This window comes from Ischnura elegans, chromosome 2 (assembly GCF_921293095.1).
Source record: "Ischnura elegans chromosome 2, ioIscEleg1.1, whole genome shotgun sequence".
Taxonomy (NCBI): Eukaryota; Metazoa; Arthropoda; class Insecta; order Odonata; family Coenagrionidae; genus Ischnura; species Ischnura elegans.
This window is the reverse complement of record NC_060247.1, coordinates 22335517-22407605: the sequence shown is the minus strand read 5'-3', so window position 1 is coordinate 22407605 and position 72089 is coordinate 22335517.

Genomic DNA, 72089 nt, shown 5'->3' with positions numbered 1-72089 from the left:
TCAAGTTCAAACAATGTTTAAGATAATATAATTTTTTGAATTTTTTTCGGTGATCGATTAGGATTATGTCTACATTCCATTTTTAGACATTTTTCGTTTTATGTTATTATTTTATTCATTGATTATCAATAAAATCAATGATTTTAGCACCAGTTTGATGCAATTGGTGTCCGGATAAATATGTGCTTGCAATTTATATTAATGGCTCTACTATTTTTAAGACTATCGATTAAGCGATTCAGCACGCTTACGCATGGAAACGACGCTAAATTTAGTGTGGGGGAAACGAGACGAGACGAGAGTCTCGTCCGAGACTCGAGACCGAGACGAGACTAGGGTTCACGAGACGAGACTCGAGACGATACCAGAGGTCAGGAAACGAGACTAAGACGAGACTGGCGAAAGTCTCGTCTCGTCTCGTCTCGCGGCAACACTAATGAAAAGTACAATTACTGCTTATTATAGCCTATTTGGTTTCTGTCGTATACTTATCTTATTTTTGGGAGGAATAATATTTCAGATTTTCCAGCAACCTACAATTGATCACACATCCGCAAATCCCTCGGATTATATCCATTGTACTGTTTTCTTGGAAGTTTATTCGGAAATTATTTGCAAAATCTCTTTCGTTCTTATATCTTTCAGATGGTATTTTACTTCCTTAAATCTCAAATTATTCCTTTGGTGAGTAGACAAAGCATCGTTATATAATAGTCTTTAACGGTAATAATACTACTTCCGGAAATTATTCACCCTGTTCAACGCTTAAATATGCGCATTCTATACCCGCAAAACGTCCCTAGGATAGAACCTTGTTTTTTAGGTTTGCTGTGTACTGCCTTATTATTATCACTCGATCGAGACTCAGGACCCTACAAACACAAAAAGGATCAAATCTGTATTTTTGGGAGATTTCATAATACATCAAATCTAGATTTCCAAATCCTTTTTAAATACGGATTAAATCTGTTTCCGAAGTTTCTGCGCCACTAGCGGCGCTAGCGTCGGTGACGTGATTTTGCAAAATGGCCGAAACATTAGTGATGAACTGTGAAAGTGTGTTTTGTTATTGTTACTAAACGACTGGTTTTGACCGACACGAGCTGCATATGGTTTATTTCCTCCATTATCTGTTATATTTTTCCTTAATATCCATCGATTGCATAAGTATCGTATTTGCACCTCACAGTAACCTGGATCTTCCGTATGTAGTGAACTTTATCATTCAATATACATGCATAGTTTTTTTAAAAACCATATTCCATTACGTTGGTGTACATTTATCTATTACGTTGGTTCATTATGAGCTTCATTTTATGACTGTATCGTAATGTTTCAATTTGTAAAGTGCCTCTGAAAATAGTAACGAGGGATGGTCTTGGCAACAAAAACGACGACGAGGAGAAATTTTTCGTTTCTCAATGTTATTTGGTGGGCTTATTGAACCCTGAAGTCTGAACTCCGTTTCCATAATTCCCTTCAGATTCCTTCTTTTGAACCTGGTTTCTCCATTAACTTTTTTCTTACTAAGCCCATGGTTGAACTGTGCTTTTAGTGTCCTCAGGTATGTTAACTTTAATGGCTTTGTTATTATGAACCTGTTTTCTAACTGAACCTTGCAATATAAAAATTTTATCATTTCTCTCCCTAAAAATTCACTAGAGTGACGGTTATTGGGCCCATGGTTAAACTGTGACTTCAATGGGCTCACTTATATTGACTTAAATGGCTTTGTTTTTATGAATCTGCTTTCTATCTTAACCTTGTATTATAAGCATTTAACTCTGCCGTGAGTGTCGTCATGTTTGTTGATTTCAATGCCTTTGTTTTTATTGATCTGCTTTCTCCCTGAACTAGTACTTTAAAAATTTATTTTATATTGACTGCAAAGCCTTTCACTTTATCCACCTGCCACTTTTCTATGTAGTATATTGTGTTTATCTTTCCTCCCTTTCTGGCTGTGGCAGGCCAGTGCAAGGGGCAGGAGGAGGCAAATGATGCTCAACATCAATTAGATTCATGATAATTTGGAATTCATATATAATGATAGTAAAAAATACTTGTGATTTTTTAATAAAGCATCAATTACTCTATCTCATGTTTTTAATCCATATTATTAACCTTTTTCCTCAAGTCAGTGTATTATTGCGAAGTGGTTACTTAATGTATTTTTCCACCTAAAAATCTATGACATTGATTAGGGCACATTAAAAGCTAGTTGAATTAATAAATTATTAATTTCACTGTAATTTGAAATGCTTGGAATTTGTATGTGATATAAATAGATATTTGTACCTTTTTAATAAAATATCAACTATTATGAGTCATGTTTTCTCAATCCAAATAAACAATATTTTTCCTTCAAGTCAGTTTATTATTGCATAGTGGTTAGTTAATTTTTAAAGATTTTGCTTATTGGGTGCTTGATCATATAATTATTGTTGGAGCTAAGGGGTGAATAGGTAGAGATCTTATTGTGGTGGTCAGAGGGTTTTCCCTTCAGGGAAGCTTCCTCAATATATTTCATTAATTGTAACGCAAAGGTTCCTTGATAAAAGTTCAAATGAAAAGCAGTACTATAATGTATCCCTGGAAAATCTAGATACTGAAATCTGGATTTAATCCCTGAAAAATCTGTATTGTGGGGCAAGATATTTCATGTATTAAATCTAGATATAATATGAGAAAAAGAGGACATAGCAACACCTTTGCAACAGATTAAATCTAGGTATTATTGAGATTTCGTGGATTTCAAAATACGTGTTTAATACAGATTTAATCCTTTCTGTTTTTGTAGGGGAGAGTAAAAACATTAACATATATGTCACTTCATAAGAAGTATTTCACTTCGGCCTTGGTAAAAAGCCGTTTGCGTTTCTGATATTATATTTGTGAATAGTGTTTGAAAGCAAGGAATAACATCTATATTCTTATAAGGCCGCGGAAACATGCCAATGGGCTCATTGTCAGAGGCAATGGTGCGTACGTTGCTTCTATGACAACTTATGTTGACGTTTACCACAAGATAGTTATAAATAATTATTTCCTTAAAAATACCTTTCCTCACTAAATAAGGTTTTAACTGCTGGCAATCTTTCGTTATGGCTGCAACTGATTTTAATACAAAGGTATGGAAGCAGACGAAGCTGAAATCCAACGCCTTCCATTTGATTTATACTCACGTATGAGAACGTTGTCAAGGCATGTTTCGCTATAAGATGTTAAGTGCATATGAAATTGTTAACTAATAACCACTGTCGATGAGTTTATCTTCATTTTTGCCATAAATTAGTTCATAATTACTGAAGTATCGTATACAGATACGTAGGGAACTTGCCCTTCGGGATAGGTGGCGCCCCTACCGGCCTAAACGGGAAACGGCTTCATTAAATGACCATGCGTTACCTGTAAGATTAAATATTTATATCGTAAGAAATTAATTATCCGTTAGCATTTAAGTACAAAAAAAGCACTAGGTGTATGTTTAAAATCAACTGACCTACAAATTCTAGCAGGATATTCTTCTGCTCCTCATTTAGTTTAGCCATTCTTCACGTTGTGCTTGTATGGCTACTACTTCTTAAAATGAACAAACTCACCAAACTGCATTTATACTCCAAGGGATTACAGCTACGTTGTTAGTGAGGGTGGAAGGAGGATTCAAAACAAAGTTTCGCGGAAATGAATGAATCACGGATTTTGGAGGCTGTGATTGGCTGAAGTCTTCCGCACGCCTTCTTGGCCCGACGTTGCCAACTCTTGCCGTACGTATAGCAGCTCCCCTCGCATGGGCCTATCCGTAGGGTACTGGAGCATACCGATTTCCCCTCCGCTCGCTGACCCTACGGATGGGACCGTACGAAACGAAGACTGTAAGGGAGGAGCTCGTGCGCTTTCGAGCATAGGGCCCCTGGACGGAGAGTTTCCAGAACTCATATTCTAAGACCGTGCTGTTGATATATTTTCACTTAGCAACGCATCTTGGCTAGAATGTTAATAATTTGAAGAATGATGTTAATGAATAAGAATTAATTTGAAAATTATGTTTTTTAGCTATTTATATCCTCTTGGTTTCAGGGCTGAATTTTCTGTAAACATTAAGCATTAACATTTATTGATAAATACCACTTTTCAAGGAAGTATTTAATAAAGCTAAATCAGGGAAAAATATTTGGCGTGTAGTGTTGTAACCACGGCCATGATACCTGCCGTTATTTTTCTGTAAGTCTGTGACGTTTAAGGAAGGATACCATTATGTATTAATCGCATATTTTTGGCCTTTTCACTTCGGTTTAACAAATATATACATACATTAATTCGCCATACGTTAATCGTCGGTTTGTAATTAGTGGGCACAAATTATAAGTGGACGTGGTGTGAGCTGTTTTTATGGTTCAGGTGATTGGAATAATTGAATACATCAATGTTAATCCTTTGAAAAATAATAATATGTACCTATTCTTTAACTATTCCCTTACCACAGAAAACAGCTCATATTGGCCTTTAACGTCTAGGTTTTCAATAAGGTAACAATTACACGTGCTCTGGATTAGGGGAACCTACCTAGGCGGGACTCGAACCCGTGACCTCTTGTTTGATAGGCGAGGAATTTACCTTTACCGCCGCCGCCGAGGCCCTCATTTCGAAAGGCACTACTATGGTGAACTGCTTGGCATGTAATTTGGCACTTAATTTTTTGAGGATCTTCTTGAGGAGCGTCCGGTTTTATCATACGTTCAGGCACTCAGTGATACTACGGGAAATTTTGCTTGATGACCTTACGGGAGATTTTGTGACTAGGAATCTTCGTTCAGGAACAAGTGCATCACTCAACTACTATTCACGCTCCGTATTATATACAGAGGCAAGTAAACCCACTGATGATGAAATTCTTATCGGTTTTGTCAGTCATTTTCCGAGGCAGGGACATGCAGCAGGCAATGCAGCTGTTATTGCTGGGAAATTAACTCATTCCCCTCTATTAAATTGCAACTGATCGTAAGATAACGATCATGTAAAGTCTAAAAGCTGGTATTTTGCCTTAAATTATCGATGTGTGAGAAAAATAGGCGTATAGAATAATGACTAAGTATTTGCAGTTCATTGAAAATTCGAATATTAAAATGTGCTGGGGCTTTAGAGTGTAAAATTCGAAAATACCATCCATTTTATTGGACTTTATTTCCCTATACCTAATGCAAGTCATGATGAATACAATGATTTTTGTGAACTTTATTCCATTGGCATTCTCATACTTTCATGGATATTTTATAAACTGATATTATTTTTTGGAGCTAACCGACTATAGACGGCGTGGGCCCCTGTTAGTAGTGTAATCCACTATCAGAAGTTCCATTGGGAAGAGTTTGTAGAATATTGTCTGCCAGTCAATATCAACGAGTTGACGATGATTGTAGCCTTAATAGGCCGTCTGCCGCAGAATGCATGAATGTATTGAATTAAATGCATGCAATTAGTTAAAAGTCCCCCGGGGTCCTCTCCAACTATATTTTGGTTCACTTTCCAGCCTTGATGGGAGAGTATTAAATCACTTGACATTCTTTTCCATTGATCTCACACCCTCGAAGTCTATCTTTCATTCTAATCACTCCGTAGCTTAGGCTATTTATGTTTGTCATTTATTTTGAGCTTTCATCTAAGTAGCCAATTGAAATATGTCTCCAAAGTGATTAGTAGGTTGGGTAGCGATAACATAATGGATTTAACAATAATATTTGTGGGAAATAAAATGTCATGTCGGTTCCATATTTATGTTAAGACTGCTTAATGAAGACAGCTTAATAATACGTTAATTTGATGAACAATTATATTTCTTTTAATATTTTTGAAAAGCACGGTTTGTTAAACTCCAATGAAAACATTTTTATGCATTGTAATTCTATTTATAAGATCATTTCACGTAAAATATGTCCATCGCTGTCCGAAAATGTTGATTTTCACCATTGTTTTTTGTCGCTATTTTACTCAGAGGCCTGACTCGTCCCTCAGTCTGAGGGAAAAGATGGAGCTTCTTGGCGGGTGGTGTAATCCTCCGCCACAGTGCCGGGCAAGACATCGGTCAAAAGGGGCCTATGATACCAGGGGGCAAATGGGGCCCAAGATATATGTATTAAGCGGTGTAGTCCTGCGAGCATTGGGCATTTTTGTTTTGGTGAGGCACTCGTCGAGTGTTCGACTCTAAAAGAGCTGCTCCCGAGAGACGGACCCACGGCACCTTCTTGAAGACCACCGCTACCTCTGCAGACAAGGTAATAACGTGCCCAAACTCCCTATCTTCCCTTATCTCTCAAGTCTGTTTGCTTTCCTTGAGCCGGTCACAATTCGGGGTTGAGGGATTTTTAACGACAGGTTTTTTTGTTAATCATATGTATTTGTTTTTTCAATCGGTTTTTCTTTCTACCTTTTAAACGTCACCGCACTCCTCGGGTCTGCAATCGCGTTTCATAGGGACAGTGAGAGGTTAGCAGAATCAAATTTGTTTACCGCTTGAGCAGTCCATCCGGTATGATGGATGTCATCAAAGTTCTCCATTATCGTGGCTAGCGCGAAGTAACATTCTGTGATTACCCTGCCTTCAGCTGGTACTTGCAGGCCTAGGATGTTCAAATGTATATGCTGTAGTTAATGCAGACAATGGGTGCCCCTGGCTTTCAACTGAAATTTCCTGTTGAATCACGTTTATCAAATAGCAGATTACTAATAGTTTCTTCTCTTGCCTTAAAATACTATACTACGTTATATGAGTATTGAGTACCTAATTCGCTCCTGAATGTCGTATAGTTTTTCAAAACTCTCGGCATCCTTAAAATTTTAGGAGCGAGGGGTTACGGATTTTAAGGCAAATCACCTGGTCCAAAAATTAAATATGATTGAAAAGATGTGGAATTAGCCATTCGCTGGTATGTTCAAAAATGTGACATGAGCGATGGTGTGTAAGTTAATAAGCTATTTTTGTTTTTCGATCAGTTTTTTATTATGCCTTTTAAACAACACCGCAACACCACGTACTATAAGTTTCAGGCCGAATTAAGAAAGTTAGTTGTTCATTATTAGTGACTTTGTATTCGAAACTCTTATGGTGTCGTATATCAAGGCATCGTTTTACCTACAAAACCTTGAGAATAAAATGTTTATTTTTCAAATTAATGACTGTAATGCTGTTCTTTGCTTTGCAGAACATTTGGAACTTTTCAATATTTTGTACTTTATTAATGAGAACCTCAGATGGATTACCTGCACCTTAATTTGATTTAGCTCAAGCGTATCGTATATAGTTGAGAATGCGACTAAAATCCAATCAAGCTTTGGTGCCGTATAAAATATGTCTGTCACCTCTGGCTGCCCACTCTTCTGGAAAGACAGGGATAGCAATAACACTTTTTGTGTTCGCAAAATAAGGAATACCGGAATAAGCGCGAATTTACTTAATTTGTTCTTGAGTTATTAGTTTTTCTCTACACTTAATCCATTTTTATCTTCTATAAATATAAATATTTCCTGCTTTACGCGTAATCCAAGAGTTGATTGCAGAAATCGCTCGACAAGTTACGAATTCCAGTTTGGCGTTTGATTGGCCGCCAAGCAAAATTTTTGTTTCAACGCGTTGCTATCACCGAAACCGTTAGTCGGATTGGCAAACAGAAGCTGGTTCTTATGCCGATATAATTCTATTTGTCGTTCATGAGTGGAATATGTAGGCAAGTACGCATTAGAGCGATTAAAAAACTTACTTGAAAACATGCTAATTAGCTACTTGTTGAAGATGTCGTTACCTCTTGCTTTAGCTCTCTGAAGCGGCATTCAATTGGCTTTGAATCATTGCCTAATGTTTGAGTACTTATGAAAATATTCGGCACCAATCCTTCGAATACAAATGGCTAAGGTCGTTGAAACTGAAAATACCTATCCGCTGTGCTAATCAAGGCCATATTTTTCGTTAAAATACCCTGGAATTGACTAGAATGAGGTTCATTTCGGTCAAAGCCTTTTCGTAATAGAATTGGAATGAAAGAAACTGCCTTGCACTGAGATATTTTATCGTACTAGCATTATAATACCGAAAAAAATTAATTGACTTCGATCTAGTTTTTGGTATAAATTAATTTGTGGGCTAATTTAACAGTTGTTATGCATGCTTCAAATAAAAATGCTTCGCGGCATACTTCACGCTATTTGTGGCTTCTGGGAAATTTTACGTCGAAGAGGATGTATTAAGCTTCGAGACCGATGCGTGCATTAAGGTGTGTAAAATATTACGTATCTATCACCGTTTAATGAATATTTCATTAATCCCTGAAGTAACTTTGCGTTTTATCAGTATGATAAAATTACACTTGACGAAGGTAATTTTCAGAAGCGAAGTTTTGACGAAGGTTTTGAAAGTTTAATAATACAGTAAAATGGAAAGTTTCTAATGTAATACTTCTGAATAATTAATTAGCGTGTCTCACGGGAATACTTAGGAAAAATTTTAGCATTAAAACTTACAGGGTTACTTTGATTTCTCTATCATGGCTCGGGGCTCTGTCCTACGACAGTAATAACCTCTCCATGCTCATTTTTCATTTTGAAAAATAGTTCGGAGCTGTAAAGGTAGCGAAGTTCATCACAAATTAATGGAATAAAATACCATCATAAACGATATTGAAGGCTGCATTTAAATCTCTGGGGCCATCCACAAGGCAAATAAATTTGGCGTAAGTAGTGCTTAAAATTTTCTTCAAAATTGTTTATCATGATTTTGAACTTTTTCTTGCATAATTGTGGTTGATTATTTTCCTTCTCAGGATCAAATTAGACAGATTCAGTTTAAATTTTCGATGCCTATTCAAACTAAATTGATCAGAATATACACAACCTTAAGTAATTTTTAAGATAATATGATGCAAATTAATAGTTATAAAAAAGGGGCAGTCGTGGGACTGGCCGACAGAAGTGAAAACTGAAAAAATTATAATCCATTTATTTTTTATATAGATTTAATGTTATTAAAGAACTAATTTTTCCAGTAATACTCATTTTCAACTAAAATTGAAATTATTTTTTTCAGCAAACTGTTTATTATTTAATACATATTTTAAAAATACGATGTGTATGAATAGAAAGTAACATCATTTATGCATTAAAATAAAATATGCTTTAATTTCTTTTATTTAATATGCTTTAAACCTATAATTGTTCACTATGCACATAAAAGAAACTGCCTTAAATTGTACTGACCTGTAATTTAATAGCGTGTGCACTCTTCTGCACGTTCATACACGAGCTCTTTATATTTAATGAACTTATACAATATACACTATAGATTTTTATTTTCAATTTTAATATTTTTAAAACAAAAAGACTTCAACAGTCTATATATTAAAAATATATTAACAAACTTTATATATTAATCTCTATTAACAGTCTACAAAATAATACGCACTGTATAGAAAAAGTACGTATGTACCTACAGTATAGTACTAGAAGCAGACAGATGCCAGTATTCTGTATGTAAAAGTATAGCGGTGACACAACCTGTACCATTGTTTACACTATACACACTATACATATGTATATCTCGCTGTAGCGATCGCGGTGTCGGGTCGGTGACGCTCACGCGAATTCTATGCTTTTTCCCCATCCCGCAAAAGTGCTTAACGCCGCTAAAAAAGTTTTCACTTCAAAAATTGTCGCTGCGTTCTCAACGTCAGGATGATTGTGATACGATCGAAATAGCCATGTTCTACCCTAAATATCCGAAGCAGAGGCGCAGCAAAGAATTAAGGCTAGAGGGGGTGGGGTTTAGGCGCAACTAAAATTGGGGGTCTGGAATACCCGCCAGGGTAAGCGGAAGGTGCGGGGGCCCTCCCCCATAAGATTTTTTTTTACGATAAATGGTTCAAAATGGTGAGTTTTACGGCTTTCTGATGGATATTTTATTAATCCTTACACTGATATGTTAGTAGTATTAATCCAGTGATGTAAAATAGATTAAACTTCCCCCCTCGCTGCACCATTGATCCGAAGCCATGACGCTGTTGCGATACGCATATTCCTACCCAGGCGGTGAAAAGTTAAAACCTCTATTTTAGACAGTCGTAAATTAAGGGAAATTTGACATTTCAGGAATAGGGAAGTGCACTAATTTTTTTATATTGCTGAATTTGAAAGTTTAGCCTAAAAAAGAAACATTAGTATAGTCACTTTTATTTCCTGCATCTGGGGTATGCACTTTAAAACGTTTTGAAAGTCGGAAAATTTCATGTTGCGCTGAAACACAGTGCCTCCATCTTGATTGAGATGCGACGTCACAAGGCAGTAGTCACCAGTGGAGTATCGCTGTATTCCGTCGCCTTCTTTAGCGCGGCGAGTTTCCGGGAATCGGTGGAGTTTGCTTCCTAAAAATGTCGTCTAGTACCGAAAACAAGAATTCTAAATAGAATTATAAATGATATTTTGTTCCAAATTTCATCTCGACGTCGAAACAAAAGCCTGGAGAAGATATTCACTCCCGTGCCTTAAGCACAAGCTATACGGAATAAATGGTTCAAGACTACTCCTGACTCTTACCTATCGATGATATTCTGTTTTGAAGTTCATTTGAAGGTATTGTAAGATCAAATTGATATTTATATTAGTATAATTTACTTAATAGGTACCTCAGTCACATCAGAAAGTGTGTTGAGCCAAAATATAGCATCTTCCGCGTAGACCTACGTAATTTATAAACTAAAAGTAGTTTGGTTAAATAATTATGGCGCGACTGTTATTTTACACGGCCGGGCAAAATGCGTACTTTGCCCATGATATGTGCATATATGATAACAAACGATTTTTGTTAAAGTTAATCTTTATTTGTTGAAATTAGTTCATTTATAGGTGATACAGATATAAATGTACACGGCAGGTCGCGCGGCGTAATTTGTACTCCACTGGTGACGGGTTCATCTTGCTGATCTAAAAAATTAGCTACAATACCTCGAACTTTGTAAACTCGCAGTATAGGCAGTCAACGTACATTGTAGGAATACACGAGACCATTCTAGCCCAGAATGTACGTACAATGTTGAAATCCATGGTTTTCAAAGATTGACGTATTTTATACGCCAGCGCGCCCGGTCCAGGGTTATCAACTTTTATTTCATCCTATTTGTTAATTGAAATTATATTTCGGAATGGTTATTTTAGCACTGCTACTGAGGTAAACTGGTAGGTACTGAGTACAAGGTACTGAGGTAGGTACTGAATAAGTAAACTCCCTTTGGAGTAATGTGAATTACAAGTGTTCGAGATATATGGCATTTTATATTCGCTTTGTGTTCTTATTAATTATGTCTGTACGCATAGTATTGCTTGCCGCGAGCCTTTAATGGTATGTGCTATTGTAAGAGTGGTTTTAATTTTTAATGTGGAAGTTGGTCAGTATAAGCAAAGAAAAAATTAACATTTTAGCGCACACCAACCCTTGTAGTCATCGTATCTCTGCGTTTGTAATGACACTGCTAAAATACCGAAACACCATTATGATGATAAAAAAATTGTCTCATGTCAATGATTGCTGCAATTATAATTAATGATAAACTTGACGCCGTATGATCACAATGAAGACAACAAAAAATAATGCCAAGACGTAATTTAAACCCTGGTCCTTAGGGTGGGAATGTTTCCTTGTAATCTTATACGCTACCACTACCCCAACCGACCCATTAAGTAGAAGAGGATATTTTAAATTTATATACATATGACTTGTGAAAAATAACGCATGAAAATTAATTAATTACAGCCTAACTAAGGCCCTAATTGAAAAAGATGGAGCAAGGTACGTGGTCTCCCCTTGTTAGCCTTAACGTCTCGCATTTCTATGGAGCGTTGAACCTGTCCTCCTTTTTAAAAAATTCAGTGACCATAAAAACATCAAAGTTTGGTATACAATTTATAAATCGTTGGAATTTTCCTTCTCCCAACCAAGATTATCTTTTCTTGAACCCATCCTGAACAGCGAACCATTGCAACAACCAGCCAGCACGGAAATAAGGCTAGCATCCCATGATTCTAGTTGCGAAGGGCGAACGTTCCGGCCGGCGTGAATACATACGCAACGAATGTCTTGCAGCAAACGTCTGAAATAGGTTTATTAGTTTGACTCGGTTCTTACAAAATAAATTTTTGGCATGATAAACGGCATTGTGCCAAAAACTACCCGGCGAAAAATAAATACCATCATCTATTTATTAAAGATTCAATGTGCTATTCGTACTACACTTTCCAAACTTGAAGTTGACACGTAAATGAATATTAATATATTACGCAATGATGAAGTCTTTTACTCAAAAGAGAAGCAGCCACATATATATTCTGAAGATATTTTATGACAGCAAAAAAACGGATACCCTCAAATTCTGTAATTTTTCTATGCAATAATAGTAGTAGAACTAAACGGCGTAGAAGCTGCCTTCTGCTACTGCCTTGTGACGTCACGGCCAATATTCAACATGGACACCCGTTTTAGCGGCCTTTGAATTTTTCCATATTTCGGACGGTCATCTCGAATCAAGTATTCACTATTAGGATTTAAACTGTGGTTTCACGACATTATGTTATTCTGAACTCTAATTTAAAAAATGTGTTTGGTGCATTTGAAACACTAGTGTACTTCCCTATTACCAACAATTGATGAAAATGAGATTGACTTGCGCAAACCTAATTTTTTTAACGGAAACGCTGTCGGACTTACACTGACCTGCGCGCGGGGAAATCGGAAGACCCTGTATAGGAATTCGCCGTTAAATGAGGTTGATCGCAAACCACGACGGCTCTTTTTAGTTGCGGAGTCAGAGTGGAATTGGGTTTAGGGGAGGAGATAGATTGGCGGGAGTGCGTCGTGTGCTCAGCCCAGCGTTAACCGCGGCGACTCACGCACCAAGAGCGGGTGCGGCCGTGACGCGCGCTCTCGTAAAATGGAAGCGAAGCGTTGCGGCGCGTGGTATCTGGCTCTGGTCGACTGGCCCGGAGGGTTGACGGGTGGGTTGAAGGGGCGTTGAAGCGGGGGAAAGGTCGGGAGACGCATTGGGGCGAGTGGAAGGTGAGGAATTTGCTTTGACGAACAATAGGGGGAAGGAAATGGGTGCATATAAGGTTAAGAAAATGGAGGGGGTCGGGAAGAAAGTATAAAAAGCATTGGACGAAGAAGGGAAAATGGCCCAGAAGAAGGCTTAGTAGAGAGACATTATAATGCCTGCTGTGAAATGTGGATTAGGGCGGACAATAGGGAATTATGAAGCGAGTAATGCAGCAGTGCCTAACTTTGATATGTAATTTATAATATAAAATCACTGCGCTTATGATGAGGAGTATGCGAAATACAAATTTCTTTTGACAATGAAAAAAAGGTTATTGTTAAGGATGTGCGAATACTCGAAAACTTGAGTCGAGTCGAGTAGTTGGTACTCGAGTCGAATGATTCGAGTATAACATGACGAACGTCGAGTCGAGTCTAGTAGGACCGGTTACAGAGCTGTCGATGCTAAAAAGTTCAGAAATCTGCCGACAGAAGGTAATATCATGAAACTCATGTAATTATATCGCTTTTAAGTCGTTACGATGCCTTGATCTGAGTGTCATAGTAAAATGATTGCAGTTGATATGATTTTAATAAAGAATCCTAAGAGTCCCAAATATTGTAGTTTGTCAAGAAAGTACTTGTTAGCCGCACAAGTATGCGGCAAAGATATTTTTCAGCAGGCAGTAGTAATACTATAACATGGATACGTCGAAACCTGCGGCCTGAGCATTTAGATCAATTGATTTTCTGCATGAAAATCTGAAATATTCAAATTTTACTTCATTCATTTACGTATTAATGTATATTACAATTATGCAAATGCCTTTACTCAGAGCCCTTTCTAGCAGTTTGGATACATGTATTCATTAAATGGGCGACATATTACTAGAGGTTAATTCATTTCACTAGTGCTTACGGAACTTTTTAAGAGTCTTCATTTTAATTCATCTCCAAATTAACGCGCAATAGCCATCAATGTCCATAATAATCTTTTCCGTAGACATAAAGATAAGCATTCAGAATAGAAAATCAGCACGGGGATAGGAAAAATGAGAATATGCTGGAGCATACATTTTTGTATTGTATGGTCCAGAAATTACCATACTCGACTCGACTCGATAATCGCGAGTAGTTTTCAACTCGACTCGAGATGAAAAAGTACCATTCGCACATCCCTAGTTATTGTTTTATCCTTTTGAAATTTATTGAACACCAATGTTTTGTTTGTGAAAGTTAGGAAGAAGGGACGCGGTAGAAGTATCAAAACATTTTGTCTTGAGGGTTGATTTAATCCACTGGGCATAGAGGTAAGACACCGGCAGCGGTGGCGGCGAGGTCATCACCTATTAAACCGAAGGTTGCGGGTTCGAGTCCCGCAGGAATTGCCCCTATCAGTGGCGCCGATTCCATGGGGCTTGAGGGGGCCCAAGCCCCCTCAAAAATTAGTTATGGTTGTCAGGAAAAATGTGTAAGGCTTGTTGATTTTCCCCGGAGTGTCCAGATATCGAGATTTGAGTTATAAGGTTCTAATTTTGATCATACGACTCTTCTAAAATGCTTAAAAAACTTAAAACTCATTACTTAAATATTTCCCGGGGCAAGATCCCCGGTTTGGGCCCCCCCAATATTTTTTGTAAGTCGGCGTCCCTGGCCCCTATCCAAGGCATGAGTGTTCGTGATCGTCCTAAGTTGTTCGTAATATTCCTCCGCTACCTAGGCCTTAAATGCGCTGTTTCGGAGTGGTGAAGTTAAAAGAAACATTAAAAGAGCTGATGTGTGAGAGGAAAAGTTTAGTGCGGTATTCGTAGTCATACTTACAGCGGAAGAATTCGGAGGTAGCATAACTGAAGGGAAAAAAGAAAACTTCGGGGTAGAATCAATGGAAGAGAAGGGATTTATGACTATTTATTCGATAAAATTGGAGTTAAATAAGTCAAAAAGGTAGACCTAAGCTCTTTTTTATTGTACATTTTTTAGCTTTTAGCTTCCATATTTATTGGAAGGGTATTATTTCTCTAGAGTTGTCTACCACAATATAATTTTATTACAATAATTATAGTATTTCTATATTTCTATTTCTATCTTCCTAGTAATAATTATAGTATAATAATAATGATTAAAGTACATCCTCTGTTACTCGGTGGCACCGTACTTGATTTCGAGCTGGTGCTTGTGAGGAAAATTCAGCATCATTATGACGTCCTCACGTTTATATATGAGACGGGAATGACACTCTCATTTTACGGGAACACGCCGTAAACACTGTAACACATGGAGTTAGTCACAGGAAAATGATTTTCCTCAAACGTTAACATCAATCTTCCGAAATATGGCATTAAAAATTCACCTTATTTTGGATAATTAGGAAGCCATTATCAAAGGCTGAAATTTTTACGCATGTATAGACATGTCACTTTCAGGAAAGGCACTGCGCAAAGCTTTCGCTGTCCCCTAAGGGCGCTAGTTTCAAAGGATGACAAATCGCTCGTGAGGGATTCCGCGGCATTCTAGTAGAGCGTGATAATCGATGCAGACCTGTTGACGTTACCACTTCGCGTCGGTGGCGCTGCCTGCATCCCAGATTTTCACAGAGGCTGGATAAAATAGGCTCAAAAAGAAGGGGAATGAATTGGATAAGATTTTGTTTCGAATCTGTTTAGTAAACAAACCGCGGAAAATGTTCACCCTCATCCACCTGTTGTGCTCACTCATTATTTGACGTTTCTTCGGCGCGTGAGAGATTGGTAAAAGAGTTCGCGGCTGCGGTGTAGCCAGGAATTTCGTTCGGGGGGTGGGGATTGAGGGGTTTCAAAACCAGGCGGGGGGGATCCGATGGAAAATCTTTGAAAAATAGGGTACTAAGCAGAGCGTTTTAAAATAATTTTCATTCTTTTCATAATCGACAAAACTTCATTTTTTCAAAGAAATAATTTGTCAATTCATGATTTTTCCATATCTTGTTTTCTTTTATCATGAAACGAAGTAATGGTGCTTATGAATTTCGGGGGAGGTCCGGATACCCCCTCATCACGCCACTGGTTCGCGGGCATAGCCGAATAAGAGGGTGAAAAGTCCCCCTCCGGGATTTTTCCCGTACTTGGAGTATGCGATTTGGGATCAAATAGGACAAACCTCTCCACATTTTCAGCCCGCTAGAGGCCCACCAGGGCCGGCTAGATCTAAAATACGATTTACACTCTTTTTTTAATATATCAGTCAAGAAGGCATATTTTTTAATGCAATTTGCGGCTTTTGAAACCTTATTTAATGGAGCAGATATCCAATTTTTTTCAAGAACTTTGAGTGGGACAAGAAGATATGGCGTTGATTTGAAAATTTCTAGCGCATGTTTTTATAAAATATGTTTGAGAAGGCCAAAAAGAAAAAACGTTTTCTGGAGGTGTTTTTTAATACCTTTCGGCTGGCGTATTGAAAAAATAATTTTTAGGCGGTGGAACATCGCGAAAAAATGCGATTAAAAATATGCAATTTTGGCCATTTGGATCTATGCTCTGGCCCTCCATAACACCCCTTTTTATTTATTACAGTATTCTACCGATTAAGGTGCCCACCACAGGAGAAGAATTAAGAAGTAAATGGGTGACAGTAATAGGCCGAATAAAGGAGTTTCCTCTGACAAACAAAAACATTTATAAAACATTTGTAAAATATGACATTAGTTTCCCTGAATTACTTATTCCTAAATTATGTATTCTTTCACCTCGTGTATCCTGTTTAACCTACGGCTCAATTAGATGGTTTTCTTGCTATTCCGGCATTTTGTTAAAGTTCTTGGTATTTGACGTTTCGAGGTCCGTCATGTTCTTCGTCATAGAGGAACTAGATAGGTCACTATTCATAGTTGTTAGATAGAACATTGTTATAAAAATAAATATGAAATTATATGCATTGATGACGAGGGTAGTGGCGAAGTGATCCAATGAAGAATGTGCTGTAATGATCGAATCGAGAAAAAATGGACCATTAGTAATAGGGCACGAGCACAGACTGGATTTCAACACTGGGAAGGAGGAATTAATCCATTGGCCCTCGCTAACAAAATGGATGCCTATGGAATAAATTCAAATTAATGGAAATGGAAATAATTAATATGATGATGATGGAATTAATTAATTAATTAATATATCTAATGCTAATGGCTACGAATAGGACCTATTTGTGAAATTGTGATGGAGTGACTGTAATTTCGGTACCTAATACGATTTTAAGAAACTGAATGGGAATCTTAGAATTTCCAACATAAGTATCGGCTGAGAAGCCATTTTTCATGAAATTATCGAGAAATTTCGATTTATTTTGTATGATGGTAAATGAATGGTATGGTGAAATTCTAAGTTTTTTTTTAGGGATCTCAAAACCTACTAATTTAACTTGGAGTTGCTTCCAGTTTACTATAAGTGAAACATACTGTTCAGTTTGTGATGGAGTAAATGCCGTTTGAAAAAGCAGTTTTTTATTTAGTGTTTCTTCATAATTTACAGCTTCTCCTCACAAGTATTGTTTTTGAAAACAAGTGGGGTCAGTGATGTACATAGCCTTCGTTATCTTATTTGCAAGCTCCAATAAACATTCAAAAGCGGTCTTCAAAGAGCAGTTTGTTGAAAACGTTAATTCTTGTAGAATAACGTGTACGAAAGTTTATCCGTTTTCAAGGTCCTTCAGATGCTAGCTTTTTAAGCTTTGTTTGATTTTCATCAGGAACACTTCAAAGACTTGTGTGTAATTTTGACATCCTTTCATCTCTGTAAATACATATATTTCTGTCATATTCATATGAATTTTTTAAGCGCAAGGGAAAAAAGTTAAAAAATCGGTATTTCTGCATTTTGAGCTGCGATTTTGGATTTTTAAAATTTATTTTGCTCCGCTCCGGCCTGAGCTGAGTGGAGCACACGGCTGGAGCGGGATTTCGAAGCAACCCCGGAGCGGAGCGAATTAGAGTAATCCTGCTCCGCTCCAGTATTTCGCAATCTCAATGAATTTAACCTTGTTCCAGAAATTCTTTTGCCACTCGTTGGTGTTGGTATTTTATTGGAAAGCACTGGTAGTTGTAAATGAATTAAATGCAATAACTCTTCATATTTTAAAAGTTTTAGTAGTACCGTATTTTAACTTCACACACATAAGGATTGTTAACAAATACAGATCAATAAACAATCTTGGTAACCAACCAACAGAGACAAAACACAACTGAAAATTACAAATGTCAACACCCCCCCGTAATTGAAGATGTGCTGAAACAGCTCTTTAGCATTTCCATCAAATGAATTACAAATTTTTAAAATTATTTTAAACCATGCCTAAACCTCTCATACATTTTTCATGTTTTATACGATTTAAGCCCTTGGTAAGTATGTCAGCTGTCATTTCCTCAGTGGAGAGAAAATCTACGTTTATATTACCGTTTTCTACTTGTTCTCTAACAAAATGGTATTTCACATCTACATGCTTCATTCTATCATGGAAAACAGGATTTTCTGCTAACTTGAGAGCGCTCTGATTGTCCTCAAAAATAGTAATAATTTCTTGTTCCTGAAATAATTCGGAAATAAGATGTTTTAGATGAATAGCCTCTCTAGTAGCCTCGGAAAGAGCAATATATTCTGCCTCACAAGACGATTGGGCAACACATTTTTGTTTTCTACTACTCCAGGAGACTGGTCCACCTGCACAAGTGAAAACATATCCAGAGTATGAATGCCTATCATTTAGATCATTTGCAAAATCTGCATCAGAAAAACCAAAAATAGGCTTCCCAGTGCATTTGTATGTGAGTCCCATTTCCATAGTACCTTTTAGATAACGAAGTACCCGCTTGGCCATCTTCCAGTGTATATCTGTATGCTTCTTATTAAACTGGGAGAGATAGCTAGTAATGAAGGAAATATCTGGCCGCGTGTTGACGGAGAGATACATGAGAGTTCCAATTAATGACTGGTACGGGACATCTATGATATCCTTACCCTTCTCTTTCATTTGACTAACGTCAACTGGGGTCGAAACAATCTTACAATCTTCCATGCCAAAACTCTTTAAAGCATCTTTAATGTATTGTTTCTGGTCTATCTTGAATACTCCCCTCTTCTCATCTCTTGTAAAATTCATTCCCAGGGCATGTTTGATCTTGCCAAGATCCTTAATGACAAATCTCTTCTTCAATTCTTCCTTCAATTTCTTCTTTTCTTTCTCATCATTGGAGAATATAGAGAAATCATCAACATATAATGTAATAATAACTATTTTAGTTCCAATATGTTTAAAGTAGACACAGGGTTCATGTTTTGATTTAATATACCCTATCTCATACAATAACTTGTGAACTGTTTTGTTCCAAGCACGACTAGCCTGCTTGAGTCCATAAATAGACTTCTGTAATAGACAAACCTTCTTCTCTTCACCTACAGCTATGAAACCTTCTGGTTGTGTCATATAGATGGTTTCATCTAAAGTGGCATTTAAAAAAGCAGTTTCGACATCCAGATGTTCAACATCAAGATTCAGTTCTGCTGCCATAGCCAACAGCAAACGGATAGTTGAACCTCTGACTACCGGAGAAAAAGTTTCTTCAAAGTCTATACCATGAGTTTGAGCAAAACCTTTAGCAACTAAACGAGCTTTGTACTTGATGATCTTACCACCATTGTCTCTTTTCAATTTGTAAACCCATTTACATGGTATTACACTTTTATTTGCAACTCGCACTAGCTTCCAAGTTTCATTTTTTCTAAGACACTCTAATTCCTCCATCATTGCTTTCATCCAATGCTCTTTGTCTTCACTTTGCATAGCCTCTTCAAATGTGGTAGGTTCTTTGTCAAAGAAATTTTTTGCTTGTAAAACAACATGATCAGGAAATTGTTTCTTGTTACGTACCCTTTGAGGATATCTAGGACTCTTAGCAGTTTCTTGAACATTAGTCCCAGCTTTATCTTCTGTTGAGTCTGCATTTTCACAAGGAGAATCCAAAAGAATTTTAACAGCAGCCGCAGCTTCATCTTTTGTTGAATCTGCATTTTCATTGTAAGAATCCAAAGGAATTTGAGCATCAGTACTGCTCTCACCGGAAAAATTATTTTCTAAAAACACAACATCTCTAGCATGGACTACCTTCATATAATTAGAAAGATCCCTAAATTTGTAAGCTTTCTTATTCTCACTATATCCTACAAATATATGTTCCTTGCTTTTGCTATCCCACTTCTTGCGTTCCTCCTTTGGAATATGTACAAAAGCTCGGCAGCCAAATACTCTTAAGTGTGTCAAGTTGGGACGCTCACCTGTCCATTTTTCTTCTGGAGTCATTCCTGTAACGGATCTATGAGGTGATTTATTCTTGAGATACGTAGCAGTTCTCACAGCTTCTTCCCAAAATGACTTAGGTAGTCTGGCACTATGCAACATGGAACGAGCCTTCTCCACAATGCTTCTGTTTCCCCTTTCAGCAACACCATTTTGCTGAGGAGTACGGGGTATGGAAGTCTGGTGAATAATTCCTTCTGACTTAAGATAATCTGAGAATTCCCTATTAACATACTCAGAACCATTATCTGATCGTAAAATTTTAATTTTCTGGCCAGTTTGCTTTTCCATGAGGTTTTTAAACTCTTGAAACTTTACTCTAACTTGATCTTTTGTTTTAATGAAATAGGTAAATATCATTCTAGAGTAATCGTCTATAAATACAAGTAAATACTTATTTCCTTCTAATGATTTTACACTGAATGGTCCACAGAGGTCAGAATGAATCAACTCTAGGCATTTAGTCGCCCTTTTACTTTTGATTTTAAGAAAAGGTTCTCGACTCTGTTTCCCTTCTAGACATGCAGTACATACAGTTCTATTTTCCTCAGGGGCGTAATCAACTCCATCAGCTAATCCATTTCTCAGTAGATTCATACCATAGCGGCAGAGATGTCCCAACCTCCAATGCCAAAGAGTTTGCTGAGAAGGGTTAGTTGTAGCAGCCAGGGACTTTTCTGATACCTGTGACTCTATCTTATATAACCCGTTACTGGGAAGAGCAGTCATTAAAACATTCCCTGAAATACTACAATCATTATCATGAAAAAATTTAGCACCTTCTTTCGTAAATACTACAATAAAACCTTTTGAAACACATTTTGACACAGATATAAGATTTGTAGCAAGATTAGGCACATGAACAACTTCAGAAATACTACTAATACTGTTGTTGTTATTACTTTTGTGAATCATGACATCACCTATACTGTCACTCTGCAACTTACGTTTATCAGCACACACAATCTCCAAACCAGAGTTACTTTTAACATTGAACAGAATATCTTTATGAGGAGTCATATGGGCAGTTGCCCCGGAATCCACAAACCAATCATTTTTATTGCTTTGAGCACAACCACCAACACCTAAATCCGAGAATAAAGTGTATTGTTTCTTGTGTAGCTGCTTGTGGGTTGAACTCGATGTCTGTGCCGTTTTCTTGGTCTTGTTTGGACAGTCTGGTTTTTTATGGCCGGGTTGGTTGCATCCATAGCAGACGATACCATCTTGAGAGTTGTTGCGTTTCGGGAACTTCTTTTTCTTCGGAATAGTTCGAGACGCATTGGATGCAAATGCAGTCTCAGTTGCACCATCATTTTTGGACATTTCATTTAAGAGTTTAGTTTTCACCATGTTCACCGTTACTTCAACTCCAGAATTCTCGAGTGCCATTACTAGGGGGTCGTAATGTGAAGGAAGACCTCCAAGCAAAATAGCAACTAAATCCTCATCAGGAATCTCCTTCCCAATATCAGCAAGCTTCTGAGCGGTATCCATTACGGCAGTTAGGTACTCTTCAATGGACGTATAATCTCCGAGGGATAACCGGTACAAAGTCTTTTGAAGGTTAAGTCTCCGGGCAAAACCCTTATCTTCATAGGCATCGGCAAGAACTTTCCATGCTTCAGCAGCTGTTTTGCATCTTCTTACATGTATGATAGCGGAATCGTCCACGCACAAACAAATCTTAGCTAGGGCACGCTCATCCTTCCTGGACTTTGAAGCAGCATCAGTATGATCATCATTTGGGTATCCATCAACAGCATGCCACAAGTTTTGATCTATTAAATACGCCTTCAGCTTAAATTTCCAAGTTGGATATCCTTCACGCCCACACAACGGCTTAATGTGAGACGATATACCGGATGCGTCAGACGACATTATGAAGACTTCACTTACTTCTTATAATTTACCAGTGCTGGGCCCATAACCTCTGTTGGTATTTTATTGGAAAGCACTGGTAGTTGTAAATGAATTAAATGCAATAACTCTTCATATTTTAAAAGTTTTAGTAGTACCGTATTTTAACTTCACACACATAAGGATTGTTAACAAATACAGATCAATAAACAATCTTGGTAACCAACCAACAGAGACAAAACACAACTGAAAATTACAAATGTCAACAGTTGGTGCGTATTTTACAATTGGAATTTACTATAACTAATCGCACATAAATAAAATGAAGAGTAACTCGAATGTAATGGCAAAGCCAGATTTATTTACAATTCACCTCGTGTTTTTATGTTTATATTTAGAATATATCATTTAATAAAGAAATATCGGATTCTTAGCATAGTTATAACGCTCTAAAAGTAGACTAATATTAGTCAATATGTCCATAATTAAACTGCTCCGCTCCGAAAATGCAGCCGGAGAATAGCGAAGCGGAGGAACGCTCCCTGATTTAATGTCATAATTTTTCCCCCAATTTATTATTCCGAGGCTTAGATCGAATGGAAATTTGCGAGAACTAGCACGTATATATTTCTCTCTCGAGAGTTTTATCTATTTTCAGTGATTTTCGAGGAAATGCCTTCCTTCTTCATCTACTGGCATCTATTCGTCAATCTTGCATTCTGAAATCCCCACTCCATTCTTTTTTTTCGCCGTTGGCGCCTTTTTATCTTCATTTTAATTTACCTTTGAGCCATATCTGCACATGGATATGAAGTCGTTGTGATTATGAGAGGTGTGAAGCACTCGTTAATATCCTTATGTAGTTCAAACTACTGTCAACTCTGTGATTTTTGCTATATCCTGTTAAAATTTCTACTCGGTTGTTGAAAGTATTGAGTGCCATTTGTGTTAGAGTTTTTTTTTTACGTTCGTTTCGTGAAATAGTTGAATTAAATTAGCAACGATTAAATTTGAATAGATTTTTATTCTCTGTATATTGTTTTTGTGATATGGTGCATCTTTTTACGAATGTGAATTTGAATTTGAACAACTACCTAGGATAATTCTGTTGGATAGCTTTCACCTTTATTGTCGTTCAAATTTCTGTGAAATCGTCTTAAATGCTGAAAGCTTAATCCCCTTGACTGCTTTACCTATTATATTTTCCATACTTATTAGTATTACGTAGGTGTATCCATCAATTTCCTTTTCCTTCAGTCTTACATTCGCCCTTTCTTTGTCGTTTCGCTTGTTTTTTTATTTTCGTAAATGCTCACTCAACCTTTTTCTTTCTTCACCACTCTCCCTCCAAACCCAGTCCTTCGAAAACTCCCCATTCCATTTCTTCCACAAGTGTGGCCCCAACCCTTCACATTCACCGCTCTCTCTTTCTCTCTCGCCTGCTCTCTTTCCCTGCCTCCGACACTCCTCTTCCCAGAGTTCCCCGCGATTCTTAACGCCTCGACACCTTCTTCGTGGCAACTCTCTTACCCTCTTCCCACCACCACATCCACCTCCCTCTCTTCCCTCGGCGTTCTGGCTAGCCATGCTCACATGTATATATATATTCATATATATACGCCTTCCCACCCCTCTCCAACGCTTCCCTCACTTGCCGCTAACGAGCGTTGTTCCTGCTAACGCCCACTACTGCCATCAACAGCACCACCTCCTCCACTGGGCTCCCTAAAAATCCGCGGTCCAGAAAAGCCTTTTATACGAGCCTTCGCACGCGGAACTCGTGGTTTTATTGTTCGAAAGCAGTTGCCGTCGCCTACGCTACCCAAGCTTTTATTTCTTCATTTTTTTTACTCGCTTATGTTCAAGGAGAATTGTTATTTATTTATTTGTTAACTTACTTTATTTTCGTAAGCGCAAAGCGGGGGCGGCGGCAGCGTGTTTTTACGCCTTTGTTGTTTTATTATTATTTTCATTGTTTTTTTTTCCTCGAAATTTGTTTTTCCTCTCCGATTTCTGCCTCGTCTCCCCCGCGCTCTCTCCCACCGAGTGAAATTTCCTGTTACCACCACTCATTTCGGGCGGATTGAAGCAGATGGGGCACTAGTTAATGGGTGTGAATGAAGGCACTGAGGGAAAGGGAGAAACGTCGAGGTTGATGAGGGTCTCTCTTTAAATCCTTTTTTTTACCCTTGAGAGAGGGCAGGGTTGGAATTTTGAAAATTGACGTGATGGTTGACTTGGGGCGAATGCATTTAAATAAGATAGAATATTATTTTCGGGAAGATACTAAGGAATTAAATTATTTGCAATGAATTCAGATTGGAATTTACCAAAAAATAAACATTTATATACCGCGCAATTTTATCGAATCTCTGTTAGTTTTTACCCATGCAGTCATTACCTTCTTTTTCATGATATGTTAGCTACACATTTTGATGAAGATATCTATTGGTAAGGTTCTGAAATAGTTGCAAACAGCAGAAATTAAAAAAAATAGCCCGAGTTCCTTTGATTTCATGCATTTAATGTTCCGGCTCTTGTTTTGCTATAACAATAAAATTATATAAGGAATAATTTTAATCAGTATAATTTTATTCAGACTGTTGAATATTTTCACTCTTATTCTCAAATAGCTGTGGAGTGAAATTAGGTTTTCTGTTCCCATTGATCGTGTTATGAACGGCAGTTGAATTCACCTAATGTATAAGTTTTAGTAATATTGGCATCGAATTTAAAAAAAATGAAGCATTAAATGTGGAATAATTTGATGTTAATGGGATAAAAAATTATAAAATTAGCTTTTACATGGTCATCTTGCGTTGGAAATTTAGTTAGTAGTAAGGGAATGAGGGGCAAGGGTACGCATCTAACAAACAATTATAGAAGTTATGCATTCACGTTCAAGCAGCAGTTTTTATTTTTAAACTATTCGTTTTCTGTTGCATGTCCTACATTAATTATCTTCCATTGCTGCAGAAAAATAAATAACTGCCGTTATTAATCAAAATGGAAGAGAAAAACAAATAGGAATCTTGCGCCTCACGGTGGGCAATTGTCCGCCCCTTATGGGGCAAGAGTCCTAATTACAGTTTCACACGAGAACTTTCCATTTCCTGTATATTTGGTGCAAGGTTCCTTCCTACACGTTTTACATCCATAACACATTATCCAATAAAAAATCGGTGGATCTGAGTACAATTTTCCATAACTTCCACAGTCATAATCAGTTTTTACGGTGGGGTGAAGTTTGCCGTTCACAGATCGCCGCTTAGTACTGTAACCCTTTACCTTGTTTTTAGATATATTTACGTTTAATTTCTGGGTGTTGGGGTAACTGGTAAGAATTTCAAACAGCTTTGAGTTTTTACGCCTCTTTTGCGCTTGCAATGCTTTTGCATATGGCTTAATGCTCTCCAGAGAAACATGTGCCTCCCGATGTGTGCGGGGAAAATTATTCTCAGGGGTGGAAGGTTTGAAGAGAATTGAATCGATATGAATGTGTGAAAGGAGTAAAGGGAGGAATACCTGATGGTAAAAAATCTTCTTCATCTTCTAAGTCCATTTTATCTCCCGGAGTTCCCTCTTTTTTCCATTTCATCTCCAACTTGAGTCTGTGACCAATGGAGGCAGGAAATTAGCCTCACTAAACACGTCTGAACCAAATGAGTAAATACCGTAAGCCTATAATCCTTTCGCTACAATCATGACAGTTACTGCTTTCTCAAAGGCCCTCCCAAACAACATTGATACTTGGAATTGGGTGATTCCTCTTCCGGGTTTAGACGTCATTCATTTTTTATACTCAGACATGTAATACCCCTTCAGAGGACCAAAAAATGTTTTACCTACTGGCTAAGCTTTATGTGAACTATGGGAAGGTAAATACATTACACAGATAAAGTGAGTCTTACAAAATTCTATCGCTGGAAGGGAAATGGATTTTCCAATCCTCCTTCTCAGTGTAACTACCTCAAAAATTTGTTACCCAAATGATTTCCAATCGATAATTCTCTTACTGTTCCGCATTTTCTTTCAATACTGCTTTCAATAATAATATTCAATCTGCAAAATATTTTTTGCAGAAAATATGAGATCATAGGTAAAGTAATGTTATAAAATGGGGCCGTAGTCAAGGCCTGTGGGACAAGAGACCTTCACCGGAAAATTGTCTGAAGTCCTGAATGCCAAAGAGGCATTCAGAGTACGTTCAGATTTCATTTAAAAAAATTTTGTCGGCTGTTTACTAATTAAATCTTGTTTACCAATCAAACGAAAAGATAAACATAATTGAAAAAGCAAAGAAAAATTCTCGGTATAAAATGTGAGCGACACTTGATTCCTACGGATTATTTTGTTTGGCTATAAATTAAAAACAGTTTGATAGTGGTCTGGTTATTTCTATGCTAAACTGATGCTCAAACAGTTAAATTTTTTCCCAACAAGCTCACAGTAGTACAAAAAATCCCATAAGGTTAGCCTTCGTACCTCTTCCATCGAAGCAGCTTGGAGGAGCTAACCTTTCACCCAATAATCCTTCTTCCTCCTCCACTTCCTTCTACCTCCTCCACTTGCTTCTACCTCCTCAACTTCCTTCCCCTCCTCCCCTTCCTTCTCACACCTCCACTTCCTCCTACCTCCTCCACTTCCTTCTACCTGCTCCACTTCCTTCTACCTCCTCCACTCCCTTCTACCTCCTCCAACTCCTTCCACATCCTCCACTTCCTTCTACCTCCTCCACTTCCTTCTACCTCCTCCCCTTCCTTCTACCTCCTCCCCGTCCTTCTCCCTCCTCCCCTTCCTTCTCCCTTCTCCCCTTCCTTCTCCGACCTCCCCTTCTTCTCCCTCCTCCCCTTCCTTCTCTTTCCTCCACTTCCTTTTACCCCCTCCACTTCCTTCTACCTCCTTCACTTCCTTCTACCTCCTCCACTTCCTTCTCCCTCCTCCACTTCCTACTACATCCTCCACTTCCTTCTACCTCCTTCACTTCCTTTTACCTCCTCAACTTCCTTCTACCTCCTCCACTTCCTTCTACCTCCTTCACTTCCTTTTACCTCCTCAACTTCCTTCTACCTCTTCCACTTCCTTCTACCTCCTCCACTTCCTTCTACCTCCTCCACTTCCTTCTACCTCCTACACTTCCTTCTACCTCCTTCACTTCCTTCTACCTCCTTCACTTCCTTCTACCTCCTGAACATATTTTTTCCTCCTCCACTTCCTTCTACCTCCTCCACTTCCTTCTCCCTCCTCCCCTTCCTTCTCCCTCCTCCCCTTCCTTCTCCGACCTCCCCTTCTTCTCCCTCCTCCCCTTCCTTCTTTTTCCTCCACTTCCTTCTACCTCCTCAACTTCCTTCTACCCGCTCTCCTTCCTTCTCCCACCTCCACTTCCTCCTACCTCCTCCTCTTCCTTCTACCCCCTCCACTTCCTTCTACCCCCTCCTCTTCCTTCTACCTCCTCCACTTCCTTCTACCTCCTCCACTTCATTCTACCTCCTCAACTTCCTTCTACCTCCTCCACTTCCTTCTACGTCCTCCACTTCCTTCTGACTCCTCTTCTTCCTTCTACCTCCTCCACTTCCTTCTACCTCCTCAACTTCCTTCTACCTCCACCACTTCCTTCTACGTCCTCCAATTCCTTCTGACTCCTTACTTTCCTTCTACCTCCTCCACTTCCTTCTACCTCCTCCACTTCCTTCTACCTCCTCCACTTCCTTCTACCTCCTCCCCTACCATATACCTCCTCCACTTCCTTCTCCGTCCTACACTTCCTTTTACCCCCTCCACTTCCTTCTACCTCCTTCATTTCCTTCTACCTCCTCCACTTCCTTCTCCCTCCTCCACTTCCTTCTACCTCCTCCACTTCCTTCTACCTCCTTCACTTCCTTTTACCTCCTCAACTTCCTTCTACCTCCTCCACTTCCTTCTACCTCCTCCACTTCCTTCTACCTCCTTCACTTCCTTCTACCACCTCCACTTCCTTCTACCTCCTAAACATATTTTTTCCTCCTCCGATTCCTTCTACCTCCTCCACTTCCTTCTACCTCCTCCACTTCCTTCTACCTCTTCCACATCCTTCTACCTCCTCCACTACCTTCTACGTGTTCCACTTCCTTCTACCTCCTCCACTTCCTTCTACCTCCTCCACTTGCTTCTACCTCCTCAACTTCCTTCTCCCTCCTCCCCTTCCTTCTCCCACCTCCACTTCCTCCTACCTCCTCCACTTCCTTCTACCTCCTCCACTTCCTTCTACCCCTTCAACTTCCTTCTACCTCCTCCACTTCCTTCTACCTCCTCCACTTCCTTCTACCTCCTCAACTTCCTTCTACCTCCTCAACTTCCTTCTAGCTACTCCACTTATTTCTACCTCCTCCACTTCCTTCTAACTCCTCAACTTCCTTCTATATCCTCCACTTCCTTCTACCCCCTCCACTTCCTTCTACCTCCTTCACTTCCTTCTACGTCCTCCACTTCCTTCTGACTCCTCTTCTTCCTTCTACCTCCTCCACTTCCTTCTACCTCCTCTACTTCCTTCTATCTCCTCCACTTCCTTCTACGTCCTCCAATTCCTTCTGACTCCTCAACTTCCATCTAACTCCTCCACTTCCTTCTGACTCCTCTTCTTCCTTCTACCTCCTCCACTTCCTTCTACCTCCTCAACTTCCTTCTACCTCCACCACTTCCTTCTACGTCCTCCAATTCCTTCTGACTCCTTACCTTCCTTCTACCTCCTCCACTTCCTTCTACCTCCTCCACTTCCTTCTACCTCCTCCCCTTCCTTATACCTCCTCCACTTCCTTCTCCGTCCTACACTTCCTTTTACCCCCTCCACTTCCTTCTACCTCCTTCACTTCCGTCTACCTCCTCCACTTCCTTTTACCTCCTCAACTTCCTTCTACCTCCTCCACTTCCTTCTACCTCCTTCACTTCCTTTTCCTTCCTCCCCTTCCTTCTACCTCCTCCACTTCCTTCTCCGTCCTACACTTCCTTTTACCCCCTACACTTCCTTCTACCTCCTTCATTTCCTTCTACCTCCTCCACTTCCTTCTCCCTCCTCCACTTCCTTCTACCTCCTCCACTTCCTTCTACCTCCTTCACTTCCATTTACCTCCTCAACTTCCTTCTACCTCCTCCACTTCCTTCTACCTCCTCTACTTCCTTCTACCTCCTTCACTTCCTTCTACCTCCTTCACTTCCTTCTACCTCCTGAACATATTTTTTCCTCCTCCACTTCCTTCTACCTCCTCCACTTCCTTCTACCTCCTCCACTTCCTTCTACCTCTTCCATTTCATCCTGCCTCCTCCACTTCCTTCTACCTCCTCCACTTCCTTCTACCCCCTCCACTTCCTTCTACCTCCTCCACTTCCTTCTACCTCCTCCACTTCCTTCTACCTCCTCAACTTCCTTCTGACTCCTCTTCTTCCTTCTACCTCCTCCACTTCCTTCTACCTTCTCCAATTCCTTCTCCAGCCTCCACTTCCTCCTACGTCCTCCACTTCCTTCTACCTCCTCCACTTCCTTCTACCCCCTCCACTTCCTTCTACCTCCTCAACTTCCTTCTACCTCCTCCTCTTCCTTCTACCTCCTTCACTTCCTTTTACCTCCTCAACTTCCTTCTACCTCCTCCACTTCCTTCTACCTCCTTTACTTCCTTCTACCTCCTAAACATATTTTTTCCTCCTCCACTTCCTTCTACCTCCTCCACTTCCTACTACCTCTTCCACTTCGTCCTACCTCCTCCACTTCGTTCTACCTCCTCCACTTCCTTCTACCCCCTCCACTTCCTTCTACCTCCTCCACTTCCTTCTACCTCCTCCACTTCCTTCTACCTCGTGGTGGTCGGACGTGTTTTCCGTCGCTCCGCAAGTTTGAGTGTTTTCGAGTGGTTTTGAAGCGAATTTCTGCTTATTATTGTGTTTAGTACCTGTGTGAAGTTATTACGTCTCGTTCGGTACCAGAGTAATCAAAATCCGACGATTTTTGGCAGTTTTACGAGCATTTTAGTGATCATCGTCGGCCCGGTGATTTTCCCAAACAACAAGTCCTTGTGGCCAAGGGGGGGCCTTGCCCCCTAATACATTGCAAGGAACCCACAGTGCTTGTGTGTATACACCTCTGGTGCAAATCCAACGGTTTTCTACATCTTTTTCAAGTTTCTACAAGTGTTTTTTGTTTTGTGCTCATCGGAGTCTTTTTTTTTTTCGTTTATTTTATTATTTCCAGTTGGAAATCTCCTTCGATCGAGGTTCATCAGTCTTTCGGAGGTCTTTTCTGACCCTCCACAGTGCTATTTTTTGTGTTCTAGGACGTAGTTTTCATTATTTTTTACATTATATATTTCGGTCGTAAGCACATGTTCACGATCGCTTGGTGTATAAATTTGAGCTAATATATCACTAAGTGTCTTCCAAGGGCCTTACAGAAGTGCGTGTATACTCCTCTGACAATGTGTGACAATTAAAAGTGCTTATTTTCCTATATTCTTCGTTAATTTCGTATATTTTAGGGTTTGTTTACATCTGGGAGCGATCGTCTTTTGTTTCGAGTGACTCCATCTCCTTAGAAGGGTGTATTTTAGGACACCTTAATCAATTGTGCATTAATTTTGTGTGGTTAGGTGCAAACCCGACTGCTGTGTATTGGTTAGAGGGTGAGTTATGCAATTTTAAAAATTTCAAGTTACTTTCGTCCGGCTCTACAGTGCCGTCAGTCGGATCCCGGTTGCTAGTCCCCCTATGTCTAGGGGGGGCTTTAGCCCCTAACACTTTGTAAGATTCCCATAGTGCTTTTCTTTATGCACCCCTGGTGCAAATCCCACGTTTCTGTGCACCTGTGTTGAGTTTCTACAAGTGGTCTTCTTTGTGCTCATCTGGGTCTTTGTTTCGTTTAATTTGTGATTCCCCGTTGGAATTTACTCTTGATCGAGTGCACAGAGAGGGTGCCAGGCTTCCCCCGGTCCGCACCATGGCGGACCCGGGTGTTAAGCCTGCGGACGCGGGGTGCTCGCGCCCGCCATCGAGGGACCACCCAGCGACAGCTTCCGACGGCGTCGGGAACAACTCCCCATCTACTTCTGCTGCTCCTCCGGCAGCAGGCCCCAGTAAAGTCAACCCCAACACCACCATCGCCAAGCCCCCAGCACCCTCCACCCCCCAACCACCAATGCCCCCTGCCCTCATGGCCGTTCAGATCCCCAAGCCACCAACTCCTCCGGCCCCTTCCACGCATGGCCCCGCCACTTCTTCTGCCTCCACCAACGACTCTAACTCCACCCCCACAACCACAGAAGCTTCACGGTCGTACTCGGCCGCTGTTCAGAGCGAGTCGATCTCCCACCACGAGACTCCGCAACCGGATGGAGACCTACCGGATAAACGTTCAGCGGTGATCTGCGACATCATCGAAGGGCTTCCTCTCGATGACTATCTATTATCCATGCTATCGGTGGTGGAGCCGTCGGATATTACTCACGCCGCGCGCATCAGCCACGGGAGGGTGTGTATTTATCTAAAGGGAATAGCATTGGCTGAACGGGTAGTGAATTCCTCTCCTCTACATTATGGTGGGCGTCAGTTCGCGTTCCGGAAGTACGTTTCTGGGGCTACGCGAATCTTCCTTTCGAACCTAATACCTGACATACCAGCGTCCACTCTGCACCTAATGCTGTCACAGTATGGCAGAGTAGTCGGGTCCATTTCCGCAGTCAAGTCCTCCTGCCGCGACCATCGCCTGGTTCACGTGAAAGGATTCCGTCGCCTTGCAAACGTGGTTGTGGAAAATTTAGCGGTGCTTCCCTACGCCGTACCCATTCACCATGCTGGTACAACTCACATGGTATTCCTCAACTTGGACGACCACACCTGTTCCATCTGTCGACAGACGGGGCACCATGAATCTCGGTGTCATGCCGCACGCAATGTGGATCGTCATAGTGTGCCTGCGGCCACCAGCGCCGGGAATCCCAGTGTGGTACCAGATAACGCCCCAGTCAATGTTACGATGCCAGAACCGGAAAAACCCGCAGAAGCTGAAACGGAAAGTAAAGGATCCCCCGAATCTTCCCCAACTAAACCGATCTCCGTGCAGGAGGAATCCCGGGCGGAGACGAAGACCCCCAATGCTGATTCGCCTACCATGGAGATCGCAGAGACTGCCCATAGGGCTCCAAAGCGTGGCATACAAACTCCCCCCCGTGAAGCGTCAAAGAAGATGGCAACGGAGCACGAGCCTGACAGCTACGACGACGATCGATTGTCAGTAACGACCGCTGGGTCCGATCGATCGGCCCCCGACATCAGTCAGGACGAGACGAACGACCCCTCCGAGCAGCAAGTCTTCGCCCGCATCATGCGGGATATTGGTAGCCGAAAAGATAACCTTGCCTATCTCCGGTCGCTTAAGGTTCAACCGATGGCATTCTATCGCAAGCTGGAGGACACCCTGGTGGACATGCCCCCAAAGGAGCAGCGAGGTAAGAGAGGAATCCGCTACCGTAGCCTTCTCCAGAAGCTCCGTGGGGAACTAAAATTATAATGGCGGGTCCCCGAGACGGAGAGATAACACCTCCAGCCGTCGAATACCTCCGTATAGCCCACGTCAATGCAGAGTCCCTCAGGGCGCACTGGGCGGACTTCACTTCCATCATGTTGAGGAGATCGGACGACATCATGGTCATCAGCGAAACCCACTTACATCCGGATCACAGCGATCTCTCCTATATGATTCCCGGCTACTCCATCTTCCGCAACGACCGCACTTATAGGGCTGGAGGGGGAGTGGCGGTGTACGTGCGTGACGGTATTCGGGCCGGGGTGGTTTATGCATCGAGTGCTACTCACGAGGCCCGTGGGGAATTCCTATTTCTCCAAGTCGGTGAAAAGAGACACAAATTCCTGCTCGGGGTAGTCTACTGCCCACCAAAAATGCGAACACCTGAAATGGCTCTACAGAAGTTCTCTGAGCTAGCAGTGCCGTTCGAGCGTGGGTTGGTACTGGGCGACTTCAATGTTGCAGTCAACCGGGACGATCATCGCTCGCGCGCTTTCCTCCGGGCCACAAGAGATTACGGGCTCCGTCTGGTCTCCCGGGAACCAACTTTTCATACCAAGACGTCCCACAATGCACTCGACTTGATGTTCGCTGCCGGCGATGCTGGTGTGTTGAGGTTCGGCCAGGAGGCCGCACCGGGGTTATCGAGGCACGACCTCATCTACTGTTCCGTTCCAAGTCGTGTATTACGTAACCCTCCCAGGACTTTCGTCACCAGGAATCTACACTTAGTGGATAGTGCTGCTATTCTGAACGACCCTGCTCTGGAGAGACTTGACGCGATAACGGCTGAGGATGACCCGGAGGCCTCAGCGGTCCTCGTCAGAAATGTAATACTGGACATATTTGACCGACACGCCCCAGTAAAGCTGGTCAAAGTTAAGAAACCACCGGCACCTTGGCTGAACAAAGACATTAGGATGTGTATGGCCGAGAGGGATAAGCTATTTAAAGAGTTTGTGGCTAATAAAACCCCCGATAATTGGGAGGCTTTTCGAGTGTGCAGGAATTCCACCAAACAAAAAATCCGGAACGCAAAAAATAGATATTTCACAGGAAAAGTTACGGGTGGTTCGGCGGATCTGTGGAAAATCATACGGTCCCAGGGTGGGCTCCGAAGAGGCCCGCTGGAAGACGTAACTATCCCTCCGGAGCGCCTTTTAGACTGGTTTGCGGCTGATGGTGAACAAGTACGGGATAGACCTCGTCCGGATTTTACGCCTACTCAGTACCCTACTTTCGAGTTTTCCTCTATTACAGAATCGGACGTGGAGTCAGCGGTGACCTCCATCCGATCTCATACGCCAGGTCCCGACCAGATAACCCCCGTGATGGTGCGCCTCCTTCTCACAGCTCTGAAGAAGCCCCTTACCAACATATATAATGCCAGCTTACGGACAAGGACATATCCAGGCGAATGGAAGAAATCAGCCATCATTCCCCTCCCCAAGGTGCGATCCCCTTCTTCACCCAAGGATTACCGTCCCATAGCCATCGGAAACTGCCTGGGCAAATTTTTCGATTCGATTGTGTTAAAGCAGATTTCTGACCATGTGCTACAGAACGAAATGCTGAGTGCGTCGCAGTCGGCGTTCCGACCATTTCACAGTACTCAACTAGCACTCGTAGGTGTCCTTGACCCCATCCGGGAGGCTATAGATGGAAGGCGCTTGGCTCTGGTGACGACCCTGGACGTCTCCAGGGCGTACGATTCGGTGGACCACGGTATCCTGATTGGCGTGCTGCGGGCGCTGGGGTTTGCTCCTGAGGTGATCGACTGGATGGCACAGTATCTGGAGGGGAGGACGGCAGCCATCCGGGGTCCTGAGGGCATGCGGACCACCTGGCGCGCTTTCCCGACTGGAGTGCCACAGGGTTCCTGTCTGTCTCCCATGCTTTTTAATCTTTTTATTGATGGGGTGTCACGACTGCACACTCAATGCAGAATCATGCTCTATGCTGACGACGTCCTCTTGGTAACCGACTCCGATGCCTCATCCCTGGATGAATGCGTGCTGAGTATGAATGAAGATATTGCTCGTGTGAATGAATGGTTTCGAGGGATGGGGCTTACCATTAATGTAAAAAAGTGTAATGCCATGGTAATCGGTCAGAAAAGAATCAGGGCAAGATACTTTGGTCCACGTACTCCCCCTGTTAAGCTTAATGGTATTGGTATCCCGTATGTCTCTACTCTCAAATACCTTGGTATTTTAATCAGCTGTGACTTCTCTTGGACACCTATGGTATCTTCAACCGTATCACGGGTACACTGTTGTCTTCGGCGCCTTCGCGGTATGCAGTACAAACCTGGTATGAGAACTAAAATAAGTTTAATCAAATCTTTGTTATTCCCCATATTGGACTATGCCATGGTCCCTTGCAGCGATCTCTCGGGAAATGACGTCTACAGACTCCAAGTGGCGCAGAATGCGTGCATGAGATACGCGCTGCGTCCAGGTTGGGCAGAGCATATGACACCCTATTACTCCAGGGAAAAAATTCTTAAAATCCAGGAAAGAAAAATACTGACCATGGTAACGACAGGTTATAAGGTATGGAGTAATAAGACTCCGAAATACGTTTACATCAATATGCGACTCCTCGGGCAAATCCACCAAGCCAACACCAGACACTCTCTGTCGTCGTTCCGAATCCCCCACCACAGGTCCTCACGGATGGCGGGATCATTCTTGGTTACCTTTGCCAGGGAATATAACTCGTTGCCCGAGGAGATAAAGAGCAACCTTACCAAACCTAGCCTGACAAGGTACCTTCTAAAAAGATACAGTTTATAGAGAACATATGTATCAATATTTCCAATACTTTTAATTGTACACTTTCTTTCCCTAGTAGTACCTGTATTCATCCATAGGTGCTAATTCCAACTTCTATCATCGTGTGAATGTTCATGTTTTTACTGTGCCTTATGTCCTTATACTAATTTCCTCACAATCAGTATCTATCAATAAATCAGATTATCTATTACGAGACATACGGGTAATAGTAAAGTACCTAGGGCTGTTTTATGGTACATCAATTCAAATTTTCTTCCGTAATGTAATTATTTACAAATATTTAATCCTATCAATACCTATTTATTCCTATTTATACCTATTTATTCCCATGATCGCTATTTATTCCTTTTATTTATTGCAATTCTACTGTTCATATTTAATCTTTATTCAAATCTTGTAAGCCTTTATTTCATTCCTATATCTTCTTATGGCTTATAGAATTTTAAGTTAAAATGTTTTAACTTGAGAGTTATCTTTTTTTGTCAAAACCAAACTCAAATATCATTGTTAATATCTTCCATTTTAATTGTTTTACCAAAATTTAAGTAGTACACTCAGTTTTATGCTTCAAAATTTTTCTAACATTTATGAATTGACCACATTTTTAAAATGTTTTGACTGAATTAAACTAATGAGTATTTGTTTCTATGATAATTTTTCAAGTACTAGAGCAATGGTGGCCTGAAATATCTCTGACAAAGGTGACGGATGGGAGTTACCATTTTCACCAGCTACCACCTCCTGACTTGGCTCATCAGCAGAACACATGAAATAAAACCTGGCCTGCGTGCCGGTTACCTAAGCTGATGCTATATATTAAACTAAAGTAAACCTGACTGAAACTCTGTAAAAGAGCCCTGGCCCGGGGGAAGAGGGGGCCGGATTGTGGCCTCACCCGGGCCAGGTAAAATAAAAAGCTAAAACAAACAAACAAACACACCTCCTCAACTTCCTTCTGACTCCTCTTCTTCCTTCTACCTCCTCCACTTCCTTCTACCTTCTCCAATTCCTTCTCCAGCCTCCACTTCCTCGTACCTCCTCCACTTCCTTCTACCTTCTCCACTTCCTTCTACCCCCTCCACTTCCTTCTACCTCCTCAACTTCCTTCTACCTCCTCCACTTCCTTCTACGTTCACCACTTCCTTCTGACTCCTCTTCTTCCTTCTACCTCCTCCACTTCCTTCTGCCTTCTCCAATTCCTTTTACCTCCTCCACTTCCTTCTACCTCCTCAACTTACTTCTACCTCCTCCACTTCCTTCTCCCTCCTGCCCTTCCTTCTCCCTCTTCCCCTTAATTCTCCCTATTCCCATTCCTTCTCCCTCCTCCACTTCTCCTTCACTCACCTCCACTTCTCCTTCTTTCCCTTTCCTTTTTTTCATCCTCCTTCCTCCCCTTTCTACTCCATCCTTTACTTCCTTCTCTCTCCTCCACTACCTTCTCCCTCCTCCATTTCCTTCTACGTCTTCCACTTCCTTCTACGTCTTCCACTACCTTCTACCTCCTCCACTTCCTTCTACCTCCTCCACTTCCTTCTACCTCCTTCACTTCCTTTTACCTCCTTCACTTCCTTCTACCTCCTTCACTTCCTTCTACCTCCTTCACTTCCTTCTACCTCCTCCACTTCCTTCTACCTCCTTCATTTCCTTCTACCTCCTCCACTTCCTTCTACCTCCTCCACTTCCTTCTACCTCCTTCACTTCCTTCTACCTCCTCCACTTCCTTCTACCTCCTTCACTTCCTTCTACCTCCTCCACTTCCTTCTACCTCCTTCACTTCCTTTTACCTCCTTCACTTCCTTCTACCTCCTCCATTTCCTTCTACCTCCTCCACTTCCTTCTACCTACTTCACTTCCTTCTACCTCCACCACTTCCTTCTACCTCCTTCACTTTTTTTTACCTCCTCAACTTCCTTCTCCCACGTCCACTTCCTTCTCCCTCCTCCCCTTCCTTCTCCCTCCTTCACTTCCTTTTACCCCCTTCACTTCCTTCTACCTCCTTCACTTCCTTTTACCTCCTCAACTTCCTTCTCCCACATCCACTTCCTTCTCCCTCCTCCCCTTCCTTCTACGTTCTTCACTTCCTTCTACCTCCTACACTTCCTTCTACCTCCTTCACTTCCTTTTACCCCCTCCACTTCCTTCTCCGACGTCCACTTCCTTCTCCCTTCTCCCCTTCCTTCTACCTCCTTCACTTCCTTCTACCTTCACCACTATCTTCTACCTCCTCCATTTCCTCCTACCTCCTCCACTTCCTTCTACCTCCTCCACTTCCTTCTGCCTCCTCCACTTCCTTCTACCTCCTCCCCTTCCTTCTACCTCCTCCACATATTTTTTCCTCCTCCACTTCCTTCTGCTTCCTCCACTTCCTTCTACCTCCTCCACTTCCTTCTACCTCCTCCACTTCCTTCTACCTCCTTCACTTCCTTCTACCTCCTCCACTTCCTTCTACCTTCTGCACTTCCTATTACCTCCTCAATTTCCTTCTCCAACGTCCACTTCCTTCTCCCTCCTCCCCTTCCTTCTCCCTCCTTCACTTCCTTTTACCCCCTCCACTTCGTTCTACCTCCTTCACTTCCTTCTCCCTCCTCCACTTCCTTCTACCTCCTCCACTTCCTTCTACCTGCTTCACTTCCTTTTCCCTCCTCAACTTCCTTCTCCCACATCCACTTCCTTCTCCCTCCTCCCCTTCCTTCTTCCTCCTTCACTTCCTTCTACCTCCTCCACTTCCTTCTACCTCCTTCACTTCCTTTTACCCCCTCCACTTCCTTCTCCCACGTCCACTTCCTTCTCCCTCCTCCCCTTCCTTCTACCTCCTCCACTTCCTTCTACCTCCTCCACTTCCTTTTACCTCCTCCACTTCCTTCTGCCTCCTCCACTTCGTCCTACCTCCTCCACTTCCTTCTAACTCCTCCACTTCCTTCTACCCCCTCCACTTCCTTCTACCTCCTCCACTTCCTTCCACCTCCTCAACTTCCTTCTGACTCCTCTTTTTCCTTCTACCTCCTCCAATTCCTTCTACCTCCTCCACTTCCTTCTACCTCCTCCACTTCCTTCTACCTCCTTCACTTCCTTTTACCTCCTCAACTTCCTTCTCCAACGTCCACTTCCTTCTACCTCCTCCACTTCCTTCTACCTCCTCCATTTCCTTCTACCTCCTCCACTTCCTTCTACCTCCTTCACTTCCTTCTACCTCCTCCACTTCCTTCTACCTCCTCCACTTCCTTTTACCTCCTCCACTTCCTTCTACCTCCTCCACTTCCTTCTACCTCCTCCACTTCCTTCTACCTCCTCCACTTCCTTTTACCTCCTCAACTTCCTTCTGACTCCTATTCTTCCTTCTACCTCCTCCACTTCCTTCTACCTCCTCCACATCCTTCTACCTCCTTTACTTCCTTCTACCTTCTCCACTTCCTTCTACCTCCTCCACTTCCTTCTACCTCCTTCACTTCCTTCTACCTCCTCCACTTCCTTCTACCTCCTCCACTTCCTTCTACCTCCTCCACTTCCTTTTACCCCCTCCACTTTCTTCTACCTCCTCCACTTCCTTCTACCTCCTCAACTTCCTTCTACCTCCTCCACTTCCTTCTACCTCCTCAACTCCCTTCTGACTCCTCTTCTTCCTTCTCCCTCCTCCACTTCCTTCTACCTCCTCCTCTTCCTTCTACCTCCTTCACTTCCTTCTATCTTCTCCACTTCCTTTTTCCTCCTCAACTTCCTTCTACCTCCTCCACTTCCTTCTACCTCCTTCACTTCCTTTTCCTTCCTCTCGTTCCTTCTACCTCCTCCACTTCCTTCTCCGTCCTACACTTCCTTTTACCCCCTACACTTCCTTCTACCTCCTTCATTTCCTTCTACCTCCTCCACTTCCTTCTCCCTCCTCCACTTCCTTCTACCTCCTCCACTTCCTTCTACCTCCTTCACTTCCTTCTACCTCCTCCACTTCCTTCTACCTCCTCAACTTCCTTCTGACTCCTCTTCTTCCTTCTCCCTCCTCCACTTCCTGCTACCTCCTCCACTTCCTTCTACCTCCTTCACTTCCGTCTACCTCCTCCACTTCCTTTTACCTCCTCAACTTCCTTCTACCTCCTCCACTTCCTTCTACCTCCTTCACTTCCTTTTCCTTCCTCCCCTTCCTTCTACCTCCTCCACTTCCTTCTCCGTCCTACACTTCCTTTTACCCCCTACACTTCCTTCTACCTCCTCCACTACCTTCTACCTCCTCCACTTCCTTCTCCCTCCTCCACTTCCTTCTACCTCCTCCACTTCCTTCTACCTCCTTCACTTCCATTTACCTCCTCATTTCCTTCTACCCTCCTCCACTTCCTTCTACCTCCTCCACTTCCTTCTACCTCCTTCACTTCCTTCTACCTCCTTCACTTCCTTCTACCTCCTGAACATATTTTTTCCTCCTCCACTTCCTTCTACCTCCTCCACTTCTTTCTACCTCCTCCACTTCCTTCTACCTCTTCCATTTCATCCTGCCTCCTCCACTTCCTTCTACCTCCTCCACTTCCTTCTACCCCCTCCACTTCCTTCTACCTCCTCCACTTCCTTCTACCTCCTCCACTTCCTTCTACCTCCTCAACTTCCTTCTGACTCCTCTTCTTCCTTCTACCTCCTCCACTTCCTTCTACCTTCTCCAATTCCTTCTCCAGCCTCCACTTCCTCCTACCTCCTCCACTTCCTTCTACCTCCTCAACTTCCTTCTACCCCCCTCCACTTCCTTCTACCTCCTCAACTTCCTTCTACTACCTCCACTTTATTTTACCTCCTTCACTTCCTTTTACCTCCTCAACTTCCTTCTACCTCCTCCACTTCCTTCTACCTCCTTTACTTCATTCTACCTCCTAAACATATTTTTTCCTCCTCCACTTCCTTCTACCTCGTGGTGGTCGGACGTGTTTTCCGTCGCTCCGCAAGTTTGAGTGTTTTCGAGTGGTTTTGAAGCGAATTTCTGCTTATTATTGTGTTTAGTACCTGTGTGAAGTTATTACGTCTCGTTCGGTACCAGAGTCATCAAAATCCGACGATTTTTGGCATTTTTACGAGCATTTTAGTGATCATCGTCGGCCCGGTGATTTTCCCAAACAACAAGTCCTTGTGGCCAAGGGGGGGCCTTGCCCCCTAATACATTGCAAGGAACCCACAGTGCTTGTGTGTATACACCTCTGGTGCAAATCCAACGGTTTTCTACATCTTTTTCAAGTTTCTACAAGTGTTTTTTGTTTTGTGCTCATCGGAGTCTTTTTTTTTTTTCGTTTATTTTATTATTTCCAGTTGGAAATCTCCTTCGATCGAGGTTCATCAGTCTTTCGGAGGTCTTTTCTGACCCTCCACAGTGCTATTTTTTGTGTTCTAGGACGTAGTTTTCATTATTTTTTACATTATATATTTCGGTCGTAAGCACATGTTCACGATCGCTTGGTGTATAAATTTGAGCTAATATATCACTAAGTGTCTTCCAAGGGCCTTACAGAAGTGCGTGTATACTCCTCTGACAATGTGTGACAATTAAAAGTGCTTATTTTCCTATATTCTTCGTTAATTTCGTATATTTTAGGGTTTGTTTACATCTGGGAGCGATCGTCTTTTGTTTCGAGTGACTCCATCTCCTTAGAAGGGTGTATTTTAGGACACCTTAATCAATTGTGCATTAATTTTGTGTGGTTAGGTGCAAACCCGACTGCTGTGTATTGGTTAGAGGGTGAGTTATGCAATTTTAAAAATTTCAAGTTACTTTCGTCCGGCTCTACAGTGCCGTCAGTCGGATCCCGGTTGCTAGTCCCCCTATGTCTAGGGGGGGCTTTAGCCCCTAACACTTTGTAAGATTCCCATAGTGCTTTTCTTTATGCACCCCTGGTGCAAATCCCACGTTTCTGTGCACCTGTGTTGAGTTTCTACAAGTGGTCTTCTTTGTGCTCATCTGGGTCTTTGTTTCGTTTAATTTGTGATTCCCCGTTGGAATTTACTCTTGATCGAGTGCACAGAGAGGGTGCCAGGCTTCCCCCGGTCCGCACCATGGCGGACCCGGGTGTTAAGCCTGCGGACGCGGGGTGCTCGCGCCCGCCATCGAGGGACCACCCAGCGACAGCTTCCGACGGCGTCGGGAACAACTCCCCATCTACTTCTGCTGCTCCTCCGGCAGCAGGCCCCAGTAAAGTCAACCCCAACACCACCATCGCCAAGCCCCCAGCACCCTCCACCCCCCAACCACCAATGCCCCCTGCCCTCATGGCCGTTCAGATCCCCAAGCCACCAACTCCTCCGGCCCCTTCCACGCATGGCCCCGCCACTTCTTCTGCCTCCACCAACGACTCTAACTCCACCCCCACAACCACAGAAGCTTCACGGTCGTACTCGGCCGCTGTTCAGAGCGAGTCGATCTCCCACCACGAGACTCCGCAACCGGATGGAGACCTACCGGATAAACGTTCAGCGGTGATCTGCGACATCATGGAAGGGCTTCCTCTCGATGACTATCTATTATCCATGCTATCGGTGGTGGAGCCGTCGGATATTACTCACGCCGCGCGCATCAGCCACGGGAGGGTGTGTATTTATCTAAAGGGAATAGCATTGGCTGAACGGGTAGTGAATTCCTCTCCTCTACATTATGGTGGGCGTCAGTTCGCGTTCCGGAAGTACGTTTCTGGGGCTACGCGAATCTTCCTTTCGAACCTAATACCTGACATACCAGCGTCCACTCTGCACCTAATGCTGTCACAGTATGGCAGAGTAGTCGGGTCCATTTCCGCAGTCAAGTCCTCCTGCCGCGACCATCGCCTGGTTCACGTGAAAGGATTCCGTCGCCTTGCAAACGTGGTTGTGGAAAATTTAGCGGTGCTTCCCTACGCCGTACCCATTCACCATGCTGGTACAACTCACATGGTATTCCTCAACTTGGACGACCACACCTGTTCCATCTGTCGACAGACGGGGCACCATGAATCTCGGTGTCATGCCGCACGCAATGTGGATCGTCATAGTGTGCCTACGGCCACCAGCGCCGGGAATCCCAGTGTGGTACCAGATAACGCCCCAGTCAATGTTACGATGCCAGAACCGGAAAAACCCGCAGAAGCTGAAACGGAAAGTAAAGGATCCCCCGAATCTTCCCCAACTAAACCGATCTCCGTGCAGGAGGAATCCCGGGCGGAGACGAAGACCCCCAATGCTGATTCGCCTACCATGGAGATCGCAGAGACTGCCCATAGGGCTCCAAAGCGTGGCATACAAACTCCCCCCCGTGAAGCGTCAAAGAAGATGGCAACGGAGCACGAGCCTGACAGCTACGACGACGATCGATTGTCAGTAACGACCGCTGGGTCCGATCGATCGGCCCCCGACATCAGTCAGGACGAGACGAACGACCCCTCCGAGCAGCAAGTCTTCGCCCGCATCATGCGGGATATTGGTAGCCGAAAAGATAACCTTGCCTATCTCCGGTCGCTTAAGGTTCAACCGATGGCATTCTATCGCAAGCTGGAGGACACCCTGGTGGACATGCCCCCAAAGGAGCAGCGAGGTAAGAGAGGAATCCGCTACCGTAGCCTTCTCCAGAAGCTCCGTGGGGAACTAAAATTATAATGGCGGGTCCCCGAGACGGAGAGATAACACCTCCAGCCGTCGAATACCTCCGTATAGCCCACGTCAATGCAGAGTCCCTCAGGGCGCACTGGGCGGACTTCACTTCCATCATGTTGAGGAGATCGGACGACATCATGGTCATCAGCGAAACCCACTTACATCCGGATCACAGCGATCTCTCCTATATGATTCCCGGCTACTCCATCTTCCGCAACGACCGCACTTATAGGGCTGGAGGGGGAGTGGCGGTGTACGTGCGTGACGGTCTTCGAGCCGGGGTGGTTTATACATCGAGTGCTACTCACGAGGCCCGTGGGGAATTTCTATTTCTCCAAGTCGGCGAAAAGAGACACAAATTCCTGCTCGGGGTAGTCTACTGCCCACCAAAAATGCGAACACCTGAAATGGCTCTACAGAAGTTCTCTGAGCTAGCAGTGCCGTTCGAGCGTGGGTTGGTACTGGGCGACTTCAATGTTGCAGTCAACCGGGACGATCATCGCTCGCGCGCTTTCCTCCGGGCCACAAGAGATTACGGGCTCCGTCTGGTCTCCCGGGAACCAACTTTTCATACCAAGACGTCCCACAATGCACTCGATTTGATGTTCGCTGCCGGCGATGCTGGTGTGTTGAGGTTCGGCCAGGAGGCCGCACCGGGGTTATCGAGGCACGACCTCATCTACTGTTCCGTTCCAGGCCGTGTATTACGTACCCCTCCCAGGACTTTCCTCACCAGGAATCTACATTTAGTGGATAGTGCTGCTATTCTGACCGACCCTGCTCTGGAGAGACTTGACGCGATAACGGCTGAGGATGATCCAGAGGCCTCAGCGGTCCTCGTCAGGAATGTAATACTGGACATATTTGACCGACACGCCCCAGTAAAGCTGGTCAAAGTTAAGAAACCACCGGCACCTTGGCTGAACAAAGACATTAGGATGTGTATGGCCGAGAGGGATAAGCTATTTAAAAAGTTTGTGGCTAATAAAACCCCCGATAATTGGGAGGCTTTTCGAGTGTGCAGGAATTCCACCAAACAAAAAATCCGGAACGCAAAAAATAGATATTTCACAGGAAAAGTTACGGGTGGTTCGGCGGATCTGTGGAAAATCATACGGTCCCAGGGTGGGCTCCGAAGAGGCCCGCTGGAAGACGTAACTATCCCTCCGGAGCGCCTTTTAGACTGGTTTGCGGCTGATGGTGAACAAGTACGGGATAGACCTCGTCCGGATTTTACGCCTACTCAGTACCCCACCTTTGAGTTTTCCCCTATTACAGAGTCGGATGTGGAGTCAGCGGTGACCTCCATCCGATCTCATACGCCAGGTCCCGACCAGATAACCCCCGTGATGGTGCGCCTCCTTCTCACAGCTCTGAAGAAGCCCCTTACCAACATATATAATGCCAGCTTACGGACAAGGACATATCCAGGCGAATGGAAGAAATCAGCCATCATTCCCCTCCCCAAGGTGCGATCCCCTTCTTCACCCAAGGATTACCGTCCCATAGCCATCGGAAACTGCCTGGGCAAATTTTTCGATTCGATTGTGTTAAAGCAGATTTCTGACCATGTGCTACAGAACGAAATGCTGAGTGCGTCGCAGTCGGCGTTCCGACCATTTCACAGTACTCAACTAGCACTCGTAGGTGTCCTTGACCCCATCCGGGAGGCTATAGATGGAAGGCGCTTGGCTCTGGTGACGACCCTGGACGTCTCCAGGGCGTACGATTCGGTGGACCACGGTATCCTGATTGGCGTGCTGCGGGCGCTGGGGTTTGCTCCTGAGGTGATCGACTGGATGGCACAGTATCTGGAGGGGAGGACGGCAGCCATCCGGGGTCCTGAGGGCATGCGGACCACCTGGCGCGCTTTCCCGACTGGAGTGCCACAGGGTTCCTGTCTGTCTCCCATGCTTTTTAATCTTTTTATTGATGGGGTGTCACGACTGCACACTCAATGCAGAATCATGCTCTATGCTGACGACGTCCTCTTGGTAACCGATTCCGATGCCTCATCCCTGGATGAATGCGTGCTGAGTATGAATGAAGATATTGCTTGTGTGAATGAATGGTTTCGAGGGATGGGGCTTACCATTAATGTCAAAAAGTGTAATGCCATGGTAATCGGTCAGAAAAGAATCAGGGCAAGATACTTTGGTCCACGTACTCCCCCTGTTAAGCTTAATGGTATTGGTATCCCGTATGTCTCTACTCTCAAATACCTTGGTATTTTAATCAGCTGTGACTTCTCTTGGACACCTATGGTATCTTCAACCGTATCACGGGTACACTGTTGTCTTCGGCGCCTTCGCGGTATGCAGTACAAACCTGGTATGAGAACTAAAATAAGTTTAATCAAATCTTTGTTATTCCCCATATTGGACTATGCCATGGTCCCTTGCAGCGATCTCTCGGGAAATGACGTCTACAGACTCCAAGTGGCGCAGAATGCGTGCATGAGATACGCGCTGCGTCCAGGTTGGGCAGAGCATATGACACCCTATTACTCCAGGGAAAAAATTCTTAAAATCCAGGAAAGAAAAATACTGACCATGGTAACGACAGGTTATAAGGTATGGAGTAATAAGACTCCGAAATACGTTTACATCAATATGCGACTCCTCGGGCAAATCCACCAAGCCAACACCAGACACTCTCTGTCGTCGTTCCGAATCCCCCACCACAGGTCCTCACGGATGGCGGGATCATTCTTGGTTACCTTTGCCAGGGAATATAACTCGTTGCCCGAGGAGATAAAGAGCAACCTTACCAAACCTAGCCTGACAAGGTACCTTCTAAAAAGATACAGTTTATAGAGAACATATGTATCAATATTTCCAATACTTTTAATTGTACACTTTCTTTCCCTAGTAGTACCTGTATTCATCCATAGGTGCTAATTCCAACTTCTATCATCGTGTGAATGTTCATGTTTTTACTGTGCCTTATGTCCTTATACTAATTTCCTCACAATCAGTATCTATCAATAAATCAGATTATCTATTACGAGACATACGGGTAATAGTAAAGTACCTAGGGCTGTTTTATGGTACATCAATTCAAATTTTCTTCCGTAATGTAATTATTTACAAATATTTAATCCTATCAATACCTATTTATTCCTATTTATACCTATTTATTCCCATGATCGCTATTTATTCCTTTTATTTATTGCAATTCTACTGTTCATATTTAATCTTTATTCAAATCTTGTAAGCCTTTATTTCATTCCTATATCTTCTTATGGCTTATAGAATTTTAAGTTAAAATGTTTTAACTTGAGAGTTATCTTTTTTTGTCAAAACCAAACTCAAATATCATTGTTAATATCTTCCATTTTAATTGTTTTACCAAAATTTAAGTAGTACACTCAGTTTTATGCTTCAAAATTTTTCTAACATTTATGAATTGACCACATTTTTAAAATGTTTTGACTGAATTAAACTAATGAGTATTTGTTTCTATGATAATTTTTCAAGTACTAGAGCAATGGTGGCCTGAAATATCTCTGACAAAGGTGACGGATGGGAGTTACCATTTTCACCAGCTACCACCTCCTGACTTGGCTCATCAGCAGAACACATGAAATAAAACCTGGCCTGCGTGCCGGTTACCTAAGCTGATGCTATATATTAAACTAAAGTAAACCTGACTGAAACTCTGTAAAAGAGCCCTGGCCCGGGGGAAGAGGGGGCCGGATTGTGGCCTCACCCGGGCCAGGTAAAATAAAAAGCTAAAACAAACAAACAAACAAACCTCCTCCACTTCCTACTACCTCTTCCACTTTGTCCTACCTCCTCCACTTCGTTCTACCTCCTCCACTTCCTTCTACCCCCTCCACTTCCTTCTACCTCCTCCACTTCCTTCTACCTCCTCCACTTCCTTCTACCTCCTCAACTTCCTTCTGACTCCTCTTCTTCCTTCTACCTCCTCCACTTCCTTCTACCTTCTCCAATTCCTTCTCCAGCCTCCACTTCCTCCTACCTCCTCCACTTCCTTCTACCTTCTCCACTTCCTTCTACCCCCTCCACTTCATTCTACCTCCTCAACTTCCTTCTACCTCCTCCACTTCCTTCTACGTTCACCACTTCCTTCTGACTCCTCTTCTTCCTTCTACCTCCTCCACTTCCTTCTGCCTTCTCCAATTCCTTTTACCTCCTCCACTTCCTTCTACCTCCTCAAATTACTTCTACTTCCTCCCTTTCCTTCTCCCTCCTGCCCTTCCTTCTCCCTCTTACCCTTAATTCTCCCTATTCCCATTCCTTCTCCCTCCTCCACTTCTCCTTCACTCACCTCCACTTCTCCTTCTTTCCCTTTCCTTTTTTTCATCCTCCTTCCTCCCCTTTCTACTCCATCCTTTACTTCCTTCTCTCTCCTCCACTACCTTCTCCCTCCTCCATTTCCTTCTACGTCTTCCACTTCCTTCTACGTCTTCCACTACCTTCTACCTCCTCCACTTCCTTCTACCTCCTCCACTTCCTTCTACCTCCTTCACTTCCTTTTACCTCCTTCACTTCCTTCTACCTCCTTCACTTCCTTCTACCTCCTTCACTTCCTTCTACCTCCTCCACTTCCTTCTACCTCCTTCATGTCCTTCTATCTCCTCCACTTCCTTCTACCTCCTCCACTTCCTTCTACCTCCTTCACTTCCTTCTACCTCCTCCACTTCCTTCTACCTTCTGCACTTCCTATTACCTCCTCAATTTCCTTCTCCAACGTCCACTTCCTTCTCCCTCCTCCCCTTCCTTCTCCCTCCTTCACTTCCTTTTACCTCCTCCACTTCGTTCTACCTCCTTCACTTCCTTCTCCCTCCTCCACTTCCTTCTACCTCCTCCACTTCCTTCTACCTGCTTCACTTCCTTTTCCCTCCTCAACTTCCTTCTCCCACATCCACTTCCTTCTCCCTCCTCCCCTTCCTTCTTCCTCCTTCACTTCCTTCTACCTCCTCCACTTCCTTCTACCTCCTTCACTTCCTTTTACCCCCTCCACTTCCTTCTCCCACGTCCACTTCCGTCTCCCTCCTCCCCTTCCTTCTACCTCCTTCACTTCCTTCTTCCTTCTCCACTATCTTCTACCTCCTCCATTTCCTCCTACCTCCTCCACTTCCTTCTACCTCCTCCACTTCCTTCTGTCTCCTCCACTTCCTTCTACCTCCTCCCCTTCCTTCTACCTCCTCCACATATTTTTTCCTCCTCCACTTTCTTCTACTTCCTCCACTTACTTCTACCTCCTCCACTTCCTTCTCCCACTCCCCTTCCTTCTACCTCCTCCAATTCCTTCTACCTCCTCCACTTCCTCCTACCTCCTCCACTTCCTTCTTCATCCTCCCCTTCCTTCTGCCTCCTCCACTTCCTTCTCCCTCCTACCCTTACTTCTCCCTCCTCCCTTTCCTTCTACCCCCTCCACTTCCTTCTACCTCCTCCACTTCCTTCTACCTCCTCCACTTCCTTCTACCTTCTCCACTTCCTTTTATCTCCTGCACTTCCTTCTCCCACGTCCACTTCCTTCTACCTCCTCCACTTTTTTCTACCCCCTCCACTTCGTTCTACCTCCTCCACTTCCTTCTACCTCCTCCACTTCCTTCTACCTCCTCCACTTCCTTCTACCTCCTCCACTTCCTTCTACGTCCTTCAATTCCTTCTGACTCCTCAACTTCCTTCTACCTCCTCCACTTCCTTCTACCTCCTCCACTTCCTTCTACCTCCTCCACTTCCTTCTACCTCCTTCACTTCCTTTTACCTCCTCAACTTCCTTCTCCCACGTACACTTCCTTCTCCCTCCTCCCCTTCCTTCTACCTCCTCCACTTCCTTCTCCCTCCTCCACTTCCTTTTACCCCCTCAACTTCCTTCTACCTCCTACACTTCCTTCTACCTCCTCCACATCCTTCTCCCTCCTCCACTTCCTTTTACCTCCTCCACTTCCTTCTACCTCCTTCACTTCCTTCTACCTCCTCCACTTCCTTTTACCTCCTCAACTTCCTTCTACCTCCTCCACTTCCTTCTACCACCTTCACTTCCTTTTACTTCCTCAACTTCCTTCTACCTCCTTCACATCCTTTTACCTCCTCAACTTCTTTCTCCCACGTCCACTTCCTTTTCCTTCCTCCCCTTTCTTCTACCTCCTCCACTTCCTTCTCCGTCCTACACTTCCTTTTACCCCCTCCACTTCCTTCTACCTCCTTCATTTCCTTCTACCACCTCCACTTCCTTCTCCCTCCTCCATTTCCTTCTACCTCCTCCACCTTCTTCTACCTCCTTCACTTCCTTTTACCTCCTCAACTTCCTTCTACCTCCTCCACTTCCTTCCACCTCCTCCACTTCCTTCTACCTCCTTCACTTCCTTCTACCTCCTCCACTACCTTCTACCTCCTTCATTTCCTTCTACCTCCTCCACTTCCTTCTCCCTCCTCCATTTCCTTCTACCTCCTCCACCTTCTTCTACCTCCTTCACTTCCTTTTACCTCCTCAACTTCCTTCTACCTCCTCCACTTCCTTCCACCTCCTCCACTTCCTTCTACCTCCTTCACTTCCTTCTACCTCCTCCACTTCCTTCTACCTCCTAAACATATTTTTTCCTCCTCCACTTCCTTCTACCTCCTCCACTTCCTTCTACGTTCACCACTTCCTTCTGACTCCTCTTCTTCCTTCTACCTCCTCCACTTCCTTCTGCCTTCTCCAATTCCTTTTACCTCCTCCACTTCCTTCTACCTCCTCAAATTACTTCTACCTCCTCCCTTTCCTTCTCCCTCCTGCCCTTCCTTCTCCCTCTTACCCTTAATTCTCCCTATTCCCATTCCTTCTCCCTCCTCCACTTCTCCTTCACTCACCTCCTCTTCTCCTTCTTTCCCTTTCCTTTTTTTCATCCTCCTTCCTCCCCTTTCTACTCCATCCTTTACTTCCTTCTCTCTCCTCCACTACCTTCTCCCTCCTCCATTTCCTTCTACGTCTTCCACTTCCTTCTACGTCTTCCACTACCTTCTACCTCCTCCACTTCCTTCTACCTCCTCCACTTCCTTCTACCTCCTTCACTTCCTTTTACCTCCTTCACTTCCTTCTACCTCCTTCACTTCCTTCTACCTCCTTCACTTCCTTCTACCTCCTCCACTTCCTTCTACCTCCTTCATGTCCTTCTATCTCCTCCACTTCCTTCTACCTCCTCCACTTCCTTCTACCTCCTTCACTTCCTTCTACCTCCTCCACTTCCTTCTACCTTCTGCACTTCCTATTACCTCCTCAATTTCCTTCTCCAACGTCCACTTCCTTCTCCCTCCTCCCCTTCCTTCTCCCTCCTTCACTTCCTTTTACCTCCTCCACTTCGTTCTACCTCCTTCACTTCCTTCTCCCTCCTCCACTTCCTTCTACCTCCTCCACTTCCTTCTACCTGCTTCACTTCCTTTTCCCTCCTCAACTTCCTTCTCCCACATCCACTTCCTTCTCCCTCCTCCCCTTCCTTCTTCCTCCTTCACTTCCTTCTACCTCCTCCACTTCCTTCTACCTCCTTCACTTCCTTTTACCCCCTCCACTTCCTTCTCCCACGTCCACTTCCTTCTCCCTCCTCTCCTTCCTTCTACCTCCTTCACTTCCTTCTTCCTTCTCCACTATCTTCTACCTCCTCCATTTCCTCCTACCTCCTCCACTTTCTTCTACCTCCTCCACTTCCTTCTGTCTCCTCCACTTCCTTCTACCTCCTCCCCTTCCTTCTACCTCCTCCACATATTTTTTCCTCCTCCACTTTCTTCTACTTCCTCCACTTACTTCTACCTCCTCCACTTCCTTCTCCCACTCCCCTTCCTTCTACCTCCTCCAATTCCTTCTACCTCCTCCACTTCCTCCTACCTCCTCCACTTCCTTCTTCATCCTCCCCTTCCTTCTGCCTCCTCCACTTCCTTCTCCCTCCTACCCTTACTTCTCCCTCCTCCCTTCCTTCTACCCCCTCCACTTCCTTCTACCTCCTCCACTTCCTTCTACCTCCTCCACTTCCTTCTACCTTCTCCACTTCCTTTTATCTCCTGCACTTCCTTCTCCCACGTCCACTTCCTTCTACCTCCTCCACTTTTTTCTACCCCCTCCACTTCGTTCTACCTCCTCCACTTCCTTCTACCTCCTCCACTTCCTTCTACCTCCTCCACTTCCTTCTACCTCCTCCACTTCCTTCTACGTCCTTCAATTCCTTCTGACTCCTCAACTTCCTTCTACCTCCTCCACTTCCTTCTACCTCCTCCACTTCCTTCTACCTCCTCCACTTCCTTCTACCTCCTTCACTTCCTTTTACCTCCTCAACTTCCTTCTCCCACGTACACTTCCTTCTCCCTCCTCCCCTTCCTTCTACCTCCTCCACTTCCTTCTCCCTCCTCCACTTCCTTTTACCCCCTCAACTTCCTTCTACCTCCTACACTTCCTTCTACCTCCTCCACATCCTTCTCCCTCCTCCACTTCCTTTTACCTCCTCCACTTCCTTCTACCTCCTTCACTTCCTTCTACCTCCTCCACTTCCTTTTACCTCCTCAACTTCCTTCTACCTCCTCCACTTCCTTCTACCTCCTTCACTTCCTTTTACTTCCTCAACTTCCTTCTACCTCCTTCACATCCTTTTACCTCCTCAACTTCTTTCTCCCACGTCCACTTCCTTTTCCTTCCTCCCCTTTCTTCTACCTCCTCCACTTCCTTCTCCGTCCTACACTTCCTTTTACCCCCTCCACTTCCTTCTACCTCCTTCATTTCCTTCTACCTCCTCCACTTCCTTCTCCCTCCTCCATTTCCTTCTACCTCCTCCACCTTCTTCTACCTCCTTCACTTCCTTTTACCTCCTCAACTTCCTTCTACCTCCTCCACTTCCTTCCACCTCCTCCACTTCCTTCTACCTCCTTCACTTCCTTCTACCTCCTCCACTACCTTCTACCTCCTTCATTTCCTTCTACCTCCTCCACTTCCTTCTCCCTCCTCCATTTCCTTCTACCTCCTCCACCTTCTTCTACCTCCTTCACTTCCTTTTACCTCCTCAACTTCCTTCTACCTCCTCCACTTCCTTCCACCTCCTCCACTTCCTTCTACCTCCTTCACTTCCTTCTACCTCCTCCACTTCCTTCTACCTCCTAAACATATTTTTTCCTCCTCCACTTCCTTCTACCTCCTCCACTTCCTTCTCCCTCCTCCACTTTTTTCTACCCCCTCCACTTCGTTCTACCTCCTCCACTTCCTTCTACCTCCTCCACTTCCTTCTACCTCCTCCACTTCCTTCTACCTCCTCCACTTCCTTCTACCTCCTCCACTTCCTTCTCCCACGTCCACTTTCGTCTCCCTCCTCCACTTCCTTCTCTCTCCTCGCCTTCCTTCTGCGTCATCCACTTCCTTCTCCCTCATCCCCTTTCTTCTCCCTCCTCCCCTTCCTTCTCCCTCGTCCCCTTCCTTCTAGATAGATAGGAGGTAGGTAACCCCTAGATATTTCACGGATTCAACTGCCTGTAATTGGGTGCCTCGAATGATATAGTTACGCTGTAGGGAGTTATTTTTATTCCAAAAATTCATTACGACGCATTTTTCCAAATTTAATTGTAACTGCCAAGCATCGCACCAAGCTTGGATGGCAGCATGGTCATTCGTTAGTTTGTCTATATCTTTGCTTGAATGGATTCTGTAAACTACACCGTCGTCAGCAAATAATCGTAACTTACTGTGTACTACTACGCAAATGTCGTTTATATAAAGAAGGAATAGGAGTGGGCCAATGACACTACCCTGAGGAACGCCAGAATTAACTCTAACCTCATTGGAGACTCTACCTTCTAATACTACTCTTTGGACGCGGTCGCTCCAAAATTCTCTAATCCAGGAAATGACATCTTCGCCTAGACCATAAGATTTTAGTTTTATTATTAACTTTCCGTGGGGTACTTTATCAAATGCCTTTTTGAAATCAAGAAAAATCGCGTCTACTGGAATGTTGTCTTCCCCGGAGATATGATATGCATTAGTTTAAGTTTTTCTTTCAGCAATTGTCACAGAAATTATCGAATCTGTTTCCTGCAGTGCTTTTTGGTGTCACGAAATATTTTTCTGTAAGGAATTTTGACCAAAGGCTACAGTGGAAACTTTCTGTTGGATTTAAGATAGAGAAGAGGCATTGATTCGAAGGCTGTTCTCCACTCAAGCGGGCAACTATAGTGCTGTTTTGATAACGGCAATTGTTGGTGGTTCATTTTCCATTTCTAGAAATTATTTTACCGGGGAATCTAATTTCTCTCAGCATAATATTGAAGTTAGTACCGTTTCATCTGTATGACTTTTTGCTTAACGTATGATCAATTTGAATTCCTATTGCGAATGATTTGAAAATGGCAATAACGGTAAATTTACAACTCTTTTCACTCTATATGCTTATTTCTGCCTTCCCATTGAAGTAAAGAATTCCAATGTCCTCTTGAATAATTTTATTTATCTTATATATTTTCAAAGCCCTGCGAGGAATGAAAATGAGCATAATTTCTGTTTAAAAAGTGGCGGAACTGTAATTTTTTGAAGTAACTAATTCGTTTTTTTGCGTATTATCCTCCCAGCCATATTAATCTTAGTTTAAATTATATTGCGGAAATAGCAAGGAAAACATTGTTTTGAGAGTTATAGGAAGGAAGTGTGGACACGGAATTAACACGCAAACCTTTCCATTTCATCACTTCATCAGGAAATTATAGCATCTGAATACACGAATTTATCTTTTTTTTAAGACTTAACATCATTATTTTCATAAATCGGCATTCAATTTAAAATTCGGCTTGTACCGCTCGATAGAGGGTAACTTCAAGAACTCGCTGCGGTAAGCAGTTACGCCCGCGGAAAGGCTAGAATTTGAAATGGCGCTGGAAGTTGGGTCTACAGTGACGTCAAGCCAATGGGAGCCCGAGTCGCGAATGAGGCAACCTTTACTCTAAGAACCTTGGTTTACATCATCCCTTTTCTCTTTTGCACTCGTTCAATCCATATCATTAGTCTCCTTCTTATCTCATGCAGAAAATGCCAGTCCTTACACACCATGTCCAACACTTCATGTAACCTCGTAAAACATTTCAACCCATAGCACTCTTTTCATCATCCCATCGCCTTTAAGAATTCGATCCAACAATATCTTCATACTCCTCCATATCTCATATAGAAAGTGCCAGTCCTTACCAACCATGTCCAACACTTCATGTATCCTCGAAATACCCCCAACAACACACATTTGGATATACATATGTATTTATATTGTTTTTTTCATGGGTCAAATACATGTGTATTTGTGTTATGTATTATATCTGTAATACATATGTATTATTGAATGTATTTCCTTTGTACTCATACATATGTAAAAGTGGTACGTGTTACACGATAAATACATTTGTATTTTTGTGTATTTTTGAAATTTGAATACTTATGTAAATGTGGTCAAAAATACACAAAAAATATAAATGTATTTATCGTGTAACGCGTACCAATTTTACATATGTATGAATACAGAGGAAATACATATGTAAATGTGGTCAAAAATACACTAAATATACATTATGTATATTTCCTGTAAATTTTGAGAGGTGGATTTTCGTGGCGTCTTGTGAAATGTTCATAAACATTTTTTCCAGAAATAATATGTTCACTGCAAACGCCAGATTTCCTCATTTTAATGATCATTCATCCCTTCGAATTTATACCCAGAAAGCTTAAAAATAAATCATATACTGGTCGATGTGAGCAAGGGTAGTATGGCGGCCAGATTTATGTTAATTTGTAAATGCACGCGAAATACAGACGTATTACATATGTAAAATTCAGTTTCCACCCGCGAAATATACACATGGAAAAATGGTTCACAATACATGAAAAATACAAAAAAATAGTTCTTGCACAGAGCAAACGTTAAAGCGAAGTTAAATTTTTTAAACAATATTTTAATATAACTGTTTAAACAAAAAAATTAAATTCTCAATTCTGCGCCTCCACAGTCGCAATGAGGGAAGTGAGTGGGAGTTATACAGTTATAATCTCGTTAACAGTTAAGCTCGGCATTTCGTTCGAGACTACGAGAACGTGCTGTAGGAGCAAGCTGTGTAGGAGGAACTACGGCCGACTCCGGCTACTTATGTATAGTTAATTTTATATTTATTTGTATTATTATACGTATTGGAAGAATTGACATAGTGTTTTAATCCTCGCTAACCGGCGCGTGTGGATTGTGTGCTCAACCCGAAGCTATGTTTTGCTGGAAATCTGCTTCAATCCCGCACGTTATTGCGATTCGTGCAAGCCAACTCCAACAGTTTCCTGTCACTGGATAATTAAGGTAAGGTTTGATTTTACTTTTATTGTGGGTGAAATGATTGAAATCACTGTAAACCATGCAAATAGTTCTCCAGTGTTTCACGAGAGTGTTTTCGTACGCGTATTCTTCAATATTTGATTTTGACTAAAGATGTGCTACTACACGATTAAAACCTTCTATTTATTAGTAATTTGGCAAAATTACGTCGCAATTATATTGTACGCCTACATAGACTACATTAATTATGTTATTTGAGGATATTTGGATACAACTATTGGCGCAATGTGTTGACCATGGGTGCAATGGGTTACAATTTTTTCTGCTCTTAATTAAGAGCAGAAAAAATTGTTTAAAGGAATGTTTTCGTTCACGTGAGAGTTATTTTATTGCTGTTTATTACCACAACCCACGGTATTGTAGTTCTTGCATTCCTAGTTCTCCTATGCTTAGTCAAAACATCTTTGACCGTAGACTTATCAGCGTAGCCTTGTCACCAATAGATTTCACGAAGTTCCGAACCGTTTTGCCCACTACTTCTAATTATTTAACGAACAAGAAGTATTGGTCGTGTAATATCGGTTCTCTGAAAGCAAAATGTATCATTTCTATAATCTTGAAATGCAGTCAATCAAGGTGCATGTCGTCATTATTATTAGCACAAGATAAATACGTAACTTTCATGCCAACGTTTGTCATTATATGTAAGAAAAAGGTGCGTAGGGGCGAAATTAATTAATTATTATTTTCTTTTCATGCTCTTTCGCGCATACCCAGCAGGCGACGATGTAAATAGCTTGGCCTGGACAAGAGGAGAATGGATTACGAAAAAAAAACGACGACGCAAAGCCAGAAGACCAAGTGGAATTGTTCATACTGAGGTAAGGTTTTAGGGAAAAATTATTTTTATCCATAATGGAGAGGTTTCTTAAAGTTAAGCCTGAAATTATCGGTTATATGAAATTTATTGTTTTTAAAATTTGATATCACAAGTTTATCTTTTTCTGTGTGAATCATCCGCTACTTAATCATGGTACATACTAATATAGTATTATCATGTACTAAATAAGCTTACCAATGGATGCACTTTTTCCTTGTTAATTTATTTAAAAGTAGTCATATGATCTTATCTCATATTTCTCATTCATCTTAAGAGAAAGGCTATTAATTTTTTAAAATGAAAGCATATCCCCAAAATATCTGATTTCTCAAAGGACAAGGTCAAATCTGTGCTAGCTGGGACCTTGACATAATTGGTAAATGAAAATTTTTAAAACTTATGTCTAGAATCTAGCAGAGAAGCCAAACTTTCATTTGCATTCAGAATACAGAATTAGTACTAAAATTACAGACTTCACATAATACTGGCTGCCAATATGAATTGAAAAAAAAATTGAAAGGCCTTGAGCTCCTATTCAGATCTTACAAAAAATATATATTTTTGCATCACTTTTAAACTTGACTTCTTCTTTTCCCCTTTCAGGAAGTGGCTGATGGTGCAGAGTTGGTTTCCTGAATTCAGGTTTCATCTTGTGCAATGGGTTATAACGTTTGTTCCGTGTCAACATTTTTTTCTATTTTCCAACTAAAACTATTGTTTGTACTTGATTTATCTTTGTGCCATTTTTTAAATCTAAGTTTCACCTCCTGTTTGCTGGCCCTTGTTGCTTGTTAGCAATATTCATGGCCACACTTGTTCTTTGTGTGAATTATTTTATTTTTCTCTTTTTAAATAAATGTTTTATTCTCTGTATGTTCTGGTTTCCTTATATTTATTCATCCATTTGATCCATATTAATATTAAGTGGATGTGGGTCATAAAATCAATATGTATAATTCATGTACGAAGGCCTGCAGATATACATGTATATTACATGTAAAGGTATTCAGATTTACAATTTGTAATACGCACGTATACATACATCCTGAAGGACTTTTGAGCCACTTTTACGTGAAATATACAGACGTAATACGATTGTATTCCATCTTATACATATGTATATTTCATGTATGGGTATTCAGATTTCCAATTTGTAATACGCATGTATACATACATCCATAGGGACTTTTGAACCACTTTTACGTGAAATATACTGATGTAATACGATCGTATTCCATCTTATACATATGTATTTGGTCACGTATTTTTTGTGTAATATTGATGCAATACAGATGTAATGCAAATGCCGTGTTATCTGGGACAGTTCAATCCATAGCACTATTTTCATTATCCCATGTCCTTTAAGCACTCGATACAAAAATATCTTCATACTTCTCCTTATCTCATGTAGAAAGTGCCAGTCCTTACCCACCAAGTACAACACTTCATACTTTCTCGTAACATATTTTAATCCATAGCGTTGCTTTCATTCCCCTTTACTTTCTTGCACTCGATCCATCCATATCTTCAGTCTCCTCCTTATCTCATGTAGAAAGTGCCAGTCCTTACCCACCATGTCACACACTTCATGTATCTTCGTAATACATTTATATCCATAGCACTGTTTTCAACATCCCATTTCCTTTAAGCACTCGATCCATCCATATCTTCAGTCTCCTCCTTATCTCATGTAGAAAGTGCCAGTCCTTACCCACCATGTCACACACTTCATGTATCTTCGTAATACATTTATATCCATAGCACTGTTTTCAACATCTCATTTCATTTTAGCACTCGATACAACATTATCTTCATACTTCTCCTTATCTTTAATAGAAAATGCCAGTCCTTACCCACCACGTCCAACACTTCATGTAACCTCGTAATACATTTCAATCCGTAGCACTGTTTTCATCATCCCATCTTCTTTAAGCACTCGATACATTAATATCTTCATACTTCTCAATATCAATACGAAAATATGAAAAGAAGGCCACAAATATGCACACAACATTCTTGTGTTCAACACAATATGCAATTAATACCCAACCGCTTTCCACCTTTTCAGGTCATTGTCATTATCGTAAATCTCTTGATAAAGACCTGAAAATATGCAAACCGGTTGGGATTTTTCATAAATACTGTATGGAATACTAAAAGGTTTAGCTTTTAATATAGTATGTTACCATAACGCAAAGAAAACTCAAAAACATTTGAAATATATTTAACTGTATGTATTTGAAATAGCAATTTTACCAACTCTGATTTCACTGGACGGCAAAAATAACTTTTTTCTGGAGCCCTAATAACATTCCTGATGATTCTTCGGAAAAATGACGTTCTGAATCCGGATATGACATCCGTTTTTCTCCATCAACAACCTTTTCCGGGGGGAGCCCACCCTCTAATTTTCATCACTTGTAATAATTTGGAGGAATGAAAAGGATTATATCAGTATTTGTACTTCTCATTTGTTTTTTGAGAGGTGAAAAGCTCTAAAACATGATAATTAATGGTAAGGATGTAAATTTGGGGGGATTAGTTTCCGTTAAATAATTGAAAAAAAAAACCATTGAAGAGGAAAGAACCCATTGCTAATGACCACCTTTTCCCTTTCCACTCCCCCCTTCTAGACATTCCACTATTACACCCCAAAAAATCCTTGTGACGCCAACCCACGCTCTACTTTGTAACTACCTCTGGTTTTTCTCCCTATCTCTTCCCTCCTTCACCTTCCCCGTCACTTACCTCTCCCCCCTCCCCTTCCCCTCCAATCACCCGACCACAGAGTATATATACCGGCAAATTCTGATGTGTATCACTAGTCTTGATAATGGTACAGTGTAACCGAAACTAGTCGGCAATAAAGTGTGTGTTTTGTAGAAAAGCTAAGCAATTTCCTTTCCAAACATTAAATATGGAATTCTACAAAGTGAAGGCCTCAACAATTGAATTCATCAAACCCATTTCAAATTATCAGCCTATCCTTTTTTTTCGCAATTTTTTACTTATTTTCTTCACACTTCAGCTCCCATTTCATCTTTCACAACACAAAATATCCCAGGCCGATGGAATAATATATCACCAGCTTATATCAGCAATAATAAAAATATTTAAGAACACGGCATAGAAAAAATAAAGAAATAATGTGTGCCATCAGTTCAGAAGGTATGCTGCCACGCTGGCGCCCTCATTACAGGGAAAGATAACAAACGAGAAGAACGATGAATAACATAAGAAATTTGGCATTTGATTTCCCTTTATACACTAAGGTAGAATGCACAAAGGGGCGAAATGGTGAACAGTTCCTTATTTCACACTGGATTCAATGATACTTTGTTCAGAATTTACCCAAATAACAAGTTCCTCTACTGCACATCGCGTCGGCCAAATTGAAAGGCACCAAATTCGAGATTTGAAATCTTCGAATGCTCCTATCTCAGAATGTACGTAAATCGAATGTTCATAGGAAGGGGACTAACTGTATGTCCAATTTACGAGTGGTTATGGGTGGGTAACCATGGTTCCACTGGCCTGAAGCTTATTATATGATGTTGTGGGTATACTCAAGAAATAACCATAATTGACGCTCTTGGGCACAGTACACAAGGAGAACTTCAATGTGGCGCAATTATTAAAACCTAGCATAGTGCTTATTCGCCTAAATGTTCTTGGGAATTCGTGGGCATTCTATTCGGGCTATTTCGTGTTTCCCGCTCATATTTGCCTTCCGTATCTCTCTCCTCGTCTTTAGAGCTAGGGCCACCGTAATGTATCTTTCTTTGGTCCTCATTCTTTTTTTGGGCCACTCCCATGGGAGTTATTCAATGATAACGAGATCGCAGAAAGGTAAACCGCGACTTAAATTCCGCGAAAGGTTTGCCCACACATCGTTAACATCCTATATCGTCTCGTGGCGTTTCTGTTCGTGCAGTTGAACTGGTGCACCACGCCTTGTGCACACATTGCTCGGCGTACTGCACGAGTAGAAAAATAAAACAGCCCCAAGAAGGGTTAACTACGACCTTTTCGATATGCCATGGGGAGAGGAGGCCGACTGTGATATCTCTCATAACTCAGTATGATCCTCTTCGACAGTGGTGGTTAAAGTTTTCTGTCTGGGCTGTGAAGTCGTGAGTGCTCTTCAGACGCCAGGATTAATTTTCCGTGGTCATAAAATTGTTTCGCGCTTGCCAAACCAGAGATTGTATTTCTTGTCAGAGAGAAGCAGTATTTATTTTGGGCGCTTCTCCAATGTCCTTCCTATTTTTTCGAGTGCTTACGAATGGGTATAATTCTCTTTGACTCAGTGCAAGCGGCAGTACACCAGCCCTATCAAAACATGCCCAATGTCCTAAATCCTAGATCAAAGAATTAATGCGAATAAGAGCGTTGAATTCGCTCGTAAGCCATTCCTAGACTTAGCCGTAGTTTTGATGAACAACTCCTTGAAAATGAAATACATTGATTTTGACTGCCAATTTGGTATTTTTTGTAAGATTAGTTGTGAAATAAGCTGTAAAATTTAATATAACCATCATATCCTACATTGTCATTGTAAAAAATAGAACAATCCTTACAATGCGCACAGACTTTTGTGTAAAGAGTTGTTTGCGCGCTGTTTTTTTATGCTCAGAGAATTTCGCTGAGAAGGAGTAATTCAGTACTCCTGACGACTTGCATGGTAAAAATCGATGGTAAAGTGAGTCGTCATGGTTAATTCATTTTTATTTGCGGGTAAGTCGAAACTACTCTCTCAAGTCTACCTCAGGTTTTTATCGCTCGATTTCTCAATGAATGTTGCCTCTCAACTGATTGATGGTAATGGGCAAATATATCCCCAAAAACGTGAAGGTTGTTGCCTTGTCTTTGCCTTCAGCATGACTTTTAATGCTTTATCCAAGATCTCTTAAGGAAACCTTAAGTGATTATTTACTCTTACTCCATAAATTCAATTCAGGGAGTTTAAGTCTCTATATTTAAAAAGAACTTATTTAGATAGGGAAAAGCATGCGATTTGATAAAAATTTTCGAGAACTCAAGAGTATCTAAGACTTTATAGTATCTTTTCATATTTTTTCGAAGCGTATTAAAAGGTTTATTTTCACCGATGAAAATTTAAACTATAATGTTATATTGATCCATTCATTTTTTTTATTAAGCTAAAGGTGTAAGTTTACCCTGAATTCGATGGTAGACCTCACATGCTCAGCGCACTTTCGTGGATTCGTGTATAGTTAAAAAAAAGGCATATATATTTTATTGTTCTCTATCCTCTAGAGCTATATTTTGGAGGAATTTGGGGTGTATTAGGCGAATATTGGCACTTGAGGCACCAAGATGGAGAACGGTAAACGTTAACTCTGGCTGGAATCCAACGGGTGGCGGATTTACCGCAGGTGGAACATTTGCAGAAGTAGAGCCTCCCCTGTCTTATGGCTGGATGCACCAGTCAAATATTGTTGTATGAGATCTTCCTGCGCTTGCTTATCTATGGGTCACGCTTTTCACACGATTTCACCCCACTTTGAATAGACAGTGAGGTTGCTAAAATTTTAGGCCGTAATGTGACAGATATTTCACGTGTGGTAGAGATACAAATGTTCCTGCTGTTATGATGTGAAAGATGTCTTCTTAAAAATGAAAATCTTATAAACATAAATCTATGTGAAGCCGATAAAAGAGCACAATGGAGAAACTCTATAAAAGAAACTCAGCTGAGTAATAATCCTCAGCATTATTTTTTATGGCTCCTGATAACTTTACGCTATGTGAGGCCATAAAAAGTTAGTTAATGATCCGACAAGTACAGTGGTGTCTGTCTGTCGACATGCGATCCTATGCATAGGAATGATAATCGGGAAATTTGCAGTCCGGTATCTTCTCAGCCAAATGCCTCTAAAAATCCTAAAATTACACAACCGAAAATTTCTTGCTTCTCCTCCTTTCACCTTGAGTGATTTTTCTGTTAAAGTAGGATGAAAATTGATACATTGAATTGTGAGGTTATCCTCATTTTCAGCAGTAAAACCAAATAATGTGGAATCAGTGTGTCCTTTAGTAATTTCGAATCCTCTTGCCATTCACTTTTAGATCGTGGTAAAATGTGCAGAGGAAGAGCAAGGGCTAAAGAGCCACTATTGATTTGGCAAAAATACCCTCGCTAGGAGAGTGAAACGGGTCAACAGATGTCTGCGTCCGATTGAAAGTGAAATGAAACGATTAATGAAGGCATGAATATTTATGATTTCGGAATGTTGTTAGTTAAGGAAGATAAGAATTGCTTTTATAGAAAGTGTTTTCGGTTGATCATTGAGAGGGTGAATTAATGAGGGACGAAAAGAGTTTCCTTCGAATAAATTGGATGAAGTGAGGCTTTAGAAAAAAACAGTTAAAAGGAAGTGAAGGAGAGCTTAGTAGTTTTATGAAAGACAGTGGTGGTATGCATAAAAACGAACTACCTAAGTGAAGTAGTATCGTGGTCTGCAAGAGGTGATCATTCTAGAAGTAAAATCTAGAAGTTAATACGAGTCTTAATTTGGAATGTTTTCCCAGGTTTCGTTTGCTGAAACATTTTCTGTTAGTTAATTAATCATTGATATTAATAAATTGAATTAAATAAAAAAAATTAAATAAATTATAGAAAATTGAAGATGTCTCCATGTTTCTGGGTTTCACCGCGTGGATTTTCTTTGTGACGACAGTTTCTCCGGTATTCCAAACGGCGTCTTCAGGTCGATCAACTGTCTTTCATCGACCTGAAGACGCCGTTTGGAATACCGGAGAAACTGTCGTCACAAAGAAAATCCACGCGGTGAAACCCAGAAACATGGAGACATCATCTAGACAACGCCGCGGAAAACTACGCATCAATACGCGAAAATTGAAATTGTTACCGATGTTAACATCTTCATTTTGGGACGAAAAAGTTTTATTTAAAATCTAGCTATCATTTATTTAAAGACTTACCATATTAGAGCTGATCATTACATTCTTCCTTCTTGTGGCGTAAATTTTGTTTTTACTCTTATTTTACGAAAATATGTGCAAATCCATAAAAATATACTATCATATTTATTTGCTGACGCTGGGTAAAAGAAGGGAAATTTATAACATTAAGATTACGTAAATTGTTGAATTATCGCCACAAATCTGTCAAATATTGTAATTTAGTAGCCATTACACAAGTCGAGTAATTACAGAAGTTTTGAAAGTATCCTTGTAAATTTTTAATGAATTTTATTTCATTCCAGATGTAAAAGGTAAAATATGTGGATTGATATCCTAATAGGTTAATGTCTTATATATTGGAGGATTAAATTGCTTCACTATACCGCAAATAAGGGCCAGTTTAAAGTGCATCTTAAGGAGAATGACCTGGGGGATTTTATATAATTAGGATTGGTAGATACGTATTTTACAAGGATACCGGGAAGAGAATTCCAATAGCAAAGAGGGGTTAATTAATCGGAAGTAACGAGAAGATCGTCAGTTAGAAATGTAAAGGAAAGGCCAGTGAAGTGTGAAGTGCAGCGTTTTTCGATGCGGATGCATTGAGAAGAATATGAAAAGATTCGTAGGAAGGCGTTCAAGATATAGGTTTGATGGAGAATGGAAATGCCTTATGGATTGAGGTTAAGAGGAGAGGCAAGTGGGGAATGGGGAGGTATTTAATAAGTTTTGCAAATAGAATGTAGACGAATGGACCTTATGATGAATTGAAAATAGGATTATGATTAGGGAGCAGCTATGCACCCTCACAAAAGGTTTATATTATTTTTACTAACGACGGTGTGTTGGATGCAGGATAAAAGCAGGGAAATTGATGACACCGGGATAACTAGTATATTGTGGAGTTATCGCCAAATAATTATCCTGGTATCGTCAAAACATATGTTTATGTAATCTAATGCTGAGATCAGTCTGTCTCACTCTCTGAAGTTATTAGACTTTTTATGGACATGAAGAATTGTATGATGATTAAAACCACTTGGGAAACAGTGGGAAGTAGGAACATTAAGCGTTACATAGAATATAGCCCAAATTTTTTATTTTTTACAATTATTTTACAAAATACTTACTTTAAATATTGAAATAAAATATTCATTACATGGCTATGGCCTTCGCAATTTGCCGGTTAGTTAGTACTAAAAACATTATTTTTATATCAAATGAAGTCTATCGACAGTGGTAGTTCTTATTTGAATTTCTATCTTTTGACTTTTTTGTTTGATCTTTTTGGTGTGTACTATCTGCATAATTTGAGGTCTACCTAAAAAGTTTCTCCCATAGCCAAATCCTTCAGTGATTGTCTTCAGTAGACCATGAGGTTTCTAGACGCAGCCCACTATGCTGTCATTTAAATGCCTCCAGAAAACATATATTTTCTCTTTCTCCTCTTATTATTTAATCAGTACTGACTATAGTGGAATCCGTTAGTAATCCGCATTCAAGTGCCGCTCGCACTGACGAGTGGAATTCTCGAATTAAAATGATGAGTAGAAGAGGGTGGGGGCGGAGGGCAAGTTACTTCATGATAGCCAACCAAAATGCGATAGGCAGAGCCTAGCCTCCGGAAAATTCAGTTGGTTTCAGACCTCCGTGGTATACGCCTCGTAAGTTAGTTAGCTGTGTTGCCAAGTGGGAAGAGGGTTTCCATGCACTGTCAAAGACATTTGAGAAAACATGGCAACGCCTGCGTCTCTCTCTCCCCATCCCAAATCCCAACTCCTAACGCGACGCCGCTCGAAACATTCCGAGCTTGCACGACGGGATCAGTCGCAAAGATATTTGAAAATAATCATAGTTATTATTAGTTTACAGTATTATAAATTAATTTTATTGGACGCATCCTTTCCGCTCCAGCGGTGTTTTTGTTCGTTTAAAACTTAGGGTATTGTCTTGAAAATCTCAAGCCGTAAAGAACAAAAAATATAAATAAATAAATAAACAAAAATAAATAAAAAAGAAATAAATAAAAAAAATAAACAAAGAAATAATAAATAAATAAATTTGAAATCGTAGAAATACATGGGTGAATTTCTAACTAAAGATTGAGGTGAACATTGACTAGAGCACACTTTGTCTACCCTGAAAATTTCAAGATGATAGCGCCAATATCAAACGAGGAATAAATTACAAAAAAGGACCGTTCAAACGGGTTCGTTGCGTCCCCTCCAAATTATATACAGGTAATTATTTGTTTTCAACTCAGACAGGTGTTATCTCATTATTCACGGGGGAAAATTTAACACGTGGTTATTCCGATGGGCAGTAATTCTGAAGAAATCACGAGATTTTTCCAAATTTAGGGCAGCCGCGTGAAATTGTCCGCTGCTAAGGAATTATTCGTGTAGTTAGACCGGCCCCACATCCGTCCTCTCTCTCCGGCTCATTTGGAAGAAAAGTCCACCTTTTCCCTCACCTCTTCTTTTTTCTCGCCGCGCTGAAATAGGGGTGGCTTAACCGATGGGACGAATAACTCTGCTGCATGCGCAACCTACGTACCCGCGAGTATTCCAATCCCCCAAATCCCCACCCACACTTATTATGTGCGGGGAAAAATAGTTACGGTGACCTCCCCTTCTTTCCCCTACGCACACAGAGGACTACTTACCAGCAATTAGGTCGGTTCAGCCGTGCGCGGACTCTGTTTGAGGGTGGGCTTTGGGAGCTCGGGAGAAAATGGGTGGAAAGCGGTGTGTGTAGCTAGGTGCAAAAGCGCGGGATTTCTTTCTTTTTTTTTTGAAGGGAAGGAACGCCACGGCATAGGTTTATGGGACGTGCAGGAATGTCATAGCGTGGCGGAAATTAATTAAACGGGTGGAGGCGGAGGAGACGGCAGGCTGTGCCCGGGAAGGAGGCGCGGTAGGTACCGAGGAAAATAATAGAAGTGTAAAAAATCCAGGTGGGAAGTATGCGGGAGTTGGGCGTGGCTGGTTGCGGGACACTGGGGAAGGTGCGGGAATCGCGGCGAAGCGAGAAAAGAAGCGGTAGGGGCGGCACAGCAGCGGCTGGCTGTCTCGGGCCCTGCCTAAAGAATAAATAAAATATAAACTCTCGACGTTTTTAAAGCGAAGCCCAGTGGTAAGGGGTTGAAGGAAGGTACGACCCTAATAATTGAAGATTAAAAAGTGCAATCGGTTGTCCGTAAGGCGAGTTGCAAGCGTTGCATATCGTGGATTGTGTGCGGATTTGAGTGAGTGATGACCTAGTACGTATACTATACGTGCTATCCTATACTGAATGGTGTTTTCATGGGAGAGATTAGGTGTACTCTTTAGATATCTCTAGAAAATACTCGTGGTGCGATCACATTCTTTTTCAGAAATGTGGCTAGGTAGGTGCTGTTATCCCCAAGATACTATACAAAGTGTGTTTACGTCATGTAAAATTTACCTACCTACACATACATGAAAGTACCTACTTTCATGATTTCTGAATATTTTATTAGAATTTCTTGTACGGAAGTATAAACATTTAATCTGTGGAAATTATTGCCGTTGGTTAAGTTGTGAGCTATCTGAAAATGTGCAAAAAATCCGCTCACAAATTAAGTCATTTACCAGAAAAAATAATTTCGCATTTAAAGTTTGCTAGAATTTAAAATAAGGGATGCCAATTTCATTATCTAAACCCTTCAATTCATAGACCAATGTGTTTTTTTTAGAGTGAGCTTTAAACTCATGTTAAATACCAAACTAAAGGTTGAAATGCTTAAAGTGAGTCCAGAGTGACTCTTATTACTACGGCACCGAAAACACTATGCACCGATCGTTGTACGGATATAAATATGAAATATATGTCACTCAAATTAGCAGCTAACCAATTAATCGAACAACATTATTTGAAAAATCCGGCGTATGGATGCAAAACAGGAATTTTATGTAATACAATGTAAAGAGTAGAGGTTAATATTTCCGTTTCTTACATGGAATAAACACTCACAGGAAAATTAAAAAGCTACTTGCAGGCACTTGCTTGCTTATTGTCAGTCGCGTGAACGAAATGTATTGGTCTATCATGAATTCATAGAATTAAAAAGAAAACAAATTATTCTCCACTCCGTCGCATGCCCCTGCGTCATCTTTCGTTCATCAAATGAAATTGCGGTGTCATGTATGAACTGGGAAGACATAACGTCTAAGAAGGAATTCGAAACATGATGATAGAAAATGGATTGTCTTTTTACGAACATATATCGATGAAATACAATCGAATTGGCTTCGTTTCTCTTGCTTTTGAGACACCTTCCTTGCTATACGATCCCTTATTTCCTCTTGCAGGAAATCCTTGTGGTGACCCGGAGATGTCCTGGGTGAGCGAGGGTCCCTCATTGTCATCAGCCGTAAATGGATTAGAGGGGGCGGGAGGGAAAAAGTTTGAGGGGGGGGGGGTACTTCTTTCTGTCCTTGTTAAGGTCGGTGGGGATTAAAGGGGTTTCACTCGGGCTTAAAGGGAAAGGTAAATGACACAGTTAAGTAGGTGACTGCAGAGTCCTCTGGATTGTCGATATTACAATACATAGTACACCCTATGAGGGAGTAGTGTAAGAGAAATGCCATCCAGAGGACTGGGTGACTGGGCCGGTATTTGAAGCGGATTGGCTGAATTGAATCAAAGATGAATTTGAAGCGGGTGAATAGGTGGTAGAGGCATGTGAATAAGCCTGGGAAGAAGTTCGTTAACGAACTAGGAGTATCAATAACGTCGACAATGAGGTTTATGAGTTTTTTGTTTCATGACGCTTAAATTCTCATCAAGTCGCCAAATTTTTTCATTGTCGTCATATCTCGTAAAAAGACGTAAAGCGCACAGCGTGGTGATATGAGTTTCACTGTCGGCAAGTGATTGCTGCTTCATCGTGAACCTTGCTCCGTTCCAGGTACGGCTCAAATGGTTTGATTTTATTTATGAAGAGTATGAAGAGTTACAGCTTCAAAATTTTGTTTAATAAGAGTTGATATGGTTGGTAATATTTTGGCAGAAAAACTCGAGCTATTTGCAAAAATAGAAACATGTCTATTACAAAAAGTTAAAAGCGATCATAAATTAGCTCTGCACCGATTGGAATTTGATGCTATGTCCAAGTTTAGGAACATGTAATCTTTTGTTACCTCTTTGCGCATGGTATAGCTACAGTTTTTTACGCCTGATTAAAGTCTGCTGGTCTCATAAAAATTATACAGTCAAGTGGCCACTTGCAAATACTAGCCATTTGTTGCGGATTAATCCTTTCTATACGTTTGCCTTTGTAGTCTGCACGACTTGGATAACGTGAGTTACCTCTTATGGATGCTCGTGTATAAAACTACCCATAGCGGCATGGATAACCATGAAAATTGACTTCCCGAGAAACATTGGTATTTTATGTTTTTTTAATTCAAATTTTGAGTTCAAAGATTTTAACTTCCACACTTCGGTGCACATGGGTCATTCGATTCCAGCGATTTTCGCTGAAATGGAATTTCCCATGAAAATTTTGAAAATCCTGGAATAATGGGATGCCATTGCTTGCTTGAACATTCATCCTTGCCCTATATGGGGAAGTAGGTTGTTTTCAGATTTAGTTGTCTTAAAATCTTTATTTAGGTTTTAGGATGTTGATTTACTGAGTATGAGAGCCTTTAACCCAATATTCCATCGCTAACAATTTTTACATAATTGTACTATTCTTTCAAGCCTTTCCAACCTTTGTCATAGGGCTTGTTTACCCCCTTGCCGGCAGCTCGAACAGTAATTAGATGTTAATTACTCTAATGCTCAAGATAATGAGAGTGCATATTTTGGAAGAGGATTAATTAATTACATTTTTAGCCTTATTGTTTATTTAAAAATTGTCTTTTAATGCACAAAAAATCTCATCATACGTAGTCATTATTATTTGAACATGTGAACCTCAGGTCGGGAAAGATTGCTGGCCTACATTTAAAACGTTAATGTCCTTTGTAGGCCCAGAAGCCTCTCAACTTTTCTTCTCTTGTTTTGTATTAATTTCCCAAAATATCTTCTTTCTAATCTGTTTCTTAATATCTCCAAAAGCATCTCTTATCCGAAGAGCTCTCAGTAATTTGTTATACTGATTACTTAAAATTTAAGTGTTTTAGCTTTCTAGTTCCTTCTAGTAATCCTCTTGAAAAAAAGTCATATGTTACTAAGGGTGCAGCTCCTACAGTACTGTACTAGTTATAATTTTAATGTTAATTCTTTTCATTCTTTTAGTACACAGAATAAATCATAATATTCAATATTTTGTATTTATTGGTGAAAGTATAAATAGCTTTTAACATTTTTGCTATCTTATCTTTCATTGGGGAAGAGTTGTGTATTTTTCAGTCTATTTACCTACTGTCTTAATAGCATTTTTCGTCATGTGTCTGAGTGGACTTTCTAGATTCAAGGAAATTCACTTTGGTAATTGTCAAGCGGAAACTTGGAATCCTTCTAGATAGTAGATTATAAACTTTACAGAGTAAATTCGTAACGACCTTGTGGATGGGAGCCCGTAAATTTATAATTATGAGTAAAAATAAAAAGAGTACAATAATTTCTTAAAATATCAGTGGAAATGAAATAAGAGTGACACCCGCTGTAAAAAGAATCTTAAAGAAACTTGTTTAAAGATATTTTTTGGAGGTGGGTTTGTAACCTGTTTTTGGGTCGGTTGGTGTTTTCAGGACGGGGGAGGTCTGTTGTCAGGTGTGCTAACGAGCCATGGGTGAGGGTTGGGTCCAGGGTTGTATTGGGTTGCAAAAAACGATCTGGTCACTAAAATGGACCGGTTAGAAAATGAACAGTTCTCTAAAACTCCCCGCTCACTACTTATGTCTGCAATGCACTCGTGTGGACTATAATGGTCAGTAGGCATGCTCACCGAGAGGTAATTTGAATTGCCGCGTAATCACTAGAATCACTATAGCTTACTTCAGCGAGTGCACTGTGGGTACAATATACGACGGATATGATGCAGGCTATCCAAGGCCTCCGAAGCTGCGTCATAGATCATCGAGCCGCTCCCCTTCTTTCTCCTCTCCGGCCCTCCGTCTTGCATCGAATTCGCGGGAAAGGATAAGAGACCGGACAAAAATAAACAGATTAACTGCCGAACGGTTCGTCTGATATTTCATTTTCAACTGGCCGTTGGTTTCATCTAGGCGTTCGTTTAGTCCAGCCTTTCGTTTTCATTTTCCCTTTCGCGTTCATCTTGCCGTTTGCGTTCCTGTTCATTTAGGTGCTCGTTTAAAAAAAAACTTGGATCCTGTTTTGCGCAAATTTTAGCATTTCTGCATGATTGAATTTTAATATGACAACGGAGTTGAAGAACTTCCAACTCGAATTTTCTTGGAATAAGTTTCCTTTAAAAGGATTCTTGGAGAGGTGTTTATTAATCATGAAACAATCTTCTTATGATAGATTAATGTTGCTTCTCCAGAGAATTCATCGTTATCGTATTTCTACTCGGAAAAGTATTTTAATAAAAATGCGTTATTAAAAGGTTGCTTTAAACTTCTTTTAATGATTATTAATCCTACAATGCGAAGAAATTTAATATGTAGATCTCAGTCATTTATTAAGCTTCACATTTCGATATCTCCACTGCACGAACGCTCAAAAATCGCCCACCGAATCAAATCCGCTCATTGGTACTACTAGACATATGAGATGAACGGATTTGATTCGGGGGGCGATTGTTGAGCGTTTGCCCAGAGGAGGTATCGATTTGTTGAGGTATACATTTTGGTGTGGAATTTGAGCAAGGTAACTGAGATTCTTGGAAATACGCAATCTCGAAATTAACACGAAAAAAACAAAGTAACTGTGTGGTATGAAAATGAGGACTTAACGTAGGATGATAATTCTGCTGAATTTATTAGTATTTATACATTACCTTTCCTTAGTAATGAATTTAATATTTACATTGAAATATCAGCATGCTTGTGCATTTGTTTATATTTATATTTGTTAGCACTTTGTACTGGATTGTTCCCATGCATTGCAGAAAGATTTGATAACGCCCAATTATTGATGAGTTAAACAATTATTTTACGCTAAAACTAGGTCTCATTTTAAAAATCTAAATGACTCATTTAAAGGGAAATTTATCCTCCGTAAAAGATCTATTTTTTCATCTCTTATGGCTTAGAGATAAAAGATGCAATATAAAATAATATAGGACGTAAAAACATCAGTTAAAATATGTCGTGTACTAAATGAAATCCTTGAGGCACTTTACCACATTCGTATTCCCTCACACTTCGTGTGGTCTTCATTGAGTACATTTTTTCGGAACTAATTTCCTTGAAATGGAAACATTGAGAAATTTTAAAGTGAAATGAAAAACGAATTCTCTTCAAATTAAACCAGAACGTATCTCCGCATAATTTGGCTAGTTGACTTTTTTTTACTCGGAAATTCTACAGGAGTTTTAATCAAAATGTGTAAATCGATGTGCATCCGTGAACTTCTTCCTCTGAATAATTATTATAGTAATAGCCTTCCGTCTTTCCTCCATATTAACTCTGAATCTGTTCATACTTTGTGATAAATTCCTGCAATGCCTACGTACACTTTTCTGACTAATGAGGTTGGAATACCATTGCACATGATGCAAATATTCTGCATCCTCTCGCCTCAGACGGATCATGTGACCACTTCGTAATCACGTTTATATGCCAAAATTCCCCAGATTTCCGTCGGCAGGAAACATGCTGCAGCACTATGGTGTTGAATTGCAGTGGTATCGCGTGTAGCTCTGC